General features: G+C 39.7%; 1 long non-coding RNA gene across 1 annotated transcript; it reads left to right on the top strand.

The window, feature by feature from the left end:
* The first annotated feature begins 45,171 nt into the window (after positions 1 to 45,171).
* LOC137863836 (uncharacterized) lies at positions 45,172 to 58,957 on the top strand. The gene is made up of 4 exons (XR_011101180.1): positions 45,172 to 45,421; positions 47,439 to 47,550; positions 55,895 to 56,036; positions 56,871 to 58,957. It is a non-coding gene; the product is annotated as an uncharacterized lncRNA (long non-coding RNA).
* Positions 58,958 to 72,089: the final 13,132 nt, after the last annotated feature.

The following is a 72,089-nucleotide window of genomic DNA, read 5'->3' as shown; positions in this document are numbered from 1 at the left end:
TACAAAGGAAACCCCAATTCCTTTCAGGTGGAATTCACTCTAACACATTAACATCTAAACATCTTCAGAGTTATAGCTGTGTCAAGCTTCATTGCTGTACATTTCCCACATTTCTAACCTAGCTCTGCAGAATCCCATTTTGTAATTATTTTCGTTATCACCGAGTGTATATATTTAGTTCTGTTAGCTCAGAATTCCATTGAAGATTGATTCGTGTTTAGATATAGCAAGAAAGTCCATCTGACAATTTTGATAAATTGCTTTCATACTATTTAGCATATATCCAAGCAATTTACAAGAGAAATAGAGCGGTAACTTTCATGTAAGATTATTCTGTAGCATATATAGCAGATACAAAACGTGTGCAAGGGAAGATGAAATAACACAGCATAGAAAAAGATGAATGCTTAAGGTGACATGTAATTTGTGGTTAAGATTAAAGGAAACAAGTAATTTTAAAAGAACTGCATTCTCTTTCAGGAAAGAATTGGAAACTAAAGCAGACAAAACCAACTTTCTTGTTTAGAGGAAAACAGCCCAAGATTTCTACACAAAAGCTTTATCTCTTAGCTGCCTTTTGGGTCTACACAGGATCCGATTTTACCCTAGGACAATCAAAAAAATAATGTGAAAAGTCCCTTCAAAAATAAATTTTGCTTGTGACTGTAATTTCAGATAACTTTGATCAATGTAACAGAGAGAATATTAGCTTGGTTAAAACATAAAGGTCTCACAATTATTTCTTCTACCATTCTGTGGAAGAAATATATATACAGGTGCATGAGTAACATACTGGATGTTGCTTAAATTTTTATGCCTAATCTTACCATTTAAAATATCAGAAGTTAAATTCAGCTTAAGCTGCAGGTGGCCCAAGGGAAAGGCAGACTCTAAGAAGCCGGGCTGTAACTTACTTGCGTGGTTTTACTCCCACAAGTGCCAGCATTTCAGTCTTGTCTAAAATGATTCTTTTCCCGGCTTGCTATCCCAGTTTCTGTGGAAGAGAGGCTTATACCTACAAAAGGCAGAGGAAAGTCCATGACATGAGGCTGCAGGACAAGCCAAGCTATGGCTTTATCACACAGTGAGTATCTCTCAGAAGAGAGACTGAGAGTTCCTGAGATGTGGGGGTAGGTCTGCAGAAGAACAGCGGATGGAGCAATGCCCCGACACCTGCTTCCCCTAAGCCTCACCATGGGAAATGAGTTCAGAATAGTATCTTCACTAAAGGCAGCTGTGGGCTGTTGAGCCATGCCTAACTGTTTTAGGGAAAAAATATTGTTCACTTTTCCTGGGGCTCCTTTCATTTCAGTCAACCTTAAAATGAGCCCAAGAACAGAAACTACCAAAAAAGTGCGGTACAAACACATTGCCCTTACCATGGCAAGTATCTCCATGGGACTGGGACAGTTGGAGGCAGCACAGCAATGACAGGCTTCTGCCACTTCTGCCAAAAATTTGTCTTCTTGCAACTCCTTCCATTTCTTTTATTCATTTCTTTTTCTTTGCTGTCATCTCTTCTCCCTTTCTTTCTACCCCATTGACACTTTCTGCCCCTCTTGACCTTAACCCTATGCTGTCTTTTGCACCAGAGGATGCAATGACTGAACCGATGGTAAATGGATTATGGATCCTATCTGAAAACAGGTTCTTGTCTGAAAACCTGTCAGAAACACTGGCTGATTTGTCAGGGCAGATTAAAGTTATGGGACATACAGTGCAACCAGTGATGTACCAAGGAAATGTTGGCTCATTTTGTTTGTGTCCACTGTGGGATTAAACTTGAAACAGCTATCAGCCTTGTACTCTCCTACCCAGAGCAGGCCATTAACTGCTCACCTCACGCACACAGAGTAAGAAGAACAGATGGGGACCCGTGGGAACTTTTAGCCTCTTCACAAAAAAATCTCCAGCAGCGATACTGTAGTAAAGACTTTCTGTTTTCGGAAATTTGGGTTTCCCATTGTAATTGGACAGAAAAACAAACAAACAAACAAACAAAAAAAAAGCAAAACAGCCAAAACCTAGACCTTCTTCATAAAGCAGCCTTATTTTCAGTATGATTATTCTAAATATAAAACTTATCTTAGATCATGTATACCCCTATGTAATATATTTGTTTTGGTAAACAATCTGTTCAGACCAATAATTATAATTATACTTATTAATATATCTTCTGCCTGTGCATCTCAGGCTGAGTCCAGCACGTGACTCCTGGTGTTTCACAGCAGCAGTATATTATGTGACCTGTTTTTGTTTGTTTGTTTGTTTGTTTGCTTAATCACAATTTTAGCAATCCCATCTATCAGGTAAAATAAGACTTTGGAAGTTGTGGCACAACACAAAAAAACATGACTTAGTTTATATAATTCATTCTAGCAAGGCCAAAGAAACTATGTACAAATGTCATTTCAAAGCAAGCAATTAGCTTAATCCAATCATCCTATTTCATTACTTAATAACTTATCCTCAGTACAACAGGTCATCACATTAACTAAACAGCAAATGAACTACTCAGGAAGTGTAACTATTCTGTGTCTCAATGAATTGTTGATGACTTTTTGTCTAAATTCTTGAACTCTACTTTATAAAAAATTTAGATGCAATTTCACAAAGACGAGGTCTACCTTACCTGGAGAGCACACAGTTTATAGAGATCTCATTAATGAAAGTAGCATGTTGACTCTTAAATGTCTTACTTTTTGTAACTTTTACACTCGTATGCCTGTAATTAAAGTAGATGTGTATGCTTTGATGGATGTTGGTGCTGTAAAGTGACATCTACACAGTCAAGCATTATTAATAGAAAGCTTTCTAACTTTTACAAAGAGTAGATTTAAAGATTGAGTGGGCCACCAGAAAGGAGTTAGCACAAAAAGTGTTTTCTTTTTAAAAATAAATTGTACATATATGAATTTCTGACCTTTTTTCTAAATTGGTTGAAAGTTTTCACCAATACTAGTAAGGTCACAGTTTCAAATTAGGGTACCTTATTTGTTTTTTATGCCTTCAAACAACTCTGACCTGGTTTGGGGAATGGGGTATTTTTTCCCAATACAGCATGGAAGCTTTCAAAATCTTTGGGAACAGCAGATTAATATAGATTACAAAAATATACTTTAGATTTCATTTTTAAGTGTTGCCACTTTAAAATGTTAATTTCTATTTCCTTTGAAATGTTAAATGTGATGATGGCAAGCAGTCATTAATTAGCCTGAAATTGCCTAGAAATGCCTCTTTGCAATGAAAAGTAAGTAAAAAGCAAAAGTCAGTCAAAACCTACTCAATAATCAACATATTATTTTGAATTTTAAAATGAAACAAAGTATCTGATATTTTCCATTTTAATAAAGTTCAAAGTTTGAATGAAAATATTCAGGCAATACGACAGAAAAAAATAAAGAAGTATTACCATGGCTTTTGTTTTGTTTGGTCTGGTTGTTTTTAACAAAAACATCTTTTTTTGTTTGTTTGTTTGTTGTTTTGTGTTTTGTTTGTTTTGTTTTGTTTGTCTTGTGTTTTGTTTTTTTTTTTTGTTGTTGTTGTTGTTTTTGTTTTTAGTATTCCTCATATCTTATTAATTAGAATGAAAAAAGTAAATAGCAAGGAAACTCAGTGTTTCACAGCAAGTCTTTCAGTCTTTCAGGTGTCAAATCATACATTTCTACTGTACAATCTGCTGGGTCCATGCCATCACTTGCTGTGGGCTGGCTAAGCACTATGCTGGCAGTCCCAGAAGAGGGCAGAGTAGTAATACAGTGTGCAGCCATTACAGCCTATTCCTGTACATACAGCACTGCCACCTCTTGTGAAGACTGTTTTGTAAAAACAGAAAGTTTGTTGTTGTTGTTGTTGTTGTTTTTAGACTTTAGAAAATAAATACAGAGACTTGACTAATCAGGAGAGTGTTTATTGGAGAATGTCCAGCACTTTTATATCTGCCCTCCCTCCCCCTTGCTTAATTATAGCAGTAGGTGCAGATCTGGACAGGCTGGAGACTTAAAAGTCTTTTTGGAGACTTAAACAGTCTTTTTAGTCTTTCTTTCTCAGCCAGCCCCCCACCAATAAATAAAGAGAAGCTTTTTTCTTGTAAGCTGTAAAAATGCTATTGCATGTTAATGAGCCTCTGAGACTTGAATGTATCATTTGGCTTAGGCCTTCAGCACTGGAACTTGAATGTGCTGGCTGTCAATTCATCTCGTGCATCTTTTGTACCTCAAGCACTCTAATATCTATTTAGTCAAGATACCTTGGGTCAAATTCCTCTTTCTCTTCATTTTTTTTTTTCCAATGAGAAAAGTCCTATAAACTCAGTGTATTTATTCTATATTTACTCCTAGTATCAAAATAAGTTTTCTCTAGCCTTTGAATTTACTCTCCATAAAACAACCAGTATTTATAGATGAATAATTGGAGATATATATAAAATCATTATTACAATTGAACCTACTGCATTTTGTTTCACTTATTTAGGCCAATGTGCTGAACTGGAAAAACACCCTTTAAAAGAAATATAGTCTTTATTGATGAAGCCCATATAGTTTATAATGGTACATAGTCATTTTTTTTTTAAATTATTCTCACCCTTGATGACACTCTGTCTTGAGCTCCACCAGCTCCAAGTTCCCTTTCTTGAGTCTCAGCTGTATCGACGCTACCCAGAAAAGTTCATAATAAAATTGACTGAGAGAGCACTGAATTCAGGTGAGAATTCTAGCACATACTAGTGTATGTGGTAGTGGTACAACTTGAGCATTTCTGTGATACTTGGTTGGATTGTACTGATATTTTGTCTATCATTTGTCTCCTATATGAAAGATTACGAGCTAAGAGGTCCTATTGCTGCTTTTATGCTCACCTCAGAACAAAATTTTAATCCCACTATGCATTTTTGAGCGTGCTTTTTATCAAGTCTGTCTCCTAGATGCTGAGTACTATTCTCTAGTATACTAAAGAATTTATGCATGGATTAAACTTTGTACAGTGAATAGGCTATTATTGTTTACCTGGCCTGAGGCCAGTATGCTCATTCTTTTGCAGGATAAAGCCTTACTGATAAATGTCATCTTGCTATATATCTTGGTCTAATTTACAGATATTTGCAGGCCATTTATTTTACCAAGAGAGACATTTTTCTTCTGGATACCAAATAAATGGGTTATAAAAGCAACAGTACTGCACTAAATGCTTGGGATTCTTATTTAGTTAGTTAGTTTGTTTGTTTTATGAAGCCTAAAAAGGGTAAATAACATTTAAATATGATCTTATAAATCAGATGACCAGAAATAGCAGCTGGGAATTTTGCATTCAGAAGAAGCTGGCTCATAAAAAGCTTGGAAATACATAATTTTCAAAGTTTTTAACATAGATTTTTCTTCAGGTGTTATGAATGTAAAAAGTACTTCCAATATATTTGCAAATTCATTTAACTCACAGAAGTATCATAGTAGCATTTAGGCTTGCTTTGTAGCTAAAAAAAATAAATCTAAGTCAAAGTTAACATTTAAAAATGATGCTACATAACACATTCCCACCATTAAATACTAAAAAGCACAATCAAAAAAACAATAACAAGAAAGGTCAATCTCAGCAGTTTTGTGGGGCATTCAATGAAGAAAGTCAATTTAGCATGTCAGTGTCCCTATGTTACAAATCATTAGGCTTGATCCTGCAATACATGAGATATACAACTACTTATCTCCATAGGAAAGCCTCAGTAACCAAATCTTGTTTATATCATATGAGACCTATATTGTAGTGTCCACTTCAATGTGTGATGGGACCTATTTTTTGAAAAGTTCTAGGCTTTGTGCTATTTGCTAAAGGCTTTCTCTCCATGCTGTAAGCTGGATATAAATATAAACTCAGTTATCAGTATCATTGAATCTGAACATTTAACTAGTCTTTGATTGGTTTGGGGCATAAATTGGATGTAATTTGCAAGTCAGTGAAGATTCTAATTAAAAAAAAAAAAAAAAAGTCTGTAGGATAACCAAACCACACCATATCTAAGTCAGCAAGTCTTCTTGTAGTTCTTTGGCTTTGCAGAATTACAGATAAAGTGCTCAGGTCCAAAGTATACATTTATATTGATCTCCGTTTATAAAAAAGCCTTAATAACAATACAAAAAAATGTTGGCGTTAGTTATGAGAAGGATATAAAATCTCTACAACTTCTACACTTTATCTTTTGTTCAGCTGATGAAGCTGGGCATTTACATTATCAATTCATTCTAGATTTTTTAATTTTTTTTGCTAATTTTTTGGAATTTTTGCAAATATTAATGGGAAATAATGTTGGATATCTCTTATACATCTCCAGATATTTAAAATGCACAAGAACAACTTATGACATAAAGACATTTTCCAGTCAAACTTTAAAAATGACCTAATAATCTTTATACAGTAATGGCAATGCAGGTTAGCTAGATTTTTTTTATAAAGATATGGCACAATAATTCTATTTCATGCTGAAATTTTTACTTGTTTCCCAAGAGGACTAGCCAATTTCTAACCTGTCATTGAATGTTAAGAGTTAACTAGTGAGATGTAGACTTTACAATGAAATTGTGAATAGTGCTTTAATGATAGAATTAATCAAAAATGGGGATAGCCCAATGTGGGAGGTTAGATGACAAGCTATTAAGGCCAAGCTATAATCAATATGCAGAGAGCTTAAGACTTACATAGCTGAGCAACTGCAGTTTGAAATCGTATGGATGACAATTTGCAGTACTCTAATGACTGTCTTCAATAAACTTGGAACATAGTCCTGACAGATCCTCAGGGCTAATGCTGTCAGTAGCCCATACAAGGAGAATCAATGCAGCTTTCATTGACATAGTTCATTTTACTGTGGCTGTGCTGCTGTTGCTGTATAAAAGCACCCACTGCATGGTCTTCAGCAACTGTGAAGATGACCTTGACAAGAAATCCTATCATCATAAAAAATATTAGGTTGTGAAAACAAGGTAGGTATGGTTAGACTATTGCTTTCAAATCACACATCTAATTACTGCTCAGGATGGATATCTTCACTGAAACTGCAGCTCTGGCTGCAAAACTAAAATAACTGACTGGTGGCACAGATGAAATGGTAGCCTTTTGTAAGCACAATTCTGGAAAATAAAAAGGTATTTGTATGGGCCTGTCTCAGGAGAGTCTGTCAGAGCTCAACTTTTTGAGTATTTGCCTAAATTTCTTTTCATGAAGTATGTGTTTAAACCTTTTGTTCAACTGGTATGTCAACAACAAAATGTGATTTCTTGGGAGTGCAAACCAAGGGGCAGAATTCCCAGAGAAACACAACCAGAATTCCTGCTGACTGTCTACCTGTCTTGGACAAGCCACTTGACCTCTCTATTTTAGATGTACTGGCTCCAAATTGTGTGATATTGTTTTTCGCATTGTGGACATTGCTTTGCTGAGGGGTCAGCCAAGTTGCCAAATTACCAACTATTTTGCATACCTCAGAGCTTTGGAGAACCATCTCTTTGATACCATAGCATTGCTAATGGACAAATAAGTCTGTGTGGGGCCACAGCAGCTGTAATTACTAGGACTATTGAGTGTCTGCAGCAATTACCAGCCACATCTTCAAGGATCTCCCCCTGGTTCTGTTGCAGTTCCCCTGGCTTCCTCTTATGGCTACTAGACTAATTTCTTAGTCTGTCTCCTTTCATCTTTAGAGAAGTAAAATTTTGTCTTGCCCACATACCTAAATTGCCTAGAGGTGAATATGACCTGGCAGCTATTGCCTGAGTTTTGTATGACCTGAATGTAAAATGCCCAAGCTAAGTGTTAAAAGACGATGAGCATTATTGATATAGTATAAACTCACTTTAGGATAGAATAAAACTTGTGGTTAGAAGTTAGCAAGGACAAAGTAAACGACATCTTGTTATCTGTAGACCTTTTGTTATGTTTAAGCATCTTGTTATTTGAAAACATCCCAGTATCTGTTAACCGTTAGTCAGGCTGAGACTTGAGATAACTTGAGTCAATTGTCTTGTCTTGTTAACTGAGACTTCCTGTTATCTGCCGACCCTCAGTTAAACTGAAAGCCAACTCAGCATTTTTACAGCTTGGAAAACAACTGATTAAGCAAAGGTGAAAAGTGCATTACGAGGAAGACCTACGGCCTTCCTCCCAAAGACCACTGCCCACATCCTGGAGACCCCGGCCCACAATTCTTGGAAGGCTTTGCGCAAGTGCAAGGACTGATAAGCTAATTAGCATACAAAGCGAGGGTAGGCGGGGTTAGGTAATGAATATGCATGGATGCTAATTGAATATTCATTGTTTCGCTGTATAAATATGAGATATTTTGTCACTTCGAACATGCACGATAGGCGGAAGGATCCCCCGTGCATCCAGCGCTGCAATAAAGAATATACCACTTAAAGAAATTTTGGCTTTGATCTTTAAATCATGCCACTGCTGTAGCTGCTCACAGTCACAGGGCACAGAGAGCTGCTGCGGGCAGGCAGAGCTCATGACAGACACTGACTCCAGGGGGGCAGCTGCCAGCTTTTATGGGGGGGGCACAGCATCATCATGGAAACGTATTACGAGAGCATAGAGGCTTCGGGAGCCTGGGAGATGGCATGTAGGCATTTAGAGGATATATTAGAGTATATATTTATTTAGGTATTTAGGCACATTTAGAGCAGCAACAGCCATGTTTCTGGCCTCAGCCTGGGGAGATGTCAACGTTGTGCCCCCCAGAAGGAGGCAGACCTTGGGGACAGGTCTCCGTCTCCAGGCTGCTCTGCTGTGGGGTGCGAGTGGGTAGGGAAGGCCCTGAGTGCTGTCACAGCACAGTATTGAGCTCTGATGGCTCTTTTTGGGGCTGGCATCCCTCCTCAGCCAGGAGCTCCATAGCCTGCAGCTGAGGCGTGCTCCTGGGGCAGGGTGAAGGGAGCAATCGGGATGCAAGCCCCATTGGGTTGAAGGCAAGCAGGTGAAAAGGTGCTGGCAGAGCTGGCTAGACAGCCGGACAGCTGACAGACGTGCCCTTTGCATTGCAGGGCTCTCTTCTGGCGATTCTTTGCTGCGGCTTTAACCTTACAGAAAAGGCACCTTCCTCACTCACACCCCTCTTCCCTTCCTTCCCGTTCCTCTCCTCACAGCTCAAGAACAAACACGGTCTTTGGGGGAATCTTTTTTTATTCCATTATGAGCGGGGTGGTGTAGATGGAGTGCCGGATTCCAAAAGTGGTTTCGGGTGCCTGGGGCTTGATCAGCGTCACCTGGAAGGGGAAAAGAAAAGGGGTTTCATTAAGGGTGCTCGGCATTTCTCATCCGCAGCGAGAAGCCTGCTTGTTCTGCAAAGCCCCAGCTGCAGGGGGAGATGCTTGAGGGCTGCTTGTTGCAAAACACAGCAGGAGAGGCGAGCAGGCTGCCCTACCATTCCTGTGTGGTAGTCCGCGGGCCCAAGCTGGACAGTTCTGTCCCCTCCAAGTTTGTTTTGGGCTGCAGTGGTGTAGATGGGAGCCCTTCTTTTGTAGGTATCCACCTCGATCTTTGGGAATGCGGCGGGACCTGGAGTCTGCGAGAGAGACAGGAACCTTTTTGGGCACAAATCTGCAGATTTCTCCTTCCCGAGTCCCCTCGAGGGCTACACGCCAGTGGCTCAACAGAGAAGGGGTGCGGGAGGCCTGGGACAACATCAGCAGTGGCCCAGTCTGTTCCCCTCCGAAGAGGGGCATTTTCCAGAGCGGCAGGCAGGTGACCATTAGGTCTGATGAGCTCTTGTTCATCCAAACTGCCAGAGCAGGAATGCGAGGCGCTTGCAGGTGTGGGCAGAGCCTCCCTGCGCTCTCTTCTCCTGATGGAGCACTGGGAGAGCTCTGTGGCCCCGCGAGCACAGCATGTGGCTTTGCTCCTGGTGTGGGGAAGGCAGCCAAGGTTCACAAGGCAGTGCGGAAAAGAAGGGAAGCATCGCTCTCCTTCGAGAGGTCCGTATTGAAGCGCTCGTGCTTGCTCTTCCATTTCATGGAGTAGCACGGGCTGGCAGTTGTGTAGGCTGTGTTGGGTCCCATCAGCCTGGGTAAGGTGTAGGTGCCAGGGCCTGCACGAGGAGTTGGAAGAGAGGGTGGGCGATGGAGGCCAATGGAGGCGATGGAGTGAGAAGCTACTGCTTCTGGCCCCACAGGTCAGGGGGGGGCTTTGGAAACAGGCCCCTTGCCAAGGCCGAGCAGCAGGCTGTCCCTGGAGCTTGCTCAGGCTGCAATTCTCTGCCCTGCCTGGGGTCGCATTGCCTGGAGGGTGGTCTGCTCTGAAGGCCTCGTGCCAGAAGGCCATGGACTGCACTGGCGGTCAATTAAAGATGTGCTTGTTGGATGCCTCGGTGTGGTAATCGCCTGGGGCCGAGGGGGAGAGAAGAAAATCAGTCAAGTGCCAGTCTTCTTCTGCAGCCACAGAGGCAATATCCCGCGAAGGGGCTCTTCAGCAGGGCTGTGAAATTCCTGGCTCTCTGGCAGCTCCTCCTGCGCTGTGCTGGAGGACACAGGCAGCACCAACGGGGAATTTCCTGCACCCCGCAGCTTTCTCCTGCCTTGCTTCACACTTGTTCTCCAGCTAGACTAGGGCCACAGTGAGGTGTTGGCATTTTGTTGGGATGAAGAGCTGGAGAACCGTTCTGTGCTGAGCAGGCCAAGGCCTTTGTGCCTCACTGCTTCTGGCCTCGTCCCACTGGAATTCCTGCTGCTTCTTCTGGAGTTGTCTGCCATTTGGGGTCTTGGCTGTGGCATTGAGGCACAGCCATGACAAGAGATGAGGCAGAGCAGCAGCAGGCATGTTTCTAGCCTCAGCCTGGGGAGATGCCAACCCTGTGCCCCCCAGAGGAGGGTGTGGAGCTGGGCTCTGTCTCTGTCTCCAGGCTGCTGTGCTGTGGGGTGTGAGAGGGGAGGGAAGGCCTAGCAGAACTCAGTAGCATGGTTTAGTGGTGAACCTGTCAGGACTTCCTTAAAGGTGGGAGTAAAAGGTCTTTTCCTATCCCGAATGACTTTATGATTCCGGGTAATGCAAATTTTTGTTCTGAGAGAATACTGGAGAAACAAGTCCTCTTCTGAATCTTCTGTGCAGAGCAATGACTGATCTACAACTTTGGAGCTCAGACAGCTCTGCTCACATCCCTGTATTTCAGTTCATGGAAGAAGCACCATTTCTCCAGAAAACAGGGAAACTGTGCTCTGAGGCAGCAGATTCTCTTGAGTTTCAAGAGAACAACAGAGTGAATTCATCTTGGGTTTTAGCCATGATAGCATATGCACAAAAATAAAAAAAAATAAAAAAATAAAAATGGATAAAAGAACTCTAAAACCTGGTCTTTATTTACATCAGCTAGGGAAAACTGAGATGGCTACCCTCATGAAGACCAGGCCTTTTATCAGAAGTCATCCGCTTCTGAACTCAAAGCAGTCTGTCAATTCCCCCATCGTTCTTCCACACAGAGACACTGCTGGGAGCTGCCACATTTAACAGAGAAGCAGCTGAAGAACCAAAGTCCTTGGTGCCACCATTCCCGCTCTTCTTTCCCTCACGTTCTTCCTCAAACTCGGAAAATAACCACCCAAACTAGTCCCAGGAGCACTCGGCTGGCAATGTGGCACAGCCGAACAAAGGCCAGCACCCCCCGTTTCCAGATCTGGACCCGGCTGAGCCCAAGGGCACAGAAATCTCTGAGGAATTCCAGGACAAGACCTCAGGAAATCTCTGGCCAGCATGGGCGTGTTGGGCAGGAGAAGGGCTGTGAAAGCCGAGGGGTAATGCCTCAGTCCTGCCGAGGGCACAGGAGGACAGGCAAGCCAAAGAAGCGAATGTTTTGAGCGGCGACAAGCACAACGCCCGGGCACTGGGCACAGAGCGAGACAAGATGGAGGACGCAGCCGGTTCTAACCGGTTCCAGCCAGTTCCAACCGGTTCAAACCAGTTCAAACCGGTGGCAACTGGTTCAAACCAGATCCAACCGGTTCAAACTGGTTCAAACCGGTTCCAACCGGTTCCAGCCGGTTCCAGCCGGTTCCAACTGGTTCCAACCGGTTCCAGCCGGTTCCAACCGGTTCCAACCGGTTCAAACCGGTTCCAACCGGATCCAACCGGTTCAAACTGGTTCCAACCGGTTCCAACCGGTTCCAGCCGGTTCCAACCAGTTCTAACTGGTTCAAACCGGTTCCAACCGGTTTCAGCCGGATCCAGTCGGTTCAAACCGGTTCAAACCGGATCCAACCGGTTCCAACCGGTTCCAGCCGGTTCCAACCGGTTCCAACCGGTTCAAATCGGTTCAAACCGGATCCAACCGGTTCAAACTGGTTCAAACCGGACCCAACCGGTTCAAACCGGTTCCAGCCGGTTAGAACCGGTTCCAACCGGTTCCAACCGGTTTCAGCCGGTTCCAGCCGGTTCAATCCGGTTCAAACCGGTTCTAACCGGTTTAAACCGGATCCAATCGGTTCAAACCGGTTCCAGCCGGTTAGAACCGGTTCCAACCGGTTCCAACCCTTTTCAGCCGGTTCCAGCCGGTTCAAACCGGTTCAAACCGGATCCAACCGGTTCCAACCGGATCCAACCGGTTCAAACCGGATCCAACCGGTCCAAGCCGGTTCTAACCGGTTCAAACCAGATCCAACCGGTCCAAACCGGTTCTAACCGGTTCCAGCCGGTTCGAACCGGATCCAGCCGGTTCAAACCGGTTCCATCCGGTTCCAACCGGTTCAAACCGGATCAAACCGGATCCAACCGGTTCCAACCGGTTCAAACCGGATCAAACCGGTTCCAACCTGAACCAACCGGTTCCAGCCGGTTCTAACCGGTTCAAACTGGATCCAACCGTTTCAAACCGGTTCCAGCCGGTTAGAACCGGTTCCAACCAGTTCCAACCGGTTCCAACTGGTTCATAACGGTTCCAACCTGTTCCAGCCGGTTCTAACCGGTTTATACCGGTTCCAACCGGTTCAAACCGGTTCCAGCCAGTTCCAACCGGTTCAAACCGGTTCAAACCGGTTCCAACCGGTTCCAACCGGTTCAAACTGGTTCAAACCGGTTCAAACCGGATCCAACTGGTTTAAACCGGTTCTAACCGGATCCAGCCGGTTCAAACCGGTTCCAACCGGATCCAACCGGTTCCATCCGGTTCTAAGCGGTTCCAACCGGATCCAACCGGTTCCAACCGGTTCTAACCGGTTCAAACTGGATCCAACCGGTTTCAACCGGTTCCAGCCGGTTAGAACCGGTTCCAACCGGTTCCAACCGGTTCATACCGGTTCCAACCGGTTCCAGCCGGTTCTAACCGGTTCATACCGGTTCCAACCGGTTCAAACCGGTTCCAGCCAGTTCCAACCGGTTCAAACCGGTTCAAACCGGTTCCAGCCGGTTCCAACCGGTTCAAACTGGTTCAAACCGGTTCGAACCGTATCCAACCGGTTTAAACCGGTTTTAACCGGTTCCAGCCGGTTCCAGCCGGTTCCAACCGGTTCCAACCGGTTCAAACCAGATCAAACCGGTTCAAACCGGACCCATCCGGTTCAAACCGGTTCTAACCGGTTCAAACCGGATCCAACCGGTCCAAACCGGTTCTAACTGGTTCAAACCGGATCCAACCGGTCCAAACCGGTTCTAACCGGTTCCAGCCGGTTCCAACCGGTTCAAACTGGTTCAAACCGGTTCGAACCGGATCCAACCGGTTTAAACCGGTTTTAACCGGTTCCAGCCGGTTCCAGCCGGTTCCAACCGGTTCCAACCGGTTCAAACCAGATCAAACCGGTTCAAACCGGACCCATCCGGTTCAAACCGGTTCTAACCGGTTCAAAACGGATCCAACCGGTCCAAACCGGTTCTAACTGGTTCAAACCGGATCCAACCGGTCCAAACCGGTTCTAACCGGTTCCAGCCGGTTCCAACCGGTTCAAACCGGTTCAAACCGGTTCAAACCGGATTCAACCGGTTCCAACCGGTTCCAGCCGGTTCAAACCGGATCAAACCGGATCCAACCGGTTCAAACCGGATCAAACCGGATCCAACCGGTTCCAACCGGTTCAAACCGGATCAAACCGGTTCCAACCTGATCCAACCAGTTCCAGCCAGTTCCAACCGGTTCAAACCGGTTCCAACCGGTTCCAACCGGTTCAAACTGGTTCCAACCGGTTCAAACCGGATCCAACTGGTTTAAACCGGTTCTAACCGGATCCAGCCGGTTCAAACCGGTTCCAACCGGATCCAACCGGTTCCATCCGGTTCTAAGCGGTTCCAACCGGATCCAACCGGTTCCAACCGGTTCTAACCGGTTCAAACTGGATCCAACCGGTTTAAACCGGTTCCAGCCGGTTAGAACCGGTTCCAACCGGTTCCAACCGGTTCATACCGGTTCCAACCGGTTCCAGCCGGTTCTAACCGGTTCATACCGGTTCCAACCGGTTCAAACCGGTTCCAGCCAGTTCCAACCGGTTCAAACCGGTTCAAACCGGTTCCAGCCGGTTCCAACCGGTTCAAACTGGTTCAAACCGGTTCAAACCGGATCCAACCGGTTTAAACCGGTTTTAACCGGTTCCAGCCGGTTCCAGCCGGTTCCAACCGGTTCCAACCGGTTCAAACCAGATCAAACCGGTTCAAACCGGACCCATCCGGTTCAAACCGGTTCTAACCGGTTCAAACCGGATCCAACCGGTCCAAACCGGTTCTAACTGGTTCAAACCGGATCCAACCGGTCCAAACCGGTTCTAACCGGTTCCAGCCGGTTCCAACCGGTTCAAACTGGTTCAAACCGGTTCGAACCGGATCCAACCGGTTTAAACCGGTTTTAACCGGTTCCAGCCGGTTCCAGCCGGTTCCAACCGGTTCCAACCGGTTCAAACCAGATCAAACCGGTTCAAACCGGACCCATCCGGTTCAAACCGGTTCTAACCGGTTCAAACCGGATCCAACCGGTCCAAACCGGTTCTAACTGGTTCAAACCGGATCCAACCGGTCCAAACCGGTTCTAACCGGTTCCAGCCGGTTCCAACCGGTTCAAACCGGTTCAAACCGGTTCAAACCGGATTCAACCGGTTCCAACCGGTTCCAGCCGGTTCAAACCGGATCAAACCGGATCCAACCGGTTCAAACCGGATCAAACCGGATCCAACCGGTTCCAACCGGTTCAAACCGGATCAAACCGGTTCCAACCTGATCCAACCAGTTCCAGCCAGTTCCAACCGGTTCAAACCGGTTCCAACCGGTTCCAACCGGTTCAAACTGGTTCCAACCGGTTCAAACCGGATCCAACTGGTTTAAACCGGTTCTAACCGGATCCAGCCGGTTCAAACCGGTTCCAACCGGATCCAACCGGTTCCATCCGGTTCTAAGCGGTTCCAACCGGATCCAACCGGTTCCAACCGGTTCTAACCGGTTCAAACTGGATCCAACCGGTTTAAACCGGTTCCAGCCGGTTAGAACCGGTTCCAACCGGTTCCAACCGGTTCCAACCGGTTCATACCGGTTCCAACCGGTTCCAGCCGGTTCTAACCGGTTCATACCGGTTCCAACCGGTTCAAACCGGTTCCAGCCAGTTCCAACCGGTTCAAACCGGTTCAAACCAGTTCCAGCCGGTTCCAACTGGTTCAAACTGGTTCAAACCGGTTCGAACCGGATCCAACCGGTTTAAACCGGTTTTAACCGGTTCCAGCCGGTTCCAACCGGTTCCAACCGGTTCAAACCAGATCAAACCGATTCAAACTGGACCCATCCGGTTCAAACCGGTTCTAACCGGTTCAAACCGGATCCAACCGGTCCAAACCGGTTCTAACTGGTTCAAACCGGATCCAACCGGTCCAAACCGGTTCTAACCGGTTCCAGCCGGTTCCAACCGGTTCAAACCGGTTCAAACCGGATTCAACCGGTTCCAAGCGGTTCCAGCCGGTTCAAACCGGTTCAAACCGGATCAAACCGGATCCAACCGGTTCCAACCGGTTCAAACCGGATCAAACCGGTTCCAACCGGATCCAACCGGTTCAAACCGGTTCTAACCGGTTCAAACTGGATCCAACCGGTTCAAACCGGTTACAACCGGTTCCAACCGGTTCATACCGGTTCCAACCTGTTCCAGCTGGTTCTAACCGGTTTATACCGGTTCCAACCGGTTCAAACCAGATCCAACCGGTTCCAACCTGTTCCAACCGGTTCAAACCGGTTCAAACCGGTTCCAGCCTGTTCCAACTGGATCCAACTGGTTCCAGCCGGTTCCAGCCGGTTCCAGCCTGTTGCAGCCGGTTCCAGCTGCTTCCAGCTGGTTCCAGCCCTTTGCAGCCGGTTCCAGCCGGCTTTTCAACGCTCCCAGGCGCTGCTGCTGCCATGGCAGCTGCTAACGGCCAGGCAGAGCAGTGCGCGGGCTGAGGCGAGCTGAGGGAAGGGGGTGGCCCCCTGCGCCCTGGGGAGGAACCCGCGCCAAGGCTCAGCTCTGTGGCTCCTTGTGAGCCCAGGGACAGGGCAGGGAGCAGCTGAGAGGGGCAGGGGCAGCCCTCCAGCCCCGACTCCAGAGGAACTTTCCAGAACTTTCAGCATTCTGCAGCCTGGGCTGTGGCACTGAGGTACAGCCATGACAAGAGATGAGGCAGAGCAGCAGCGGCCGTGTTTCTGGCCTCAGCCTGGGGAGATTCCAACCCTGTGTCCCCCAGAGGGGGGTGTGGAGCTGGGCCCTGTCCTTGGGTGATAGCGTGAAAGTCAGTCAAAGAAACTCTCTAAGACTCAGTTTGGAGTTTTCGAAGGCAGGCATTCTTTATTTGCAGCACTGGGTGCCCAGCGGATTGCTCCATGTAGTGTGTGTGCCAAATTGTTCATGCTACAGGGGTAATTCACATATGTAAGCACTGAATAAATTTCCAATAAATACAGTATTCATACTATTTCCTGTCAATCAATAAAACCTTTCAAGTTTTCTGGCACCCTGCACACTGCTTTTCCTTGTCCACAGGGGGAGATAGGAGCAGGCTTACCGCCACAGGGGTTGCAGCTCCTAAGGATGAAGGGCGCTAAATCCTTTCTCCTGCTCCAGAAAGTCCGAAAGGCCCCTTGGGCACCCAGAAACTAATCCTTGATCCTCAAATCTGGCCCTGCAGCTCTGAAAGCTGCCTCCCCCTGCGGGAGGAGTCCAACTTCACCTTTCTTAGCCTTGGAAGGCAAAGTCAATGAGCATGAGCTTGTCTGCCTGATATAGTATAAACTCACTTTAGGATAGGTAATGAATATGTATGGGTGCTAATTGAATATTCATTGTTTCGCTGTATAAATATGAGATATTTTGTCACTTCGAACATGCACGATAGGCGGAAGGATCCCCCGTGCATCCAGCGCTGCAATAAAGAATATACCACTTAAAGAAATTTTGGCTTTGATCTTTAAATCATTATCAGTTGAAGTTCTAATAACTGGTGTAAGAATTTTTTAAATTATAACTAGGAATAAAATACTGGATTCAATATTTCAACATTTTATGTAGAACTGCTGAGTTCAACATAATCTGGCTTTCATCCTAATTAGCTGGATTAGACCAACTGCCGTTTACATGTAAAAGATGAAATAGTGCTTTCTTAAAACATATGAGAAGCTTCAATACAATCGGTACTCATGAAAGTCAGATAAGTGGAATTCATCAACATACATAGTTTGTTGACTTTCTTTTTTATGTACTTTTGATAAGCAGAGAAGTGTGGGAAGGACTACAAATTGTAACTTGATTTTTAGAATCCTTTGCTATCTCTAAAGCCTCAACTACTCTAAAGTCTCAACTACCCTGATATTTGCCCCTCCTTATGAGACATGCAGGCTGAACAACATGGGCAGAAATACTAATGCACAGCTATTTTAGAGGCTCTTGTTCAAAATAAGTAGAAATAGTCCATGCAATAGATAAACATGTCCCAGAAGCATTACTGCTAAGACATGGTACAATAAAAAGAAAATCAGAAAATCTGAATATATAACCAGAATAGTCAACTGAAAATAGATAAGACCTATTAAAACTCTAAAGGTGTTTAAGGGCAGAGTAGTCCAGAACACAGCAATCAGTGAACTATGCAAAGCCACTGGTTTTGTCTCTAGGAAAACTACCATAAGTATTAGACTAAAATGGATTTGTAAAAGATAGGGAAGTTGAAGCCAGCTTCTGACTGTTTTCCTCCTCCTTATCTACACACTTATCAGACTCTGTCAAATACATCCCAAGTTTGGATGTTCTAGTGTTCAGATTCTTCTCCAGAATCTTCATTCCCATTTTCTGTTTCTTGTTCAGTTTTATTTCTTCCTAAAAAAGTCTTCATTCAACTTTTTTTTTCTTTTTTTTTTCTTTTTCTCACTCTAAAGGTGTAAGTTTGATTTTTATCCCTTAAAGACTTGTAAATCAAAGGAACTTCTATTCAGTTTGATATATAAGAAAAAGACCAAGATGCCTGCCAGGCAAGTGGTCATATCAGAAATCTATCAGAGCCCAGCTCTTGATAGCAGGCAGCATGTTTGAAAGAAAATGTTTCCCCATGGATTTCACTAGCTCAGCTTCTGTAAACTAATGTAATATGAGCACAAAAAGAGAACAAGCCAAGGGTTCAAATATGTTGTATTATCTGCATGTTTCAATTCCAATAACACTATTAACTGAATTTTTAACAAACTAGGCAACTTAATATTTATTGAATAATCACATCTTCTTTGCTGATTTCCAAGACTCCGTTTCTTAGCATTTATTACAATTTATTTTGGACTTGCCACAATTTACACGTAGGTGAGTGGAAAAATCAGAAATTTATTAGGTCCGTACCAGTCACACTCTGAAACTTGTTCTTCACTTATATCTCATGTTCATCTGTAGATTTGAATTGCTCATCTTTTGAACTTAGATCAGGAGAGAACCTGAGTGATGAAATCAATGGACTTGCACAATCTAACTTGTATTGTTTGGGATAAAATGATGAAGTGGCTCTTTTTTTCACTTTATTTGAAGTATCCAAGCCTTGTTCTACATTTGCAATGAAACTCATTACAATAGGAAAAAAAATAGATATGAGCTTGTTTTGCCTATATGAAAGGTGATGTCTCATATTGGCCCTTACAAGAGAGTCTCACAAGGTGCAAGACAGCAGAGAGGGCTGGAGTGTTGCCACTGGATCACTTATGCAGCAATACACTTGGACTTTGTTTTGTTGTTTTGACTCTCAAATTATTCATTTTATGCTTATGCTTAAGTTACTGAGCAGATAGGAATCCCTTTCACTTCCTTTTACTGCCTACTTCAATAGTCACTCTCTATTTTGAAAGCATTATGAGTTTGACTCACTTCAGAAGCACCACACAATAACTCAGGGTGGACTGTTGGATGCCTTTTCATCAGAGTTTACACAGAGAATCTTATAACTGGATCTGATCTTCAGACTGGTGACTAAACCCAACACTTGCATCTTACTGAGAAGATGCTTTTTTAGTAAACATTCAAAATCCACTGGTTTTGTATAACAGCCAAATACAGAGCATCCAACAATGCTGACTCTGAGTGACAGTTACTACAAAAGTCACAAATACAGTAACCATGGACCTGAGTTTTCCCTTGTTGGTATCCACAGGAAAAAAAAAAAAAGTCTTTTCTTACTTACAAGAAAATATTAGAGTTCTATATCTTGTCAATTTACTGCTAGAAGCCCAATTGATTTTTTTGTTTGTTGACCATTCCAAGTAAAAATGATTGAAAAATGTGCACTTTGCATGATGAACTTAGGTTGGATAAAAGTATTATGCTTATCCCACTGTTGTCATTGGATTTATACTAATGTCAGTGCAATCCAAACTGGATACCTATTAATCTTGTCAAAGATATTTTATAACAGGGATGGAGTGGGAGGAGTCATCTGAGTCCTACTGACCTGTTAAAACTGACAGAGATTTTTGATGAACGAATCTGTGTCACACCCTATACCATACATCATTAGTGGTTCTGAATGTGCTGAAACTAAGAACAACCTCTCTGCATTAGACATCCAGAAGACAGAATTTGTTGAGGTGGTTTTCATGTAGATGCGATAGGATTCAAACTATAGGCCAAGAGAATAACCATTTCATATCATCACCACTCGAGAAATACATGTTTTCCTGACTGTAACTTTAAATATCTATTATACTTGTACCATAGGAACCTTTCCTGACCCATGGCCTCTTGTTTTACTCTACAGAAAGTACTTCCTTTCTCATGTGCAGAGTTTTCCCTGTACTAACCTGAAGTTCTTCAAAAATTGCTTTTTCCCCAGCCAGCTATTGTGCTACATTCCAATTGTTTTTAATATAGTAAATCAGGAGTCACAGTAGCCTATTTAAAATAATTTTAGCTAAACATATATTACTGCTTCCACAAGCACAGCCTGAAATTTTCAGAAGTGCTTTTCTCTCTTTTCAGTGCCAGAGGGAACGGAAGGAAAAGCATAGTGCTTTAAAAGTGAGTCTTTTCCATCTGGTCAGTCACCCTTAAACCTACTTGAGTCTGCCGGGAATAGCCTAAAGTTGTTTCTATTTTTTATCTGTAGTTAAAACACTAAGAGGCATAATGAGAACAGGAGCTTTTATAAAATTACTGACTGCCAGAATGATGAATTTGCTTTCTTCTATTAAAATGCTGCTGTGTTTTGGGTTTGATGTCATTTTATGCTGTTTGGCTATTACTCTGCTTTTAAAGTGGTCGTTTGAATTATTATTTTTTTTTAATATTATAGGAGCAGTATTCCTGCTGCTACACTTCAGGGTCTCACAGAATTTTCATTATAATGCTTTATTTTCCAGGCTTTGTGACTTACTGCAAAAAAAAAAAATCTTCAGCCAAAAAATGGTTCACAAAGTCTCAGTTTGGGAGTTTGTCAGGAACTGCTTGTTTAGGTTGATTTAAAATAAACTGAATTTTGATGAATTTTGTTTCAAGCTTTTTCTTAGAACATATTATTTATACACATGAAAAATAATGCATTTCAGAATTATTCTTTGTGTCTAGATCATTTATCATTTTGTAAGTTCCAGTCAAACATGAAAGATTTTATACTGATCATAGGAGTTTACCAGTACAACCCAGAGCTATTAAATCTCTTTGATACTCAAACCTGACATTTTCTAACTCATGCTTTTGAAAGCTGAGGGTTCTTTTCTTTTTATTTTAGGTATATTTGAGTGTGTGTGTATGGTTATATATTTCAGCAATATAACCATTTTGTTTCATAACCTGGAACTGTATTTATATTGTACCAAAACACAGAACATCAAATCCAGGATTTCACAGCCAAAAAAAAATCAATAAAATCAAGACAACACAGAGGATTTATGATTGTGACTCCAGAATCCTTCAGTCTTTGGGCTTTTCCATCTTTATCCTAGTGTTTATAGAAATTCTATATCTCCCCTTGCCTTGCCTTGCCTTGCCTTGCCTTCCCTTCCCTTCCTTGCCCTGCCCTGCCCTGTTAGCTCCAGGAATAGTGAAAGCAGGACTTGTTAGAAACTCTGGTAACTATAGGAGAGGGATAATGTTTTGCTGTAGAGAAAAGGATATTCCAGTGCTTACAGGTCAGCCCAGAGTTAGCCAGCTAGAAACAGTTTGATTCCTTTTTCCTGCACAGGTTTCCTTCATAATCCCTTCTGGATAATATAAATTTTTCTATGCCTTATTTCCCTATCTTTATATTGTTATCTGCTTGGGGGTGCTCTGTGGTTAAATAAATGATTTATTTTTTTTTTTCATTCAAACTCTGATAATGCAGTGATATGTCCTCATGTAAATATTGGAGAAAGGCCTTGCATTTTGCTGATCTGATGGCTGCAGCAGTTCACTAGCATAAGAAAGGATATAACTTGTTTAATATTTCCAGGCCTAATACCTTAAAAGCTTCAGGGAGTTTAATGTGAAGATGGAGTTTTTTTGCTAAGCCCTGTATTTTCTCTTTCACTTCTAGGCTAAAACTATGCCTTCTAATGGAGTACAATTGTTGTTTCCTTGGGCTGTAAATACTCTTCATGCTTATTTTTGTGCAGGACACATTTGGTGTTACTGAGGTCCCTCTGAACAGCATGGAATATTGCTGTTTTAAATGGGTTTACACTCCTATTAAGCTAACATTTTGGGAGCTTTTTAAAATGCTGTGTCTGCTTGCACATGTGCCTGCACAGGCCTATGTTTTAAAACCCCACAGATGACAGTCTGCATATGCAGACTGCGCAGACTTCCGTCAATGGCTCCGTGAAGGTCAATGACGCATAATCTGAGGAATAACCATTAATACCACTCAACATAATGCTTTTAAGATGGAGCTTCATCACAGTTTATCATCCCTACAGCAAATCTATATGTAGGTATTGAAGCCTGAAGTGGTGATTTTCAGGATTTATTTAGGCAAAAAAAACAGGTGAATGTATTTACATAACTGAACAATATTCCAGCTCTAATATTGGCAATGGATTAAAATGACAAAATTCTTGTTATGGTCCAGATTCTACTTTTTCATGCACATCTGTATTTTGGAACTTAATTTGGCTTTCTGATTTTAACTCTTAAACTTCCTCGATGAAAATCATATACCTTCTAAAAGCATCTCATGTGGGGGACATTTTATTTCATATGCACATCCATTTCAGGCATGTACCTCTGAAAACTCAAATGAAGTAACAGAAATTTTGTCAACTCAGATATCCTATTAAGTACTAAACTTAGCAACTGATGAAGTGATAAAGAAGTGTTAACAGTCTTCATCTCCCTTGTTATCTCTAGCATCAATTGCTACCACATCTTCCTTGCAGAAGATCTTCCTTAAAGGGAGATTACATCAAATGTGCAAATATATCCAAATACTTTAAAATGTTAAACCTTTAAGAAAGAAGTTTACAGCATTGTTTCAGAACAGAGCTTCTTTTGGTATTAAACTATTTGCAAGCATTTTCACTCATTTTATGCTTTGATGCTGGCTTGAACATGGAGTGTTGTTTTCAAAGGACTATACTGTCTGTACTGGTCCTAGGTTCCTGGGACTGAAGGTTGATGAAAAGAAGTAGGAGTGGTATCTGCAAGAATTTTAATCTTCAACCTCTGAGAAAATACTGTATTTCATTTTCTTGCCTGATTTACATAAACAGCATTTGACTTTTGATACTCCCTCCCAGAACCTGACTACTGGCTGCTCTGTAGATCCATTATTTTCAGTATCGGTTCTTGAGTGCTGGGAACTCAGGAGCTGCAGGGCTAAAAGAAAATATTCAATATGATAAGTCAGCTTTTACTTAATGTAGTTTTTAGTTTCAGCATACACGAAACTGTCCATGCAAACACAGCAACTACAGACTTCACTTCTCAAAATTGTCCTGATGATAAACATAAAATAATATGAGGCTGCCCATTATCTCCTTAGCACTGGAGCTGATGGAGGAATTTAATTCTCTACCTATCCATGGGCACAATTTCAGGAAGCCCCTTAATTAACCAAATATCTTAAATACGTCCTTCTCACAGTCCACAGAGTGACATTTTGTTTTAAAGTAATATCTAAGAGAATCAAACCGTTCAATAAATGTAATTAATGTAACCATTTAATTCTACTACTATTACAAGAAACCTGCCTAAAACAGAATCTTAAACTATTGCATATGAAAAAAATGTGAGAAAGGCAGAGTTCTTCACTTCCATTTTATTGCAGATTTCAAAGCAAAGCAGCTGCAACTTCACTTGATGAAAAATCTGGCTCTGTAATATCCTCAGCATTAGTCCAGTGAGACTCAAAACTTCTTGTTATGGTCACATCAACTTTATAACTGGAATCTGTATTATGATTCATTCTATAGTTCTAGGCAACTGAATGGGGCAACTCCAGGCTTATCTGCGGGGCCATATCTACAAAATCAAATTGATATAGCCATCAGTACCTAAGCTCCTGTCGTTTGAACTGTGCATCAATCCTATGATTATAATGCTAGAACTGTCTTATCTCAACAGGCAGAGAAAGTGCTTGGATCATAAATGATCTCTGCCTGGATTGACAAGGCAACTTCCTATAATCTCTTCTTCTGTTGCTTTCTCAGCCATCCTGTCTTATTATAGCTGTCGTTATTGCCCGTCATTTCAGAGATACCAACCAGTTTCATTCTGCCCCATTTATCCACTGGGTTCTCTGAAGTTCTGAGTTTTGTACCTGAATACATGCAACATGGTCAACATATGAAATTTGAGTATAGTTTTGTGGCAAGGAAGATTTTAGGAATGTCTTTACTTCATATAGAGTGAGAATGAAATTTAGCAAGGAGTTTTTTTACTTTTTCTAATATAATATGCAAACTTTACAATCCCTATTTTGCATATTTAAGTGATAAGAAAAGCTTAGCTTTTTATACATGTCTAACAGCCTTAGCAGTCTGCTAAGATGGATAATACAGTCAGGGGCAAAATAAATGGAAATGGTTAAAAATTCAGTTAAATTCAAAAGCCTGTCAGTTTTCACTAGAAAAATTCCACTCCTATTTTGAAGGGGGCAGTCAGAGTCATAGAATCATAGAATCATTTGGGTTGGAAGGGACATCAAAGATTATCTAATTCCAACCCCCCTGCCATGGACAAGGACACCTTCCATTAGACCACGTTGCTTAAAGCCCCATCCAAACTAGCCTTGAATGGATTGGATGGGGCTTTGAGCAGTAAAAGAGTTATCCTGGACCATTTTTGAGTCACTATGCTTGCAAAATTCCTATAAAGAAAGAATGATGAGTAAAGTGATGAGAATAAGGATACCCTCTGTTGGCAACACAAGCTTTGCCTGTACTGATGGAGGGTTCAAGGACCCTGAGCATGATCAAAGTAATTAAATAAGAAATAACGTGAATAAATTTCTTTCAGTATAAGCAGCAAAATCAGAATGAGTTTTTTTGTGTGTGTTTTTTTTTTTTTTTATTATTATTTTTTTTCTTAACTCATTCTTATTTTCTTACAGGTTAAAGAAGATAGTAACATGTGTGTATACTTATGGTCCTCAGTCTCCAGAGTTCTCTTTCCTGGTGAGTAAAATATAAATGAATTAGTAGATATTGTTTGATATGTTTTGACTTGTCCTGTTTAAGGCATCACACAATGATTGATTACTTAGGTAGCACAAGGCATGATTTTTTAAACAATCTTATAGCCTTTTTGAAGTTGTATTACACTACAGATGTTTTCTAACCTAACTTTAGCAGTCTCATAGCGTGATGCACAGGAGCTATTTCTTCAGTTAAGTTTAACATGCATGCAAAAATAATTATCTTCTTGTGAATGCATGATTTGTAAAGTCTTAAATGTGTGTCATGAAATATTTCCAGAAAGGGAACATTACTTGTACTTAGATATTATTTCTCACTTTGAAGCTTCTGTTCAGATTGTACAATCATGGTAGAAATCCAGTTCACGCAAAAAGGACCATGAAATTTAAGAATACAGCTTTTGAGAAACAGCTAATCCATCATGCTTTATATAAATACACAGAATTTATGTGTTCATTATGTTCCTTGAAGATATTTTTGTATGAAGAAATTTGATGTAGCTTTGACCGTGCTAAAACATCATTGTCGCAGATAGATGATCAATTCCAACTTTCATTTCTTCATCTGTTGGTATCTTGTGGCTATGCCTATTTGCATGCCAAATTTTGTCTTCATTTTCAATAATTTCAACATAATCAAAGACAAATGTAATACAGAAGCAATCTACAAAAATATTTGTAGATGGTATGCTATGATATTTTGTGAAACTATTAAAAAAAGTGTATCTTCTTTCTCTCATTAAAGAAATTTTTTTTATGTGTCAGTGGGCCCCAAACTTCTCATTTAAAAGTAATTCCATTTTACTCAATTCAAATGTAGTGAAGGTAAAAGAATGGAATTTATTTGTGACTTAGTAGAAAGCTTAGTAGAAATATTTAGAGAATGCTATGAAGCAGACTGAATTACGGAAACACACAGTGGGTAAAAAATAATAAAAATGATACAAGACAATTACTTAAAATCTAGGAAGCAAATACTAGCACAAAAGAGTTATTTCTCCTAATATTTTTTCAATCACAGCTATTGTAATTGCTGCTCTGTAAAGAATGGTTCCTATTAAATGGTGTTCCTAATGTTTCTTGGTTATTAATCACAGAGCATCATTGCTGGAGACAGTCTAGAGATCATTTTCAGAATGTATACTCCTAAAGAATCTGCTTTGGCATTTTCAAACAATTAATACTATTTAGCTGCCTGAGAGCTGTCTGGCCCACTATTCAGATAGCTTTTCTGTCAATATTGCTAAAATATTTTCCAGATTACATTTTCAATCATTTGTTCTCTTACGACTGCTTGTGAATTAAATGCACATTTGTCTCTGAAGTTGTATGTGTTTAGTAAACTTGCATGATGCCAAAGAGAGAGCAAAGCAATTGCTGAAGAAATTATATTTATAGCTCCTCCTACCTGCCTCTTAAAATTGCTTTCTCTTGATTTTAAGTTGGCACATTTTTGCACATTGATCTGTTTCTGAGGTTGGTTGTTCTTCACTTTCAGTACATGACAGCAGCTTTTCATGTGTGAAATTACTGTTAAGAAACAATATTAATAAAAAGAAGTGGGTTGGTTTTTTTTTGGTGGTGGTGGTGGTAGGTTTTCTTTGTTGTTGTCGTTTCATGTTGGTTTTTTTTTCTGAAGAACCTGGAATAAATGCAGAAAAAAAGCATTGTCCCCTTCCACAAAGAAGTGGAAGAACAATCCACCTGATGGACTTGCAACTGAGTAAGGATTAAGGAGCATAAGATTAGGAGAGCTTTCAGATAACACTTGTGAGGAATATATTCCTTGAGTTTGGAAATTAAGTGGAAGAAGAGGGAACTAGCCACAACTAAACCAGCATATTGGAAAATCTAACAAATTTGTACTGAGAAAGGAAAGAAGGATAAAGACACAGAAATCAGAGCAAATCTTACACTCTCTAAGCAGCCTTAGTTGTGTTTTGTTTTCACTAAGCACTTTCTGTTGATAAAATTTAAATATCTAAGTCAAATCTCATTTCTGTCAAAAGCAGATAATATAATTGACTCAGAAGAGATCCAGAAGGCAAGTCTTATGTCAGTGTAAAACCTTAATTGTAGGAAATTGATGATTTGGAATTGAATAAAAGTGTTTTTCTTTTCTGTTGATCTTATTCTCTTTGAAATGATCACTACAAATGTTCCTGACTAAAATTATAAATGAATTGTTCTCAGGAACATTTAATGTTCTAATCCTTCTAATGTATTTTGTGAGTAAAAGTATGCTTGTGACTTGCTGGGAACCAAAAGCCTCATTTCCATTATTAAATGAAATTAACTAAACTATTTTGAGTTGTAAAGGTTTTAATGTGTTTATTGTGAAATGGCCACATTTTAAAATATTAAGATATTAATAACTCACATGAACAAAAATAATCAAATTAACCTTTGCTTTACAAATGTCAAAGGGTTTTCCAAGGGTTTAGCTTGTACAAATGGTTCAGAGAGGATTTCAAAACACTGCTTATCTAAATTATGAAAAGTCATTGAACAGAAACTTTAATCAATTTTTGATGAGCTGCGTATTGAAATCTAGTATTGCTATATCAAAATGAAGGGGGGGGGGGGGAGGAGGAAATATCAGATAAAGTAATTTTTGTAGCTTGATTAAGGTGACTAGAACAATGCTGATTTATGCCAGCTTTGGATGTGAAAGCATTTTATCTAAATGTCCTGTTGTTAAACTCTCCCCTGACCTTCTATTGGAACGTACCTGTAGGACAAATGGATTTATCAAGTTTATATCCTTACAGAAAATTACATAGTCAAAACCTAGTATTTATGTAAGGATTCTTGTGGTAATGAGACTCGTGTTTGGGTGGTTGCATTAGGTTTCAGTCCAAGCTTAAAATTTGTCATGCCTCTTAAAGGAAAATTAAAATCTTTGACTGGAGCCTAAGTTTTTTTGATTGTTTATTTTTCTCCTTTTGAGCTTTATCCTCTAGCTGAACTCTCTGTTCCTGATGTGGCCGGGAGTGGCACAAATGCACACATTTCTAAGGGAAGAAATATATAGTACCTTTTTTTTATGAAAGCAGGCATCTCAAAAATGAGATTTGTAGAGCAAGCTTGAAATTCATAGAGCAGGCTTGAATAAAGATGTTTCTCACATCAGTGTTCATGGAGAGATATGTAGATTTTTGTGGTGATTAATTTTTTTTAGGGTGGTATTTTATGGTGACTGATCTAGAGTTGTGCCAGATTTTTTGTTTTTCTTAGAAGGAGTGAATGCAGAGAATGGCTTCAGAAATTCAGAGGAGCTCAAATTCATACTTTTAAATGCCAAGATGTGAAAAGAGCACTTATGGGATCCCAAATATCAATGCTTAATGTGATTCTCCATGACAGATTCCCATGACAGGGAATGCTGTTACTTATGTAACATACCTATCTCGGTTGAGAAGTAAGATATGTTAGATAGAAGTTAGAGTCTTGACTAGTTTTACCTACTCAATGTGGAACACTTAGATATCTGTGTAGCCAGAAAAGTCAGTTAAATTTTTCCTTAACAAAGCAAAAAATATACAGAAACAAATACGGCCCTTTGCCTTTTACTTCCTTTTCCATTTAAGTTGTTTCTACTGTCCAATGTGTAAAAAGGACAAGTTAAGTGAAAGTCAAATTCATTTTAAATAATCACTATGATGTCAATTTTCTGTCACTTTTGTACTGCCATGTTTCATAATCTTCGTAGATGAGGAAGGGAGGAAAAAGCATTTCAGGTTCAAGAATGGAAGAAAATATATTCTGTTTGTTCTCAAGACTGTGAGAGTCAGGTATTAAGCCGAGTATAAGTGGGGAGAAACTGATATTTTCTTAAAGTTCATTTTTAGTAGAGGAGAGGACTGTCAGGTGGTGCTTAGGAAAACTATAACATTTGCTGATACAGTTTTCCAGAACAGACCCTGTTCTTATCTGAATCCAGACATACTACCATTCTCTTAGCAAGTTTCATATTCTAACATAAATACCACCATACCCTCATGTTGCTTCAGTCAGTTTCAAAAAATATACAATTAAATATACAATTTTTATATTGCAATCAAAAGACTCTGATTAAATGGGATTCCTACTGACTTGAAGGGACCACATGTTATGTGCATAGCAAGCCATTTGAATTCATGTATTTTCTTTTCCATTATGATATGTTATTTTCTGTTTGTTGTTGTTGTTTTTACCTCATCTCCCTTAACTGCCATGTAAAATACCAGAGATTTAGTATGTTCTGCTAAAAAATGGGGGTGGGGAGGGGGATGGGAGAGGTTATTATTATTTTTTAATTTTTAAATCCGTATGTGATAATAGACAGTGTGGATGTGCTTACTAGGACAATTTTAGGAATTTCATTCCTATACATATACTTTCTCTGTGCTGGTAACCTGTTAAACACTTGCTGTTGCAGAAAAAGCCAGAGATATCCTTTTTAAGAGTTTCACTCTAGGAACTTTCTAATCCCCTGCCAAATGCCAAAACCCTCAAAATCTGAAAGCAAAAACTCATGAGCCAGGACAAATGGAGGAGTTCTGATCTCCTTCACCTCTCTGAAGAATTTGACATTTCTTCGTTTACTACCAAAAATAAAGCCATGACACCTTGACATCAGATTAGCTTCTTCCCCACCCCAGTTTTATTCCCACCAACTTTTCATGTCGTTCCAGTGATGTCCAGGGAATTGCTGGGTAGGTTATCACAAATAAACACTTAGGAGACAATGAGGAGAAAAAAATAAAATAGTAACTAGGGAAACCTGGTATCTTAAATTTGGGTCAAGTGTTGGATACACAAATGTTGCTTTTTTTTTGTTATTGTTGTTTTGTTTGTTTTGTGGTTGTTTTTTTGTTTTCTGTTTTTTGTTGGTTTTTTTTTTTGGTTGCTTATTATTAACTACCTGAAGTATTGTTTCATCAGTATTCAGCACATGGCATGAAAGCACTGTATCTTCAGCCAGTGACATATATTTGCCCACCAACAGATACAGTAAACTCAAATAAAGCTTGGGGAATACAAAAGAAGCAAAGAAATAGAACACCACTTAGATGAGCTGGGGATTATCATTCTTGGATACCTTGCCAACTGGATTTAAATGTACAAGTGACTTCAGCAGGCACTTTGTATAGGTTATAAATCCAGGATAACCGGAACATACCAGGCAATCTGACATCACTCCTCTTAATTATCTAGTCTCTCGTAAGCTAGGACTTCAGGATTGAGTTCTGCAATGTATGGCAGGTGTAAAGGATGATTCTGAGTCAAAAACACAGCAGGAGAGTGAAAGACAATACTGACTACATCCAAATTACATATGACTAATTCTGGTTTAAAATACTTCAGGTTTACATGAGCCATATAAAGCAATTAAGGAAAACATCCTAGGGTGAAACAAGGAACTTATGCATATAGGTTTGCTGGTTGACCAGAATTGTGCAGTAGTGTGTATAATGTCAATGCTCATAGGAAGTTACTCACTTTCCTTTTTGGAATGAGATTAGCTTAAATTGGTTTTAACTTGAAATTAAAGCAAAACTGCCTTGCAGCTATTTAAGTTCTTGAAAAGCATTTACTAGTTTGTGTATTTTCCTAGGGTGTTTTCAGTTACTTTAATGCCTCTCCTTCTGTGGCTGGATCACAAGTAAGGCACAGTGTGGCTGCAAATATTCTACAATAAAATATTGTGGAGCGCGTGCTTAAAACTGATTTTTTTCAAAGTCTTTCTTCTTTAAAAGACGTTGCTGCACATCCAGGAAGATTCATGGCAGAAGGCCATGAAAAGCAGTGATTTCACCATTTCTTATTTAAATTTTCAAAGGATCTTATATGATTCATTATGCACTGAAATTTTACATACATTCATTACTGGTTTTAGTTATAACTGCAGACAATTAGAAAAGACATTCTGAAGCTTCGCTTGAGCAGGCAAAGTGCATCATTCTCTACATGAAATAACTACTCTCTTCTTTCTCATGCAGAAACTAAAGCAGTGGCAGATGTACACTTCCCTTTATAATGATGTCTGTTTGGGAAAATGTACCACTGGTTTGGCTATTTCAGTTTAGAGAAGTAGTACATTTGATCCCTGATATATAGAATATATCTGTGACCATTCAGCTGACCAACAGAAGCTAGTAGGTGACACATAGAAGATGCTTAGTTCTTAGCAGAATTTTATATATTTATATATAATATGTGTGTTCATAATATTGCACTACTTCACTCTCTGCATGCATGTGTACACACACACACAAGATACTTTTTGTTTGCCTAGAGAGACTGTAATTCACTTGCATTAACAGACTGTAATTTCAAATGGTGTTAGAAGTTTGTTAGGAAAGGCATGGGCATGTTTTAGGGGACCCTCTTGAGGTCCTTTCCTAAGGAATCTTCTACTGTATCAGCAGCTCCTCATGAAGCACTTCTATTCAATGTGTAAAATGCAGACTTTGTATTGAGTATTAAGACTCTCTCTGTACCTATTTCCGCACTCAACTGTCCATTCTAAGCTTTTTATGACAGCTTCAGGAGCTCTTAATGTCATCCTGATATTGAATGGTATTTGTTTTGCAGGCATGTCAAGTTACTTTTCTGAGCCAGTTTAATTCAATACCTTTGGCAGTCTCTATGGCCATGTATGTACTATCCCTGTTGTTACATTTCAGCTCCCTGAAAAGAAAGCTGGAAAAGCAGCTTAAAAGGGAAGTACTATAAAATAGTGTGAATAATGGGAAATCAGGACAGGCATGTTATGGAGTGAAGTTATTCTGTATCCTAGACATACATGTATATCAACAGAGAGAAGCTGCTCTGGCTGAAGGCATGCTCACATATTATGTACATGTATGTTTCTCAGATCTTTTGTGAATCTCAGTAAATTGATTCAGAGGAAAAAATTCAATGACAAGACATGGATTCTAATTATTTTAGAGGGTGAATTCTTTGACTGGGCAACTCCAGTAGAACTGTGGCTCAGAGAGCACTCATACTAACACATTTTATTATTCAAGACATTTAGTTTACTTCTTGATTTATTTTCTTGCATTAATGGAGCAGTGGGTCACCCTGAGCCTCTAATTTATTAATTTCTACACTGAGTTTCAAGCAAATGATATTTGAGTGCCCATTGCTTCCATTTTCCAAACTAATATAATTTTTTTTATTATTTATAGAAACTTAATTCTTAATGTAGCAACATTACTTCCACATATTCCAATTCACTTGCCCTTTTTAATATAAAGCATAAAAGATGCTCTGTGTGCTTCCATCCTTTTCTACAGTGTACGAACTAGACTAAGCAGTACAGTTTGCAGTAATTTTACTACAACTTATTTTTAGTTTGTAAAGTCAAATATAAAAACAAGTATGTACATATGAAAAATCACAAACCATTTTCTATTTCCTCTTAAGGAAAATATTTTGGCATTTTTTTTTTGTGAATTGCCATTTCAAAATTGGCATGTAACCCTTTGGAATTTATGCCATGATTATTAGTCACTTCAGCAAAATATATTTACCAACTCTTTTATGTTCTTGCAATAAATAAGAAATACCCAGATATTTGGTGTAAGCATAATGCACTTTGTGGTGAGTTTGCCATGCATTCAGAACTTCTGTGATATCTTATGAGGGGAAAACAACAACAACAACAACAAAATTTTCCATTTACCATTTTCAAGATGTACAATGACGTCCTGTTTTGGTATCTTATCTTTTCATGAAAAGATTGAGCAGAACAGTTTTGATGTTAGTGTGGTACAATTCATATAGCCATACAGAACTCGACTGAAGCAATTAAATGCAGAAAAAAAATACATTTAACAAATTTATTGTTGGTTAAACTCTTCAACAGTACAAAGAGACAACTGACAGTAATGTGAATGCATCCTTTTGTTTCTCAAGTGTCAGACCAAGTGTTAGTGAGATTTCACTGGTGGAATCTTAGTAGTATTTGAATACTGTATTGTATAGCTCACAGTTTGCAGAGACAAACTTCAGGTAAGGGAACAAATATTTACGTTCCAGAGGCCTCAGTCTACCTGCCCTCAAGGATGAACCTGGCCTCCAGATCAAGATGAGTATCAAAATGTCAAAATTAGTGGCTATTTGTCCACTACTTCTTTCCCATTCTTTGCCCTAGAAGCAACAACCTTCTATCCACTTTCCCTCCTTCCTCAATACAATTTCTCTTCCAATTCACTGACGATATTGATGGGCCGATAATAGCTTTTAGCAAAAGTATGTTAGAACAGGAATAAAGCATTGTGCTAATGAAATGGTGTGCATTTGGTTAAAAGCAAAGAAAGCGTCTCTCTAGACTAAGAATGTTATTGGTGTTTAGCTCATTACCGGTGATAGCTTGGGTAGGAGTTATTGTAATTAATTTATTCTAGTTTTATTAGATAATCTGTTTGTTGGGACATTAAAGAAAAATCAAACTTCAGAAGCTCCTCCTAGGAGCTACACTGATATCTTTAATGATATATGAAGCAATATGCAAGCTGCTAATGTATTTCTGCATGTGCAGGTTTTTTGCTGTTATAGTGCTACATTTTAGCTTTGCTTTGGGATGTCTGACTCACTTGACCACAGTCACAGCATAGAATTTAACTCAGAAAGAAGCACCTTGTAAAATAGCTAATATCTACTCAGTGTGTGTGAATGAAGGAATCTATGAGGTACTTCCTATTACTGACTGCCTACATAATCCCCTCTTCGGAATATCACTCTAAAATACTTTCATATTGTAATTGTTGTCTTGAAAGCTACAAATTTGTTCTTTTCCTTTTTACTCTAGCTTTAAACATTGGAGAAAGCTCTGTGTGTGTGTGTGTGTTTTGATTGTTGTCTCCTTGACAAAGAAATTAACACAAAAATAGAGGGACTAAACTGAGAGAAAACAAAGAGGTAGCTTGAAATGAATGGGGATTTTTCTGAGCTCAGTAAAAATTAGTGCTAATGCCCCAATCTCCCTTTAGCTTGTGCAATAGCATTTGACTCCTTATTTCCTATTTTCTGCTAAGAGTTTAACTTTCTGCACTGTCATTGCAAACCCCTTCAAATTTTAAGTTCATCTTTATTTCCAGACTTTGTGAAGTGTTGAGAATGATTCTTGTCAACTAGGTAGCTAAGGCTAGCTTCTTTCTCCTTTCGCTCTCCCTTCAGCTTCTATCAAACTTTCTCATCCCCATTTCAAATGTACAGCTGAAAGACTCCCCCTTTTTGTGTTAGGGCTCTACACTACAGAAAGATACCAAGTCAACTTGGCAACTGGAAGTCTAAGGGAGAGCAGCTGTAGATGTACCCAAAATGAGGTTTAGGAGATAACAGAAAAACTAGATATGCCCACATGGAAGGAAGTTGTCACTTTAAAAGCTGCTTAGATATTGTAGGTTAAACAAAACCTACCTGCAATCTCTTGGAATTGTGTGGAGATCATCAGCATTTCTAAATATATGAACAGTAGGTGAGAAACATCAGTTTTGTCTTACTGGAGGCAGTGTTGTGCAGAAAGATGCAGCAGAAGAGAGAATAAAGGGAATATTTGTGACAAGAGGCTAACAGTCATCTTCATCTCAACCTTTTCAAGTCTTGTATACGCCTACTCAGCAGTACGTAATAAGAGATTTTTATTTTTTTCTGGCACATAGTTGATACCTTTCTGACTTCTATAACCACTAATTCAGGAAGTACAAACAGCACACCATCTGCTTCATTTCTTCATTAGAATATACTCAGTGATGACTATTCAAACTTCTTTTGCAAAGCTCAGCTAATTTGGACTGCTGCAGGCACTTATACATCATTATTTTTACAGTAGCATATGCCTTTCCTAGCATAAATGCTAGTTTTTGGTGCTGCCAATATCTAAAACAACTGTGTTTTAGATTGGAATATTCCAGAGCATGCCTTTATTTCTTTACAAACATATCCTGAGTGGCTGAAGGTATATTTTACCTAATCACGACTAATGTTTAAATAGCAGGATTCCCAAAGTCACCTCAATATACTTCAGTTTGGGCAGGGATGAAGTGGTGGGGAACATTAGGAAAAATAATGCTCCTTATCTGTTAGAGCTAAGGATCCAGTTTTGGAGGATGTAATATACTGGTTAATGTCTAGAAAAAAAATGTAATACCACAGCAATACTATATTAGCCAATTTTCATCTAGAAGGTCTTTTTTTTTTTTTTTTTTTTTTTTTTTTCCATTATGGGCCTCCTTACAGATACTATTGAGGATGTAACTAAAGCATGAAAGATATGGATGTCAATAGTATAGGAAATTATGGTTAAAATGTTCATGTGCCTGAAGGTTCCTGTTTACCTGGGGATACCTGGTATGATATAACACCCTCCTCAAGTCATTAACAGTGCTATTGCCCACGTATGGCTGATTATGGAATGAAGATGTAGTGTATTTACATTCTTTTGACCTTATGCTGATTAAAAATATGATGATAATTTTTATTACCCTGTGTGTGTGAGTCTTAATATGATTATTTCTCACTGAAGGGCACAAAAGGGTGATAGTGACTTAAAAATTGCATTTGTCAGTCTACAGATCTCCCATAACAAACTGGAGATTCCTCCTTTTCCCATCCAGCTTGCCAACTAGCCTTGGAGGTTAGGTGCGAGAAGGATTTTTAATTCTGCCAACTCTGCTATTCCAGAAAAACTGCCTTTTATGCAGACACAAAAGCCTATTTTTTTACAGCTGTAACTCAAAATATAATGTGCTGAAGTAGTCATTTCTTGTCAACACAGAGCAGCTAGGCTCTGTTAATCATATATTTAACTAGCCTAATGATTTTAAAAACCAAGCAGAGGAATATAGACAGTTTCCTTTGAGCTGCAGAGACCAGTGAAGTAGTTGCCAGTGCTGGTGGATACTAGGGTTTTCTGTAAGCTTAAGACATAAAATATTTATAACATGTAATAACATTATAACATACTATTATCTTTAGAAACCTAAAAAGGAAAGTGTAAGAATAAGCCCAGAATAGCAATGATTTCCAAAAAGGTGAATCAAGATATGGAAATTACGAGGCTGCGTCTCCTAAAAATTTTATTTTGGGAAAGAGCAAGAATTTGAAAGGGGAAAAAAGAAATCTGATCATTTCAAGAATTAGTATAGAAGTTGTTGTTTTGAATAGCTGTGGTGATCCATCCTTTTTTTTTTGCCAGAAATTTTCAGAACAAAAAATAAGATTTTTCAGTCATGCTACTTTATCAATTATGTCAACTGCTATCTCTTTGGGAGCAAATGGAATAAAAAAGATACAAAAACATGGTGTTTCTGTGTAACCAGAGCAAAGAGCGTGTATTTGTGTGTGATATGCGTAAATCTAGACATGTTTTGGGGGGGGTGGGGATTAGACCTGCTGAATTTGTGGTGCTATCTGTTTTACAGCTTAAATGTAAAATCTGCAGATGGAAATCAAAACAATTATATTCTATACTATACATTTCCCAAAGTCATGCAGTTTCTCTCTCTTTTTTTTTTTTTTCTTCCAATAGGTTAGCAGGTTACAAAGGCTGATAAAGGTACAGGATGCAGTACAACGTTGGCATCTGTCCATGAAATGTAAATCCGTAACTTTCCCAGCCTCTTTCCTAGCACTGTTGATATGGCTAACAGTAATGAAGTCAAGTAGCAGTTTCAATCTCTCTTTGCGTAGTTGCAAATGACCAAAGAGGAGTCAAAGTGCAAGCTAGTTGCATCCAAGCTCTAAACTCCAGGTAGTTTCATTTTATGATTAATAATACACACAGTTCATTTTCAATTATGTAGTTTATTTTCTTTTTATATAATGCAATCATAGACATACAATGTGTTTCTCAGATCTAAATAAACTATTTCAAATGGGACACTAAAATCCATGATTAATTACGTTATAATGCTCAAATCAGATTCTATTTTGTAGCTGGTCAGAAAAACAGTTTCATTACAAGATTAGAAACCTTTTAAAATTAAGTAGCAATGGACATCCATAGATGTACAAGCTAACACTAACGCAGTTAAGGATGTATGATTACTAAACCGTATCTTCAGAAGGTTATACCTTGGCCACAAAGCTTTATCTGTCTTTCTGCATATCACTGAATTTTCATCAAAAGGTAGACTTTCTTTTTTTTTTTTTTTAATATATATTTGGAAAGATATTTTCCAGAACTTTATTCTTTGGTTTGGGGGCTGAATTTTCAAAGATTTGACTCTTCTTGACTGTCGTGGTTTAACCCGGCCGGCAGCTAAACACCACGCAGCCGTTCGCTCACCCTCCCCCATCCCTCCCTGGGACGGGGCAGAGAAATGAAAAGTGAAGCCCATGAGTTGAGATAAAGACAGTTTAATAAGACAGGAAAATAATAATAACAAAATAATAATAACAATAATAATAATATGGTGATAATAGGGAAATAATAATAATATGTACAAACAAGTGATGCACAATGCAATTGCTCACCACTCGCTGACCGATGCCCAGCCTCACCCTGAGCAGTCCGGCCCCCTCCCCCCGGCTAGCCACCCCTATATATTGTTTAGCATGACGTCAGATGGTATGGAATACCCCTTTGGCTAGTTTGGGTCACCTGTCCTGGGTCTGTCCCCTCCCAGCTCTTACTGCACCCCCAGCCTGTCCGTTGGCAGGACAGAGCAAAAGGCTGAGATGTCCTTGGCTTAGTATAAGCACTGCCCTGCAACAATTAAAGCATCGGGGTGTTATCAGCACTTTTCTCATCCTAAGCCAAAACACAGCATTCCACCAGCTACTAGGAAGAAAATTAATTCTGTGCTAACTGAAATCAGGACATCTATCCACCCCTTATTCCATACCATTTATGTCATGCTCAGGTTACACTCTTTTCTATACATTGTAATTAGTCACCTATAGTAATCATGGTAGTGATAACATACAGTGTAATATACTAATTAACATGGTACAATTCAGTTCATGGGCTATTCTCACCCAGTATTAAATCTCCTTGAGGTACACACCGCACCTCTCCGTTCTTTTGCATCACCCACCAAGTGTATCCAGGTCCCTGAGCGAAAACAATTCCACGAATAGGTTTGCCTTTTCCTGAGGCAGGAGTAGCCCAGACTGTTTTACCCAGCATATTTTTTACATGCACTACAGGAACTTTATCCCCATCTACAGTACGTAATAGGTTTGATTGGGCAGGTCCAGCTCAGTTGGTAGATCCCCTAGTATTGACTAACCAGGTGGCCTTTGCCAAATGCGTATCCCAGTTTTTGAACGTCCCAGCGCCCATTGCTTTCAAGGTAGTCTTTAACAGGCCATTGTATCGTTCAACTTTCCCGGAGGCTGGTGCATGATAGGGGATGTGATACACCCATTCAATACCATGTTCTTCGGCCCAAGTGTCTATAAGGTTGTTTCGGAAGTGAGTCCCATTGTCTGATTCTATTCTTTCTGGGGTGCCATGTCGCCATAGGACTTGCTTTTCAAGGCCCAGGATGGTGTTCCAGGCGGTGGCATGAGGCACAGGATATGTTTCCAGCCATCCGGTGGTTGCTTCCACCATTGTAAGTACGTGGCGCTTGCCATTGCGAGTTTGAGGGAGTGTGATGTAATCAATCTGCCAGGCCTCTCCATATTTATATTACAGCCATCGTCCTCCATACCAAAGAGGCTTTGACCGTTTGGCTTGCTTGACTGCAGCACATGTTTCACAGTCATGAATAACCTGTGCTATAGCGTCCATGGTCAAGTCCACCCCTCGATCACGAGCCCATCTGTATGTTGCGTCTCTACCTTGATGGCCTGAGGTGTCATGGGCCCATCAGGCTATAAATAATTCACCTTTATGCTGCCAATCCAGGTCCACCTGAGCTACTTCAATCTTAGCAGCCTGATCCACCTGCTGGTTGTTTTGATGTTCTTCAGTAGCCCGATTCTTGGGCACATGAGCATCTATGTGGCGTACTTTCACAGCCAGGTTCTCTACCCGGGCAGCAATATCTTGCCACAATGCAGCAGCCCAGATGGGTTTGCCCCTACGCTGCCAGTTGTTTTGCTTCCATTGCTGTAACCATCCCCACAGGGCATTTGCTACCATCCATGAATCGGTGTAGAGATAGAGAACTGGCCATTTTTCTCGTTCAGCAATGTCTAAAGCCAGCTGAATGGCTTTCACTTCTGCAAACTGACTCGATTCACCTTCTCCCTCAGCAGCTTCTGCAACTCGTCGCGTAGGACTCCATACAGCAGCCTTCCATCTCCGATGCTTCCCCACAATACGACAGGACCCATCAGTGAACAGGGCATATTTCTTCTCATTCTCTGGCAACTGGTTGTACAGTGGGGCTTCTTCAGCACGACCCACCTCCTCCTCTGATGATATCCCAAAGTATTTGCCTTCTGGCCAGTCCATGATCACTTCCAATATTCCTGGGCGACTGGGGTTTCCTATTCGAGCCCGCTGAGTAATCAGTGCAACCCACTTGCTCCATGTAGCATCAGTTGCATGATGCGTAGAGGGGACCCTTCCCTTGAACATCCAGCCTAGTACCGGCAATCGGGGTGCTAGGAGGAGCTGCGCTTCAGTACCGACCACCTCCGAAGCAGATCGAACTCCTTCATATGCTGCCAATATCTCCTTTTCAGTTGGAGTATAGCGGGCCTCAGATCCTCTGTATCCCCGACTCCAAAACCCCAGGGGCCGACCTCGAGTTTCCCCAGGTTCTTTCTGCCAGAGGCTCCAGGTGGGGCCGTTCTCCCCGGCTGCAGTGTAGAGCACATTCTTTACATCTGGTCCTGTTCGAACTGGCCCAAGGGCTACTGCATGGACTATTTCCTGCTTGATTTGTTCAAAGGCTTGTCGTTGTTCAGGGCCCCATTCAAACTCATTCTTCTTACGGGTTACTTGGTAGAGTGGGTTTACAATCAGACTGTAATTTGGGATGTGCATTCTCCAAAACCCCACAACACCTAGGGAAGTCTGTGTTTCTTTTTTGTTAGTTGGTGGAGACATAGCTGTTATTTTGTTGATCACATCCATTGGGATTTGACGACGTCCATCTTGCCATTTTATTCCTAAAAACTGGATCTCTCGTGCAGGTCCTTTGACTTTATTTTGTTTTATGGCAAAACCGGCTTTCAGAAGGATTTGGACTATTTTCTTCCCTTTCTCGAAAACTTCCTCTGCTGTGTCACCCCACACAATAATGTCATCGATGTACTGCAGGTGTTCAGGAGCTTCCCCCTGCTCTAGCGCAGACTGGATCAGTCCATGGCAAATGGTAGGGCTGTGTTTCCACCCCTGGGGCAGCCGATTCCAAGTATATTGGACTCCCCTCCAAGTGAAGGCAAATTGTGGCCTGCACTCTGCTGCTAGAGGGATGGAGAAAAATGCATTAGCGATATCAATTGTGGCGTACCACTTGGCTGCCTTCGATTCAAGTTCATACTGAAGTTCCAGCATGTCCGGCACTGCAGCACTCAGTGGTGGCGTGACTTTGTTCAGGCCGCGATAGTCCACTGTTAGTCTCCACTCGCCATTAGACTTTCTCACTGGCCATATGGGACTATTGAAAGGTGAATGGGTCTTGCTGATCACTCCTTGGCTCTCCAATTGACGAATTAGCTTATGGATGGGGATCAGGGAGTCTCGGTTAGTGCGATATTGCCGCCGGTGCACAGTTGTGGTAGCGATTGGCACTTGCTGTTCTTCGACCCTCAGCAACCCCACAACAGAGGGGTCCTCTGAGAGACCAGGCAAGGTAGATAATTGTTTAATGCCCTCTGTCTCTAAGGCAGCTATACCAAAAGCCCACCGGAACCCTTTTGGGTCCTTGCAATATCCTCTTCTAAGATAGTCTATGCCAAGGATACATGGAGCATCCGGGCCAGTCACAATGCGGTGCTTTTCCCACTCATTCCCAGTCAGACTCACTTCAGCCTCCAATACAGTCAACTGCTGAGATCCTCCTGTCACTCCACAAATATAGATGGGCTCTGGTCCTTTATAGCTCGATGGCATTATAGTACATTGTTCACCGGTGTCTACTAAAGCCTTATACTTCTGTGCGCGTGATGTGCCAGGCCATCGAATCCACACAGTCCAATAAACTCGATTGTCCCTTTCCTCCCCCTGGCTGGAGGCAGGGCCCCCCTAATCCTGGTCAGAATCTTCTTCGTTTCTGTGTTTGAAGGACTGTCTGCTGGAAGTTGGAGCAGCAAACTTTTCAGAGAATCCCTTTTTCCTGATTGTTTTCTTTTGCAACTCACGTACCCGTGCCTCTAGGGTCGCGGTAGATTTTCCATCCCATTTTCTCATGTCCTCTCCATGGTCTCGTAAGTAAAACCACAGGGTGGCACGGGGTGAGTACCCACCATATCGTCTTCCTTGTGTGGGTAAACGCCTACCCCTGACAGCTGAGACACTGCTTTGTACAGGTGCGGAGGAGAATAATCTCTCTTCAAGTTGGTGAACCTTTTCAGAAAGTTTCTCCCAGGTGTTCTCTTTTGGTCGGTGGACACTGGTTGGTTCAGGTGGGGAGGACAATAGATTCTCTTCAAGTTGGTGAACCTTTTCAGAAAGTTTCTCCACAGCTGAGACGCAGGCCTGTAAGGAAGAGGAGAGACTTTCTTCGTACTGCCGGAGTTGTTTAGCCGCTTCATCCACTGTGGGTTCCTCATCCTCTTTCCAGGCCATTATTGCCAATGAGCTGGCATATGATGATGGTGCACTCCGTACAAACTTCCGCCACATGGGTCATGTACACTTGACTTCATCTGGATCTTTGGATGTTTGTCTGAGGTCTGGATCCTCATAAATCACTTCCCGTACGGCTAATTCCCTCAGGTACTGGATTCCCTTCTCCATAGTGGTCCACTTGCCTGGTAGACATAAAAGTTCTTCCTTGAAGAGATACCTTTCCCTCACAGCTGAGAGGAGACGCCTCCAGAGGCTGGTGGATTGTGCTCCATCTGCAATTGCTTTGTCAATGCCGGCGTCTCGAGCAAGGGATCCCAGCCGCTTGGCTTCCCTGCCGTCTAATTCCACACAATTGGCTCCAGAGTCCCAGCACCGGAGCAGCCAGGTGACAAGCTGCTCACCTATACAGCGACCAAAATCTTTTCGCACATCTCGTAGCTCGCGCTCGTTTAGGCTTCGGGTAGTTACTGTTGATTTTTTGACATCCTCATCTTCCTCCTCCTGAATCCTTGATGGCCCAGCGTTGTCGTCATCTTCGTCATCTCTATACCTAGTTTTGGCAGAAGCCTTACCTGGATTGGCAGAAGACTCTCTGCGTTCTAAACGACCTGAATCTCTATACCATTTTTTCACCTTCTCTACAGGGGCAGCTTGCACTGCTACAGCTCATTTCTCTGACCCCGTTACAGGGATTGGAATACCCTCTGCAGGGGCAGCTTGCACTGCTACAGCTCGTTTCTCTGACCCCGTTACAGGGATTGGAATACCTGTGTCACTTTGCAACTGCCAGAATCATGACACCTTTTCTTCAAGCATTCTGCCAGTTTTTGAGGATTTTGCCATTGTTCAGGGGTGAATTTCCAACACACTGGGGGTGCCAACTGCTCTGTCCGGCTAAATTGCTCTCAAATTTTCATCTGTCTAGTAACAGCAGAAAAAAAAAATAACCTAAAAAAATAAAAAAAAATAAAAGGATTTTCTTGAAATAAATAGAGCGACTCTGCACCCCAGCGACCCTGCGCCCCAGCGACCCTGCGCCCCAGCGACATTTTTTATTTTCCTCCAGTACTTGAAAGGGAGCTTAGAAGCCACCTAAGTAATTTCACAGGATACAGACAAGGTGAAGGAAGTACTCAAACTCCTCAACCGTAACAACCACAGAACCCAGGAACTCTTACCTGCTGTCTCCTGAACTCGAGTCACTTCCAACGTGCTTCGCAGTGAAATAGTCCCACCAGGGTTTTTCTGAAGAAGGCACCACCAATGTAACTGGCTCATAGAGTCTCTAAAACTATTTCACAGAGAGGGCAGAAAACTTGAAGGAAAAGCAGCCTAGTAGGGAACACTGAGCCCGATTCACCACGAGAGAAAAACACCCTAGGCTACCCAAGCCTCAGTTTCTCCTGGGGAGGCAATTCCCCCACCCGTCCTCAGGCTTCCTATATAACAAAGGTCAAATGACCCACACCTGGCAGGTTGCACTTAACAAGGGTGAAGCCAAGAGACCTTGTGGAATAAGCTCATCTACCTGGCTTCAAAGTTTTAAGGTCTATTGCTCCTTATCACTTGTAGAAATAACCTGACAAGGGGCTTAGTGGTTACAGTTGACCTAATGAATTAACTACAAAAGGTGCACAAGGGTCATATTTCTGTTAGTCATTCTGTGAGCAAAATTACTACAGAGCCTGTTAAAAAAATAAATACAAATAAATAAAAGAAATGAATAAAAATAAAATGACCTTAAAGGCAAACTTGCCATCATAGATTTTCATCTGTCTACTCATGACAGATAAACAATTTAGCAATCAGAATTCCTTTTCTTGATATTAATGTTATTTACATTTTCTTCTCTGAGATCCCTTCTTTATGCAGGACTTTTCTAAATGCCATGCCAATTCCCCCACAAGACCGTCTCTGTTCTCCAACAGCAGATCTAGGAGGGCACCTTTCCTAGTTGGCTCCCTTAGCACCTGCACCAAGAAGTTGCAGGAAATTTAGGAACCTCCTGCACTTGCTCGTGTTGGCCGTATGGTAATCACAGTTGATGTCTGGCAAGTTGAAGTCCCCCATAAGGACAAGGGGAGTTGATCTTGAGGCATCTCAATTCACAGAGAATAATTTATCAGCGTTGTCATCCTGACTGGATGGTCTGTAATAGACTCCCACAACGACATCCCCTTTATCTGTTCGTCCCTTAATCTTTACCCAGAGGCTCTCAACTTTGCCATCGCCAACTTGAAGTTCACACAGTCCAGCCCCTGCTTCATGTACATTGCCACCCCCCCACCTGGCCTACCCTGCGTGTCCATCCTGAAGAGCCTGTAACCATCTACTGCAGCACACCGGGCACAGGACTCATGCCACCGGGTTTTGCTTACCCCAATGATGTCGTAGCTGTCGTAACTTCAGTTGTTAGGGCCTGAATTTTCACTGAAACCAAAGGCAGGTATCTTACTGACGTGAAGAAAGGGGCTTTATCTATCCTGGTTTGTTTACTAATGAAGGAGCGTGAAAGAGATGCATGTCCTTGTCTCTGAAGAGGAGGCGAAGGAACAGCTAGTGCAAGGAATGCAAAATTCAGTTATGCCGAACAAACAGGTGGTTGTATCCCAGCTTGGAGACCACAACACAGAATCACCTAGGTTGGAAGAGACCTCCAAGATCACGTAGTCCAACCTCTGGCGTAACACTAACAAGTCCTCCACTAAGCCGTATCCCTAAGCTCTACACCTAAACATCTTTCAAAGACCTCCAGGGATGGTGAATCCACCACTCCCCTGGGCAGCCCGTTCCAATGCCTAACAACCGTTTCAGTAAAGAAGTTCTTCCTGACACCCAACCTAAACCTCCCCTGGTGCAACTTTAGCCCATTCCCCCTCGTCCTGTCACCAGGCACGTGGGAGAACAGGCCAGCCCCCACCTCGCTACAGCCTCCTTTGAGGTATCTGTAGAGACCGATAAGGTCACCCATGAGTCTCCTCTTCTCCAGACCAAACAATCCCAGCTCCCTCAGCCGCTCCTCATAAGACTTGTTCTCCAGATCCCTCACCAGCTTTGTTGCCCTTCCCTGGACTCACTGGAGCCCCTCAATATCCTTCTTGTAGTGAGAGGCCCAGAACTGAACATAGTACTTGGGGTGCGGCCTCACCAGAGCCAAGTACAGGGGCAAAATGGCTTCCTTAGTCCTGCTGGCCATGCCATTTCTTGTACGAGTCAGGATGCTGTTGGCCTTCTTGGCCACCTGAGCACACTGCTGGCTCATATTCAGTCGACTAGCCACCGGGTCCCAGGTCCTTCTCTGCCAGGCAGCTTTCTAACCACTCAGATGGCTTTTCCAACCAGCTTTAAATTTCCAGATCTAGAGGAACGCTTTGACTGCGGCCTAAAAGCCATGTGTATGGGTGTGGGTCATTTGACCTTTGTTATATAGGAAGCCTGAGGACGGGTGGGGGAATTGCCTCCCCAGGAGAAACTGAGGCTTGGGTAGCCTAGGGTGTTTTTCTCTCGTGGTGAATCGGGCTCAGTGTTCCCTACTAGGCTGCTTTTCCTTCAAGTTTTCTGCCCTCTCTGTGAAATAGTTTTAGAGACTCTATGAGCCAGTTACATTGGTGGTGCCTTCTTCAGAAAAACCCTGGTGGGACTATTTCACTGCGAAGCACGTTGGAAGTGACTCGAGTTCAGGAGACAGCAGGTAAGAGTTCCTGGGTTCTGTGGTTGTTACGGTTGAGGAGTTTGAGTACTTCCTTCACCTTGTCTGTATCCTGTGAAATTACTTAGGTGGCTTCTAAGCTCCCTTTCAAGTACTGGAGGAAAATAAAAAATGTCGCGGAGTCGCTGGGGCGCGGAGTCGCTCTTTTATTTTTTCAAAAATATCCTTTTATTTTGTTTTTTTATTTTTTTAGGTTATTTTTTTTTTCTGCTGTTACTAGACAGATGAAAATTTGAGAGCAATTTAGCCGGTAATTTAGCCAGACAGAGCAGTTGGCACCCCCAGTGTGTTGGAAATTCACCCCTGAACAATGGCAAAATCCTCAAAAACTGGCAGAATGCTTGAAAAAATGTTGTCATGATTCTAGCAGTTCCAAAGTGACACAAATCATTGTAATGTGCTGGGGCCTGGCTCATGCCTATCGAGCTGCCATTGATACTGCTATCAACTTAGTGACAGACCCTGCGGCCACTCCAAGCCCTGTGACAGATCCAACGGCCACTGTGACCCCTACGGTGGATTCTGCAGCCACTCCAGATCCGGTTCCTGCAGCCGCTCCAGTTCCAGCTCCGGCCGCTACTCCAGTCCCAGCTCCTGCAGTCGCTCCAGTCCCAGCTCCTGAAGCCGCTCCAGCTCCTACTGCTGCTCCAGTCCCAGCTCCTGCAACTGCTCCAGCTCCTGTAGCCGCTACAGCTCCAGTTCCTGCAACTGCTCCAGCTCCTGCAGCCGCTCCAGCTCCTGTGGCCGTGTCAGAGAAACGAGCTGTAGCAGTGCAAGTTGACCCTGCAGAGGGTATTCCAACCTCTGTGGCAGACCCTGTAACAAAGTTAGAGAACGGCCCCACCTGGAGCCTCTGGCAGAAAGAACCTGGGGAAACTTGAGGTCGGCCCCTGGGGTTTTGGAGTTGGGGATACAGAGGATCTGAGGCCCGCTATACTCCAACTGAAAAGGAGGAACGTTGCACCCCCATGCTGCGTCTCGAACCCATGACCTCAGATCTCTCTCCACGTCGCGAAGTCAGGGTTATGCGAGCGCCTCAAGCCGGTGAGCCACCGCCGCCTCCTCAAAATTTTCTGTTAAAATATATTAAAACAATATTCCTCCTCCTCCCTCCCCTTCAACTCCATCCGGCGCCACAATTAGTGATCTGAGAGATTTGTATTGGCCTATACAATATTAACAACCAGCATATGAGAAAATCCTGTGCTGTTTGCTTAACTTTGATTTGTTGGAATCTGTCTATTAATGTTTTGCATGAAAACTTTGGTATAATTCTTGTTTAGGAGCACTGCAGAAAGACTTCCTGTTTTCAATGGGCAAATCAATGACTTTCATGTAGAAATGTCTTGTAATCTTTTTGGCTTTTCATTTATATTTTTATATTAAAGTAATTAAATAATACTAGCCCAAATCCTAGTTATATAATTTAATTCTATTAAATCACATGATACATGGACTATATAAAGAGCTTGTATTCTCTACAAGCAATGATTTTTAATAACGTTTACTGTAACTTTCCTGAGATGATGCAATATAATCCAAATTTTGTACTAACTCACTAATATTTTAATTTGTTTTAAAATGTTTTAAAATATAAGTATTGCTATAACATTGTAAAACTTAGAAGCTTATAAAGGAGTTCATAGCATGAAAGGGGTTAATAGAGGAAGCAATCAAGGAACAACTGAAAGTTGCCCGATGTCAGAGATAAAGATTAGGAACAGTTGAAGAGAATTTGGAACAGTTGAGAGAATTTGCTTCTCTCTATTTAATTCATCTCCTGTTGTGTTTCTTTCTTGCTGTCATCTGATGTTTGTTACCTATCCATGTATGTTCCGGGTTACTATCTAAAATTTATGCAGAATGAAAGAAAATTGTAAGAGATGTTACAATTGATGTTCTTTATGGGATCTGGCCAAGTGGTACTCAGTGCAGGATCCAATTTGGGGGTAGGACATAAAATAGCTTTTATATTAACTTCACATATTTGATTCTACAGCTAAGTGCTGAATGGGCCCTTCAGCTCAAATTAAATCACCCTGTGGCATCAGAAAGAACCAATTCTAAAGAGCATCTAGGATGTGTGACTTCCTATTTTCTCCTTTTTCTAGGTGAGTACTTTTTATTCCCCAGATACTGCTAACTTCAGATTAATGTGGAAGTCATTCCACATTTTACTACTAAGAGAAGGCTGAGAGAAGTAACAAATTCAACTGGAAAAATATAAAATAGAGGGAAGAGACTCTTTTAGCTAGATCTTTCTTGGTATCTAATGGGAAAGACAAATCTATAGTCCATGTGCTTTGGAAACTATATCTCATTTTTTGTTCCTTTGTTCTTAACGTCTCAATAATAAGATGAATTGTGTACCTTAAACCTCAACATGATGTGCTGGCCTTCCTTCAGCCGACAAAACTAGTTTTCTGTGGTAGCTTCTCCTTGGGATCAAATGCACTGTTAATGTAGCATGGAGGCATGTACATACTGAAATGTGTATGTACTTTTTTGTTTCCTGTGCTGTGACTGGAATGCATTATAAAAAGTAATTTGGGTGTTGGAAATTATACACTTTGCTCCAGGCTTCATTGCAACAGCAGGGTTCTTAATTTCTCTGTTTTCCTGGTGATGCTCATCAGTGTCCATCTGGTAGTATACTGATGAAAAGAGCTAGTGATGATACACCATTTCTCAGTTTAAAGAAGATTGATTTGTTGGTCTAGATGTAGGTAGGGAAAAATAGGTTAAGTAGTAAATGTGTGACTGGACCGAAACTAGAGTTTGGTTCAAATGTAAAACTGACATGGAGAAGATACTACCAGGTGTAATAGATTGTCTCAGACAAGTTTTGTCCTCATGGCTTCACTTCCTATTTGTGCAAAGAAGCAGTAACCATCACTGGCCTATTGCCTTTTTCATCTGTAGAATGTTTATAAGTACTGTTCCATTCTTTGGTAGTAAGTCAACTGATGCCCAGGAATGTGGGTTGTGGGGTTACTTTCGTTTCCCCTGATGTTATCAGGCATGTGTATGCTTGATCATTGGTAAGCTTGTCATCACTACCCTCTTCCTCACTTCACTTGATCCCACTAACCTTTTTTAGTCTTTTCTTATTTGCTTGAAATCAGAAACCACCAAGACACTTTCAAGAATCTGCTCAACTTTCAGCAAATAAAATGCCTCTGAAGAAACCTCACATAAAAATCTGTTGGAAGATTTACTCTTTAATCTTAAAGTTTTTGAGATACAACTATAAAGTAAGCCAATGGGTTTGAGAAATCCACTCTGATTTTTCCTTCAGGATGTACCTCTAGCTCAAGGACACTTTGGATCAAAGATGTCTTGATTTTCTTTATTTATTTATCCTGGTGTTTGATCAGAATTGGCATTTAAGTGAAAAGTTTCTTTGAAATTTCTCTTTGACTTAAATATCTACTTTCATTTCTCAGTAAATTGTCTTGATTAATGAGAGGAACTGAATAATTTCCTGTTGTCTTGTACTACCTTTTTTTTTCCTCTAAAAATCTGTCCTCTGATGGCACTAATTCAAAACAATCTGTTCTTAAAACAACAAAAGTGCCAACTTCATGTTTCTTTAATTTCAGTGACTATAGATGAGTTATTTTGAGTTATGAAGCAGTTCTTATATGTAAAAATAAACCTACACCACTATGGTGTGGGAAGAAAAAATAATTAATGCTTTCTGTAATATTTATAAATAGTTGTTTGTTTGTTTTCAACCACAGGATCTGAGATTGTCACATCAAATTGAGTCACATCAAAATGAGTATGCAATAATAATTATGTTTGTTTGTTTTTGTTTGTTTTGTTTTGCTTTGCTTTGTTGGAATTATATTATGAACTGCATGATTTTTTGTCTAGACTCCACCACCAAGATAAAGGTTGTTTGTAGGCAGACATGTTGTATTATGAACAGATATATTCAGTTAACGTATATAATAACAGTTTATTCATCAGTAACAGACCATCTTACCAAAAACTGGAAAGGAAACATGAGCTTCTCCCTTCCTAGAATATCATTAAAAAACAGTTGTGCCATTTTTCTTACATTAGTGAGGCCAGAATATAGTGATGTCTGTTTTTTTTTTCTTTCTGCTCCCCAGCCTTTCCCTTCTCACAAACAGGGAAATGTGAGACTAAGACATTGTGAGCTTTTCATTACAGAAAGAAGAGGAGTTGGAATGATAGTGTGTAGGCAATGGTGCTCTACAAGACATCTTTCTGAAAGTATTTATAAACTAGCCTTTCTATAGATTTATCAGTCCTATCTAACTTCTTACATAAAGATATTTTATTTAAAAACAAACAAATAACCCACAAGCTCTCAGATCACATCTAAAAGTATGTGATCGTTCTCCATTAGCTTTGAGTAGATTTGTACAGAATTAGGCTGTACGTTATAACTAATAGGTGGAAAGCTAATAGGTGGGATAATTTATCACTGAAGTGAACATTGATGGGATTATAACTACCAGAAGGCTTTATTAGTATAGAGTTGCCTAAAGAAAATAGCAATCTGAGACTTACTCTGTGCTGTATGAAAACAAATCATTCTCTGAATATAGTTTTTGGTGACTTTGCAAATTAGGCTAGATGATACAGAATAATTTGTTTTCGGGTTATGCAGGGACACCTCTTAATGTTTCTGTCACTATATGCTGGTTTAGTGTAATGGAAGTTGGATTATTTTGCTTTATGTGATACAGGCAACGTCTTGCAGCAGCATCTTTTGCTTTGAGGCCTGAGAGTTGTGAAACAGAGAAAGAGGCAGCTGGAGGCAGCAGCAGATGTTGATTGCCTTGTCAGAACTAAACCTAGTCTTTTTGTTCCTGATAACACAGTCCAGAAACGTTCTATTCAGTTCCAGAAAATAGGATAAGCTGTTTCAGAAGAGCTGTTATCTTGGCTTTTGTTTATTTATCTTGAACTGCTAAATTAAATCGGCATAGCAACAGACAGACCCCAGTTGTAAATACCCCAGTTGTATTCAATATTGCTGCCTGACCAGTAACACTTGGATCACGGGAGGTACTCTGGATCCTAAAAGACATCCCTAGTGATAGTCCTGTCTTCTCTGCTAGATTCTAAATAATCAGAGGTTGTTTAGGGCATTTCCACTGCCACTGCTCTTGGCAATTTTGAATTGCCTAAATAGAGGAATTTACAGAGGAAAAGCTATTAAATTTTCGATCTCAGGTAAAAAGTATGCCTGTTCATGAATGGTTTAGACAGTCAGTGCAAGTGTCATCAGCATGTCCTTTTTTCATATCTGACTAAAAGAAGTGCTATGCTTGAGCAGAGATATTTGCAAATAAGACACTATTGATGTTGTGAGTGCTACTTTGACTGTGATAAGAAAATTTCATCAGATTGGAACATTTTATTTCTTAATGGTGATCAGATTCTAAAAAGAAAAAAAAAAGTAACCATTGACTTACTTGAATGATTTTAATTCAAAAAAATATGTGCATTTAGGCTGTGGCTCTGTGCTTTACCAAACTCCCACTCCCTAGAATGAAACACAATGTCAGCTGGGGCACCTGTGCTCCATACCTGCTGCCAGTGACGTAGTCTACTTTAAATCAAAGAGGATGTCTGCTTCTTAGAACCTGTCCAGGGGGTTGTTTCACTTCATTCACAAAGTGAATCCTTTACGTAGAGTTAAATTTCGCTGACAATAAGCACTGCAAGGTTATTTTTCTTAAAGGTAGTACAAATGTGTTTCCTTTTTCACAGTGTTTCTTTCTGTAAAATCTGAGCTTTAGGATTTCACTAATTTGGTCAACTTTATTTGCTTGCAGTGATTTGAAGTCAATGAAAGAGAAAATTTTCTTAGCTACTTGAAGAAGTGTTTTAGAAGTGTAGTTCTGAACATGGTAGAATGTTTATTCTTGATATCAGCAATCTGATTATTTCCCTTCCCTCAGATGGAAAAAGCAACTTATCAGAAAGACATGACATATGCTAAGAGCCAGAGGAAAAAACAAATATATGGTCCTAATTGATGTCAGTCTATAAGAACCCAGCTAGAGCAGTCCATTGTCCATATCCTTAGAAGCTTTAAATTTAATCTACCACATCATGATGATTTACAGGAATTGTCTTCTCTTCAATTTACTGACCATGTCACCCTTCCTAATGTATTTTTGATTGTTTTCAGATCCATTCTTCTGATAGAGAAATCATATTTTGAACCTTTTCCCCCCTCTCCCCCCCCCCCAAATTTCTTAACATTGAAAGAGCTAGTGTAATCATGTAATCTCATTTTCCATGGTTATGCCTTTTTTTTTTTAAATGCACTGGCATAGAGAGAGAGCATAGAGGAGTAAAGTCTTTTGCTTTGCCTATACATAATGTTTTTATACATGCACTAGAATTTGCGGTTACAAATTACGTTTTTAAAAAAAAATCCTTACATGAAAAAGTCTTAAATATGTAACAGAAGACTAACTACATGATCAGGAAGAAGATTTGACCGGAGACTGCTTTGTTAACCTGAGCATTCATGATTACCCATCCTATTGTTTATGATAGCTTTGGAGCATTCATATTAGTTGCATGGTTATGCGTTACTTCTAATATTGTTATAACTTTCCGTGCTGTGTTCCAGTAATCAGAATTGTCAGGATATCAACTGGAACAATAACTGTCCGATTGCTTAAGAAAATAAATATATAAAAGGCAACTTAATTAGCAAAAACAAAGTGCCCAGAGTGGTTAGGACAAAATGTTTTAATTCAGAGAGAGATCTCCTGCCACTCGAATCTATTTTTAGTGGTATTTCACTTTTTGTTGTTGTTTTATTCAGCAAGATCATTTGAAGAAACTTTTCACCAAGTATGAGTAAGAGAATGTGCCATGTGAACTGATGATTGAAAGTTCCTTTAAATTTTGTTTATACCTCTGAGGAAAAATTCTGTTATTTTCTAAAGATTTTTTTGTTTGGGGGGAGGGGAGGCGGGTTGGTCGGTTGTGTGGTGTTTGTTTCTTTACATTTGCTTGCCTTTTTTTTTTTCCCCTTTTAATTCCATCCCAGTGTCTTTAAATTCAAGGATATTTAACTTTTAAGGAAATAGAGCAAACATTTGAGACCACTTGTTCTGATGGTTAGTGTGAGATTACCTCCCATGCTGCTCTATCTTCATGGCTGTGGTTACCCCTGTTGGAAAGATCAAACCAAAATGAATGTAGTAGTGTATGGTGTAGGCTTATAGTTGTTGCTTTTTCCAGGGAGCTTTGTCAATGGCACAGAAAAATGTCCAAAAAACTCAATCTCACACACTCAAAGTTCATTGGTTTTGTTTCTGGTTGGCTGATTGTGGGTGGGTTTTGTTTGTTTGTGTTTTGTTTCTGCCTCTAAATTATCAAGCCAAAAAGCTGAAATCAGGGTCTCTGAGGGACTTCTTATGTGCTGGAGATTAAGATATAAGTCATTGCAACTGTATGCAAGATAGTGAATTAATACAAAGCATGTATATTTTATTAGTGTGGATATTACTGCTGTACTGTTTTGAACTCAAGCTTAGGTTCAAAGCTGGCTGTGGTAGCTCCGTGTCCTTGTACTTCATCAAATAGTAAGTTTCAGAGAGTCTTTCACATGTTGAAAGAAAGACCATCATGTGTAATTTGCCATATAATCTTTTATGTGTTGGAAAAGGCTTTTTCTTTCTGTTGTTATACCTGCCGAGTGCACTGAATAAACTTAAAAGCAATTTAATAGCTATTCATGATGTGATGTCAAGCAGACCTCAGGGAAAGAGGCTTGTATTTTTCAGGCTAACCGGCTTGCCAGACTGTTATTTCCCAGGTTATGTACAACGTGTCATGTCACATCTCTAAGCACTTGGTGTCAGATGTAGCTGTGCTCCTCCTACAGTGCAGTCAGCTCTCATTGTCTTAATACACATTGCATTAGGTATGAGAGCTGAGATGAGCAACTTTATAGAAGGTAATTTTCTTCCAGCTGAGATAACGAATTCATAGGTTTAAGATAACTATCTACAGCACTTGAGATAACACTAACCCCCACTTGAACAAATTACCCAGTGTGCAAGCCTTTACCTGTAACAAAAGCCTTAGGTTCTGTTTTTTCTAAACCTGCTGTGTTAAAGTGGAAGGAGATTGACACAGTCAAACTCCTCAGAAAGTGTCCCAGAAAACAGTACTCTGGCAGAGGGCCACATCAAAGTAGTTCCAATAAAGCAGAAATATATCATTAAAAATAGAAATGTAGAGCAGTACAATTATTCATTTTGTAGCACGTGCTGGCTCAGAATAGACAAACAGGTACCAGGAACAATTCGTGAGTCTGGTGCACCTGAATGAGAAGCCAGAAGACTGAACAGGGTGATTCTTACAGGTTTAAGTAGTGACCTCTTCCAATACACACATATTCCATTATTGCTGTCAGCCCAGAAACTGAAAAAGGTGGTGTAACAGTCTTGTGATGGACTTCAGAATCAGATTTCCATTGTATTTTTCTAGGCCATACAAAAAACATGTAGCTAATGAAACTGTGGCTGAATCACGTTTCTTGGAAGGTCACAGCAAAATCGAGTCTCCTGGAATGACAAGGTGGCAACTCATTATGTGAGACAAATTATTTTTCACTCCTTGAATATACATTATAATATCATTATTCATGATGCATAATTTCAGAAGACTTTCAATTTATTCTAGCACTGTTCAACATCCACTGCAAAGTATCTATCCTGATGTTAGTGTACAGAAGAGGCGGTAATATTTCTGCTTTGGTTATGAAATGAGCTCTCCTTTCCTAAAGACAAATCAAAATACTGCATATTAATTTAGAGTAAAAATGTGGACAATAGCATGAACACAGTTATATCACATAAAAATTTGAATCATTTAGCATAGCCAAAATGGATTTCACACAGACATTTATATTTTCCATTTTCTTCTAGCTAAGAATCTAGCTTTTTTCATTGTCAATACCCCCCAACTTTTTCATTGTCAATACCCCCCAACTTTTTTATTTAGAACTTTGGCATGTTTCATAGATAACTACAAATGTTATAGATTACATGTCCTACCTTAATTAAAAGACAATAGTTTAGCCAGTATCTAGTACCATTTTAGATTTATTGCTGTTAGAAGGTAAACATTTACCCACTTATCTTGCAGTAGATTATCAGGAGTGTTTCTGTGTTTCTGAGCATTAATTTCTTTTGAATATACAGAGTTCAATACTGTGTTATCGTAGGATGCCACAGTGTGGTAGCTGTTGGTAAATGCTGTTGGGCTTCTTGGTTTGATTTGTTTTTTTTCATGTGTGCACCTTGGGATGTTTTAGTGTGTTTTGTTGTGGTTTTTGTGTGTGTCTGTTTTGCCTTTTTATAAATCACTTTCTTAAAATCATGTTCCAAGTTTTCATGGATTTACTTGGTAACTTACTTCTAAAATATTACTACTTTTTCTACAAAATGGACCCCATTTCAAAAGTGAGTTTTGAGGGTAGTGACTCTTTCACTACATCGTACTTCTGTTTTGTGATGTATTATATTTTTGGCTATTTTCCAGTAGCCCTCATATGTTATTTACAGAGACACAAAATAAAGCATTGTTATTAGATGAGAGTGGAGAGTTCAGCATTCACTGAACCAGATTCTGTTCTTCACCAGGACTCCTTCAGCAGCAGATCATGGATTCAGGTTCAAAGCTGGCTGTGGTAGCTCCGTGTTCCTTGATTTGAAGTCTTAGTGATGCTTATATGAGCCACAGGGGGCCATTCATAGACATGTTAGATGTTACAGTATCTGAGGAACAGTGGAAATCAGGCACTTCCCAGACAACCCCTTTTAGACTACAGGAGTAGTAAAAGCAGCATAGGGGCATAAGGTAGTGGTTTTGGAATAAATTCTGCTTTCTGTATTTGTCCTTCTGCATTTACATTGCAAAAGAGCTGTGAGGAAAAAATTCTTTCATATCAGATCTAGGCAGAAGTGACTATACAGGGTACATAAACAGTGAGGGGTCAGATGCTCAGCATCTGCATTGTATAGAGTAGAATGCAAATGCAATACTCATGTATCTATCACTGTGCTTATGGGAGCTCAAAATTGCAATCAATATAGGGCTGGTGACTAGCATGAAGCTTGCAAGAGGTCTAAAATCTACTCACCTCTGCTTCCTTGTGAAAGGTTTGCTGCTTTAGTTATGTTGATGCTAATACTTATTTTTGTTGTAGACCAAGCTTTTTAAAATTTCATATCTTTTGATAGCAAGACAAGGAAAGAGTTTGTTTGTTATTTGTGTTGGTTTTGTTGCTGTTATTTTGTTTTTTAATACCTCCCTGGTTGAGAGAGGCTTAGGATATATATTTACTTTGTTTATTAGCTTGTCAATATGTTTTCTGTGTTTAGAACTACTTACTTTCCGGTTATGGTCCGTTACTCTGACTGATCACTTTCATCTCAGAACAGGGCTAATGGAGAGAAATGAAACTGTGCTTTGTCAAGAGAGTCATCTCTGGCTTCTTCAGGTGATGGAAAGCATGTTGTAGGCTGTACTTCAAGTGCTGCAGAAAAGAATGGCACAATCCCCATTGTAACTGATGATGGTAAATCAGATTTATCCTTGCTTTTGTTGCTTCTCCAAAGCTAGTAGAAGTGCACTTGTAAAGAACTTTTCTCCATTCCCCAAGGCTCCAGAAGGATAATAGAAACAAACTTCTGTCCTAGCCATTGATGAGTCCCTGACCATTGCCAATCCACAGAACCTGAGATGATACCTTACTACATGAACTGGAGCTCTTATTTGGCTACTCTTTGTGCTCAGAGCTGTTTTCCTTTCAGTTAAGCAATCAAAGGGGCTCTGTCTGAATCAAGTCATGGTATCACATTGTATTTAACTGCTTTGCTTGACTAACATCTCCCTGAGGGAATTTCAACAAAGGAGACTACTTCCATTGCCACCAGGATTTTAAACAAATCTAGACATACAGGCTGTATATCATGTGGATTGAGGGGGGAGGGAGGAAGGAGGAGGGAGAAGAGCAAAGGGGGGGGGGGGGGGGGGAAGTTGTCCATATTATTTTAGTTGGTTTCTTGGCTTATGTTGTGTTGTGGTTGGGTTTTGTTAGTTTGTTTGTGTTTTTCCTTGCTAGAGCTTCCCACACAACTTGTCAGTGTTTCTCAAGGAGTGAGACAAAAGAATTGAAAAAGAAATTGAACGTGTTCTCAATACAGTAAAAGCAGGAGAATGACAGTCACTGACTGAGAATTAGAACTAAAAATACTCCCCTCTATTCTGAAGGTGAATCTTTGGGATAAGACTCATTTTGCTAATAAAAAGCAGTACAAACAGCTAGTTTAACAAGTACAAAAAAACTGAGGTCCCTTTCAAAACAGATTTGATGCAGCTTATTCTGACAGCAGTTTCTGTTCCTGTGTAGGTTTGGGTTTTGCTTAGAAAAACGTTGAGAACAGTTGAGCATTTGTGAGCAAAACAGTTGTCCTTTCAATTATTTGTTACCACTGCTTCAGGTAAGTTGATAACACATGATTGAGGAGACTAACTTTTTAACTACCCCCAAAAAGTGCTGTTTGGCTTTCTTCACACTGAATGACTTGGTCTACTGACCAGGGATAGGACAATTGACCCAACAGTAACCACAAGCAAAGATGAACACAAGTGATACATCTCACAGTTCTTTTAAAATATAAACTTTCTTTTTGTACATATTCCTTTTGGAATTGGCTGCTGTGTTGCATAAGACCAGACTGACAGAAGAGGCCTCTGAGCTCTTTGGTTGTGAGTAATTTTTGAACAACACATACTGCCAAGAGTAAAACAAACTCAGAAAAATACTGAGCAGAAAAATGGCCCAGTGAAAAGTGCTGTCAGGTGAATCACTCTTGAACTGCAGCAAAGCAGAATTTATCCTTTTTGTCTGAAAACAGTGGTTGCAAGAATTTAAATAAGTAAAAAATGTAGTTTTATGTCTGATAATACATATTGCTTGAATGAAGCCACGTCAATTAAAACCATTAACTCAGAGAAAGCGAGTTAAAGGAGTGCAGTACACAATGTGACATAATGTGGTCTAAAACAAAGCACATAAAAATACAGAAAAGTCCTGAACGTGCTTAAGCAGTTAATCTGCTGTGCAAATCACTAAGGTGTAAGGTGAGAACACAATATTCTTACACCATCCATTCTGAATTTTTCTAATCATAACTCAAGAAAATAAAACAATACAAAAGGAGGTTCCTCACCTAAACTTATAGCTGTGTGCATATTGCAAGAAATACCAAAAGAGACCCAGAATAAGAGGGGCAAAGGGGACTTCAATCTTTCCATGCAATCCCACTTGGCTGAAAAGCGTAGAAGAGTGGTCTATCCTGCATAAACTAGAAGGAGTTTGCCTGTGGCATTACAAGCCCAGGCGGGTTGTACTGTTACTCAGGTTGGGATAAAGGAAAAATGTTCTTAAAAGGGTTTATTGAGAGAGCTTACACTGCCTGGTATTGCTTATTTTCCAGTACTGTCTTGATACCAGCTGATCAATGCATGGAGCAAGACTGTACTGAATTCCTAAGCTGGGAGTGATTACTTAACATCAGATACCCAACACCAAATTCAAAAGATGGTTATTCAGTCCAGAATGTGTTTGTACTTACAAACTACAGATGTATTTCTCAGTATATATCAACATTCATGGTATTAGAGAACTGCAGGGTACTGTTGTGATTTAACTGCCAAAAGCCAGACAAGTACTTTAATTCAAGGGGAATCTCTGGAGGTCTAGTCTCTGTCCAAGGCAGGTCAAAATTTCAAAGTTAGATCAGGCTGCTGCAGTTTTGAATACCTCCAAGGATGAAGATTCCCCAAGTCTCTATTGGTTCCTATTTTTCCTTTCGAAGTGCATCCCTAAGTTAAAGAGTGTAGTAACTGGATAATGAGAAAACTCTGAGAACCTTGACTCAAACCTCACTGTTTAAATATGAACTTCATTTCTGGAAGCACTGGGTTTCTGCGAAAATATGTATATATACTGTTCAAATATGTGTTTGAGGCATGCAACATTTTGTAATTATCCCTTTCTTTCATAACAACACAATTGAGGTGTCATGTCTGTTGGATCTGCCTGTAAAATAATTCTTTTAGTTCAGACATACTTGCAACTAAAACAAGTATAATGAACCACGTTTCTCCCTACATGTTCTTTATGATCAGAATGGTGTGAATAGGGGAAATTTTATGCCATTTCAGCTTCTGTATGTGTTTGCAAAGATATTTGGAAAGGGAGGCAATATGAAGCACTGAACACCACCACCACACCCTGAGGCTTTATGGGTGGGGAAGAAAACTGCTATTTTAGCTTTAGAAATATGCATATGGTTTCTTTCCCTCTGAGCAGTAAATTGGGGTTGATGATGCTTCAAGAGTGCAGATGGAGCTGTACAAGTGGAAGAGATGAGTAGTGCTAGGGGGTAACTATTTTAATAAAGAACTTACCTGTGAGCTGGAAGAAAGTCACTTGTTGCTCTTCCATTCTTTTGTCATTGGTATTTGAGGACATCCTTCAGGAGACACTAGAGTAAATTCTCGTTTGTCATGAGAAGCTTTAAATTGATGCAAGGTATTTTAAAGTAAAGAAAACATACTATGGATAATAAAAAGGGAACAGATCGGCTCAGTTACAAACAGCAGATTTAAAAACAAACAAACAAAAAAAAAAAACCAAACATTTAAGCAACTTAAGATGCAGTCACATTTCCAGAGAAAAGCAAACAAACTGTAAAAGCTACTTGCATTAGTAGTTAGGTATACATGTCCTAGCATGAGTAGTAAGAATTTTTCAGAAGGGATTTTTGTGCTGTTCAGCAGATAAATACTTTTCGGGGGGAAGGGGAATGTTGAAGGTTCTGAAATCCTTCCATCTGTTCAAAGAGTCTGTCATTGACTTTAGATACAGTATGTCTTGGACTAGGCCCAGTGCAGCTGAAAAGTCCCAGCGCCTGCTATAGAGCAAAAGTGAAAATTCTTTGAAGTTCAAGCGTGTCTGGCTGCAATTTCTCCAGCCAGGAAGAGCTCTGAATGAAGGTGAATTGTATAATTAATATTCTTTTCCATTCATTGAGCTTCATCCACTGCTGTTATAAAAAGAAAATATAATGTGCTTCAACAGCTTTCTAGGATGAGAACCTGAATACTCTTAGACTTCTGATTTACCAAATCACCAATGAATTCCAATGGAAAAAATCGTCTTAAATTGCTGCACAAACATAAACATGTTCATCAAAGGCATGCTATCAGCCAGATGCTTTGTCTGTTGAATTTGTATTTTGCAATCTCAGACTTCTGCAATAAGTCTTATTGGTGTGATTACTTAAATATATGACAGGATGCAGTTACTAACTTCATGCAAATATCTGGGTTAGTTTTTCAGCCTTAACAAGGTCTCAGGAGACTACATTAGCCTGAAAAAGCATTCTTACATATGACTCTTCCACTGAATTTTTTTTGAAACTTACTTCAGGTCTTACAAGGTTTTGTCTAACCATCTTACAAAGTGTTTCATATTTATTGCAGCAATAGAATGTTCAGAGTGATAAATAAGGCAAACACTTTCCTATCATTTATTCTGATTGCCTTGTGCTCAAAAGACACATGGGTCACTTCCAAAAATGTTTTATAACTTGTCTTTGATTACATATTTTGAGTATTTTCTTCTAGGTATGTTGTCTGCTAAAAGAAAAGTCATACCATTTTAAAATTAGTCATAGTTATAATTTTTAACAAGCCTTGATGCTCTGTAGATTTTGAGTGACTGCTGTGACGTAATTTGCTTTTGAAATATCAAATATACAGCCAGTTTTGGTGGTAATAGTTCTTCAAACAGTTTTGTTCACAATGGAGTACTTCAAAGAGAGGAAAAAAAAATAATGACCTTAATGTCATCTTCTGAAGAACATTGTGATTATATGCATTGCTTCTTAGTATCTTGGCTACACAGTGGGTCAAATCTATTTTGTACTGCACAAGTTTAGGTTTCAACAAGATTGCAAGAGTTCAGTTATTTTGTCTCTTTTAAAAAGGAAGATGGTAGACTCATGAAATCTCAGGTCAATATTTAGGTGAAAAGCTTTTTCTATTAACTATATTTGAGACCTTAATGTGTTCTTATTTAAATTGACTCCGCTTGGGATAATACAAGATCTTTGCCAATTCTCTGTCCTCTGCCATCACTTTTTTTGAAATTTGATCACAAGCATCCAACTCAGCTTTCCCAATAAAATAAATAAATAAAAAGGAGCATCCATCTCTTTCATCTACTTGCTCTCATCTGTATGAATCAAAATGGAGAGCAGCAGGGGAAAAAAAATAACTTCTTCCTTCTACCCTTGCATATGTACAATGATGACATTTAATTTTAAATTCTATTTTGGAAGTGTTTCCATGAGTTTCCATATTCAAGGAAACTGTCTAATGTCTTAATAGATTCAGACAAATGATTTTCACATAACCTGACAAACAATTAGTTCTGATGTGTAAGATGATTGCATCTGACCAAGTGTACCATGCCTTTTCTGTTGAGAAGCTGAACGTAAATGTATTGAACCAGAACCCTTACTGAGGAGCCAGAACCCAAGGATGGTGAGAATGGATGGGTGGATGCACTATGCCAGCAGAAGCTGGGAATACTCAGAGCTCCCTACAAGCTTGGTGAGGTTCATATCCTGTTTTGAAAGTGGCATATACACAAGTACACAAGGCAAATTTTATCTGTGCTTTCAAGAGATGTGCTGTGTTCAGTAAATGTAAGTAATACAATACTGAGCCGCCCTAGACACCAGCAGATACGGTCAATTTTGACAAATTTTGTCCTGCTTCACTCATCGATACACAAAAGGAGATTGGAATGCTTTTGAAACGTGAGTGAAAATGTTCTTCAGAATGTGCTGGATTTTAAATAATTCTTTTAACACTCAATTGCTTTAAAACCTTATAATTTCTTAAAAAGAAATCACATTTGAAAATGTTCTGTCTTTGCCTTTGAGGAGCCCTGGTCAGAGCAATAAAATCAAGAAGATGATGTATGTAACTGAGAGTAGATCTTAATATATAGTTTTTAAAATGACTTCCATTAAAGCATGTGTTCTGAAAGAGCTGTAATAGATTTTACTGTGGTTGAAGTCCTGTTTCTATAGAAGCTGACAGAATTGTGTGGCTGATTTTAACAGGGGTCAGAGTACTACTTCAAGTACATTTGTACTTATGAAAAAAAATATTTTTTTTCTTGGAAGTTAAGAAGGTTTTATTTCCTTCAAAAACTCCAGTTATCTACTACCTGTGCCCTGTTTGTACATCTCTGTTCAGAAGTGCCCGAAAAAAGGTGAAGCATCCAGCATGAAGCAGAGAGCTGCAGCCTACTGTCTTGTGGCACAGTGGTTGTTAGAGGTCTTCTGGAGCCTGTTTAATTCAGCAGCCTCAAGCCTCTGAGTTGAAGTCCAGAACAGTTTGCTGTCACAACAAATGTTCTTGTTATAGTGTATTATGACTTATATTATTATAGCTTGTATGTGAAATGAAGTTTTGTGCGCTTCCAAATTTAATCCAAAAATATTATTCAGACAAATGTCCTCCATTCTGGATCTGTCAGTTGAAAGGATTTGAGGATTCTTCAGCAAGAAAACAGACCAGATATTCCTTTGGGTTTTAGTTGCTGCTTCACTACAAAGACAATCCTTATGGGCAAGGATTTTCCAAAGAGTTTCCAGCTGAAACTCTACAAAACACCAGAGAAGGCTCATTATGAGGCAATTCAGGTCAAGAATCCAAAGTTCTAGGCAGTTGGCTGCCTACACCTACAGCTTGGCTGAGGACAAGGGCAGCTCCAGAGATGTTGGATTGAAGGTAGTGGCACGGGAGTCCCAGATGAGGTTTCTCATTGCTCTTTCTCATGATTTCATGATCTGAGATTACACAGAGCAGACTTTCAGCACAAGCTGCTGAGCTCCTGGAACTGTGATGGAAAAAGTTGCAGATTACAGAGAAAGGAGGCTGCAGATGCTTCAGGGCAGTAAGTCTGTTGATGCACTCCTGACATGAGAAATATATGTCAGATCCTCTTGTCTTTATTGGCGGTAGCTCCATTAGTAATAAAATAGCATTTATTTAAATTAGCTGAGCTGTTTGCATATATTCTGCTGACCACAATTCTTACATCTTGCTACAAATCTGACACTGCTTCAGAGCACTAGGACACAAAAATAGAAGGGCAGATGTTACAAATAACTGCAGCTATTCAGCTGATTTTTTTTGAGGGTAAGGAAAAAACTCGTATGCTTTGGTTGTTTGAATTTGAAAATGTGAACAGTTCTCTGATGAGAAAGTTACCGCAACATTTACAATCAATTTTTATTATACATAAAAATGATAAATACGATATATTTATCATGTTACATGAAAGCTTTGTACAAACAAAAACAGTTAAAATTAACATGTACCTATACTACATAATTACACCATCCTGACCAACAAGATAAATTTTGCTGCCTTCCTCTAAGATTTTTTAATTGTAGTTAATAACTCTATCAAAAATTGCAAGCTGATTGCAATATAAATGATTCATTGGCACCTGACAGTGTCATGCCTGGAATATTTCTGACTGCACACAAATCAAAGTTTCTCAGATTTTGAAGGAGACATCTGTGAGTACTTAATGATCAGCAACTTGCTTTTCAGAGTGGTTGCTTGACCACATGTCAGGTATCTGTAAGCACTGAAGGAAAACAATTTATTTCAAGAAGTGAAACCACCCTCTTAAGGTTCCAATCCAGTGAAAGTGGAAAGCTTTTTTTTTTTTTTTATACTTATAATAATGTATGTAAAAATAAGGCTGATTTTAATACCTCTTAAATTCATTAATTTTAAACTGGATGTGATGAGCCTTAAGTTATATCCATAGTCTCTTCTTTCATCAGCAGAAGATGAAAGATTCTGGAAGTATGTAGTTTTAATGGAAAAAATAATACCGTTGGGTTTAGTTCTTTGTGGTATTGCCATTTATTATTCAACACTTCTAACTTAACAGTAAAATGAGAAATATGTCAAATAAGAGAATTTTGCTCTATCTTAGTTAATGCTGTATTTTTTTTAATTAAATTAAAAAAAAAATTGAAAAAAATTGTCCATGGCAGGAAAAAAACAAACAACAAACTGTGGCTTACAAATATTTGCATGTCAGAAGTTTCAGGAAATAAAGGATTCTTCTGCAAATGTGTTGATTAATTTTGTAACAAATATCTTCATTAGGCACCAACAATAGTGAATACTATTTGCATCTGCTGAGTCTTGATTGTATATCATACATGTATATATTTTCACTGATATCTTGGGTTCTGCAGGATAACAATTCCAAAACTGGAATAATGGAATACAAATCTAACTAGATATATTCAGTTTTCTTATGGTCATAGGCTGCCATTGATGATTTTTTGTGAACTACAGCTTTCTTCTGATTAATAATCATAAAATGACATTTTGAGAACTTTGAATATTATTGAGAAATGTTCTATGCTATTTCTGCTTCGTTCTTCCCAAGATTACTTGATTTTTTTCAAACATCCCGCCCTTAATTTGGTGGATTTTCCACTGAATTTGTTGTGCCCTTTCCAGAGGCCAGAAATATATAAACATTCTTCTCTTGAACTCCTTGACGCTTGTTCTCAACCATTCCTGCGTGTGTGACAACATGATTGTATACCTGCTGTCCTCATCAGTAATTTATCTGTTACATCCACAAAGAAGTGCATAAACTGTCATCTAGGAAAACTGTGCAATTGCCTAGGAATAAGGGGACAGCACTTACCCATATGTACTCAATCATTTTTGACTGCCACCTTGATATCTTCCACATTTAGTGGAGGAGGCAAAACATGGCCTGCCACCTGAAACACTAAACAACTGCAGCTATTTTTGATCATACAAATACACATGAACAGCATCTGCACAGGGTCAAGGATCAGAAAGCTCAAAAACCCTAAGAAAAACAAAATATCTCTGCAGGCAGTAGCCTGGACTCTGGACAGCAAAGCTTGTTAAGTAGCTTGAGTTGTGTAAGGAGGGCTCACCTGCTTTTTGTCACAGCAGTAACTTACTTGGGGTAACACCATCTTCCATGTTGCTTTAGAGATGTACCCAAGAAGTCCTATTAAAAACAGTTGGACTATTTCCTTGTTTAAAAATATCCAAAGACATGTACAAAATTAGAGACCAATTTTAGTCTGTAAACTCTCTGGGTAGAGATGTTCTTATCTGTTGATGGTACAGAGCTTAGCATGCTATGATTTTGATTCAGCCTCTGACTTCTGCTGTCACATAAATAATGAAATGTTATGCTGGAGTTATTCAGATTACTCCTAAATGTTCAGTACAGGCTAACTCAAATGAGATAGGTCCTCAACTGACATTTTCTTCCCATCATTCTACTTTAAAAAGAGAACAGGAAGCTAGAAAGGGCATAAACTTTATTACTAATGTTTCAAGCCTTCTCAAACAGTGCCTAATAAAATCTCCCGAATGTAAGTAATGTTCAGTCTTTCCAAACCCAAATGTGCAGTAGAAGGCAAAAAAGTAACATATATACATTTCTTTCTCTATTTCCTCTGAAATAAAATTTTGTTAACTCCCAGCGTAGCTGTAAAAGAAAGTGATTGTATGATTTCATCAACCTCTGGTTATAGCTAATTTTGCTTTAATGTGAATATGTGAACTTTCCCTCAATTTAGATGTTATTTTCCCAGCACACGGAATATTGTTTGTAGGGTTGGTACATATTATGGCTTGGTAGATATTTCTTCTGTAAATGGTATTTGCAAAAGCTAAGTCCTTCTGCTAAAAAAGAAGGTACTATAGCATTTTTAATATGCAAACGTATGTTCATCTTAATACCATCCTTTTTGCTAATAGCCTCAAGCCGGTATCTGCTTCAGTTAGCAAGCCTTGCCTAGGTCTCAAATAGCTATTTGGACATGAAAGCTTGTGCTTGGATGTAGTATTAAGACTATGAAGAAATTTTAGCTATTTGATCTATAAGTTCTGGAGAAAATGCTTATTGAGAATGCAAAAGCTTTCTGAAGCTAAATGGAGTAGCTTAGACCAATCGATACAGGACACCAAGATGCTTTTTTAGAAACTGATGTTGAAGCATAAGTTTCAGTGTACTATATTCTATACTCACTGTGGAAGTTTTTCAAAGTCAAAAACAATTAGACAGTTTAATGACTGGATCACCCAATTAGTTTGCACCCCTAACATGTCAGTGGAACAAACAGCTGTTCCTTTCATATAAATATTACTTAACTGCCAAGGACAGCCAGAGTGCAGCTGTCATTTCACAGATATTATTGCTGGTGACTATGTCAATATATCTTCAGTGCCCATTGGCTCCAGTCCCTTTTCTACGCTGCTTTCTCAGTCGTTCATTCCTTCAAACGCCTGGATTGAAGTACAGTACATTACAATAGACCAGATAAAAGCTTCCTATTCTATTTAGAGGGCTGTCAGTTTATTCTTGGACTTACACTGTTGAGGAGGAGGCAAGAGGCAGAAAGGAAGAGAAGTGTGATACAGAAAGTGTTTGTCTGTGTAAACAGACAGTAGTACTCACTTCCTTTAAGATCTGCTTCTACAGGTGTTTAGGCTAGAAAAGCTTGTTGTAGGCTAATCTTCTATTACACTGATCCAAAAGCAATATTGGGTTGATGTAAGCATTGCAATTGCTTTAGGTTTGGACGGCCCCATTTTCTTTCTCCTCTCATGTGCAGGAGATATTTCTTGTTGTGGTTAGCAATGAATATCTTTACAAAGACTTGAAGTTACTGAACTTCTGCCTTTATTTTCTAGCTCTACTGCAAAAGTTAGTAGATAAACTTGGTAAAACTCAGTAACATTCCTTCTCCAAGTACAAGCCTTGCCTCCACTTGTCTGCATGTATAGTCCTAGACCATTTATAATCTTAATTAAGATTTCAGTTAATTTGTATCTTATGCACTGGAATTCATAATTTTCATGAAGCCTTGCCAGCCTGGGTGAATCCTGTCCCAGCCCTTCTCAAATGATATGTAATCCTTACAGTCAGTCCAATTATGCTATTTAAAAGTATGTGTTGTCATAACGTTACTTTAGGCTGTGAGGTTTTCTTCTCTCTGTCTTTCAGAGGCTTTTAGCAGTATCAGCATCTCAAGCAGTCTTTGATAACCTTGCCATGACATCAGGGAAAAAGATCCTGTCAAGAATTCAATTGAAATTTTATATTTTACAGTTGTAAAGGAATACTGACAATAGTTAAGCTCTCTTGTAATTTAAACTACTAAAAAGATGACTTTGTGTTGTCATGTGCAAACTGATAAAATTTATAGCAGCATTGACAGAAAGAGTCTGGCTGTTCCTCTTACACTAAGCTCCATATTTTCTTTGTGAAGAGTCCAATTTCCACCAGTTTCTACAATATTTGCTCTTAAAACAAACAAACAAACAAACAACAAAAAAAAACCCTACTGTAATTGAGACCAAATCTGTGTGGGTTGCATCTCCCAAACAATGCCACGAGTAAGGGGCAGAGTTTGCCACCCTGTGTTCTTGCTGTGTTTTACACAGCCTCTTAAACAAAACAGGTGTGTTTTATGAGGGAAGAACAGACAAGATGCCAAAGACACCAGGTATTAATTAGCCATGAGTGACTCCAGAGGGAAGACAGAGACTCTGAAGAATTTGTAAGCTTAGTCTGGGGAAGAGTTTTCACCACACAAAATCTCTGATTTGTGGGGACTTGGAGAAGGAAAGCATGGGCTAGATGCTTGATGCTGTAATGCCTCATGGTGGCAACTCCAAAGCCCTGCAAGAGTTTTGAAATACCTCTTCTATGGAAATAAACTGTAAAAATTGAAAACATATATATTTAAAATTAAAAAAAAAAAAAAGTTTTATAAATATGCCTAGTGACAGAGATCAAAGAAAGATGAAAAAAACTTTTTCTAATTCAAGAAGTGGCAGAACTACATGAGGTCTATCTGATAGCTTTCAGTAACAGCTTCTGAAATGCGCTGTCACAGAGTGTAATTGCTGTTGATTGCGGTTTTTTTGTTGTTGTTGAAAATAATTAGACAGTGGCTGGAGAAAAAAAAGGTAATTAAAATACATAATTTTTGTGATGGATGGAGTAAAGGCAGCAAAATATAACAGTTTGTGACCAGGTAAATTATAATCTTGGGAAGAAACTGGGATTGTGTATGACCTGTAATCATTTGGACCAGAGGGGAGAGGGACGTATTCTTCCATAGAGATTGAAGCTTACCTGGTGGCTGATAAGCAGCTTAAGCTCTCTGCTCTAGAATCTCAATTAGGTAGAAATATTCTACTCTCAAGGACTCCTGCTTTAGCTATGCCCTTGAGTAATGTAAGTACTATATATTCACCTACTGTACTGTAGTGACCCAGCACGTGTTGCCCAGATTCTCTTGGTTGTCATTTTTACCCATGTTATTAACTCAGAAAGTTTCTCTTCTGTCTTAAACAAGCAATACTCCCAGAAAGACTCTGTATTAATTAGCACAAAGCAAGCATTTGAAGTCTGTAAGAAAAAAATAATAATTTTAGTTTTCAGAGTTCTCAGGAAGTGTTTTATTTTAGTTCGGTATGTTTTTCTTTTATGTATGTATTTAATTACTTTTATTCGATGTCTGATATTTCTGTGGCATTATTTTAGTTTAAAAATTAGCCCCTCTGAAGAAATAAACTATTTATCACCTGTACCTTAAGAAGTACTAAGGATCCCTAGCCCAGATGTCAAGGGGTGCCCTGCTTATGTGTTTTGTTGTTGTTTTGCCTGATATCTCTAGGTATAGGGTGTCCTTCTTGCTTGATGCATGAGAAACTGAAGGGTCAAGATCTGCTCTGTGACTTTGCTCTTTTCTTCTTTGCTCCCCTCAATAGCTAGCTTCTAATATTATAATATTTCCACTCACAAGTATTGGCTGATCCCTTAGTTACCTTCAATGCAGTGGGGCAAAGCTCTTTTCATTTACTAGAATTAGCAAGGTGAACAAATTTATAAAACCTGAATAAGGCAACCTAGAGGACATGACTTTGAAATAAAGAAGCTTGATTATGCTTTGGGATTTTATCGTTAATCTGAACTTCATAATTAGCATATGGACCTATACTAATCTGAATTTAATCTCTTCAAATTGAGTGTCAATCTCTCTCTCAACAAAATGCCATTTGAGGGCTCCTTTTTACTTTATTTTAATTTAAATCTTCTTATGAAGCTGATTTATCAAAGTCCAGAATAATTCCTTTTTAAATTAAAAATAATACCTTATTCTCTTAGCCAGAAATTGATGGTTTTATGTTTCCTTCCAATTCTGTGAAAAGTGGAGGTGCAAAGTTCTTGCCTTTTTATATTAGTTCCTAGATGCTATATTTTTTTCTAAGAGGAAAATACCTGCAAACAACCTATTGCTCCATACAGGACATACATATTAGGTGGGCTACATGTTGTTTTTTGTTGTTGCTGTTGTCTTTTTTAAAGCGCTATTGATTATAGCACCTTAAAGTTATAGCATAATTACGTTTTTCAGGTAGTTAATATTTGTTGCTTGTTATGTCATGTGCCAAACAATGTTTGTTTGTTTTAAAGACTGGGAGGTTTGCCTCCTTTAGGTAAAGTAATGTTTTGTTTGTTTTATTAGGGTGTTTTTTACATATTAACTTCTGCGATCTCAATTGCAGAAAATAGAAGGTAGGTAGCATATGGAGCAGGAGATTGTAGAAGGAAAAAAAGGATAGTCCCATTACTATGATAATAACAATAATAATGCCATGGTTATGAGGAGATGTTTCTCCCTTCCTCTGCAGGTGTTTCTCTGCAATCCTAAGCCAGCCTTTTTGAGACGTCATTATGTGGGTCTTCAAACTTTTCTGTAAGTCCCATTTTCAAAACATTCAAGCTCTGCAGCGTTCATCAGAACATCACCTGCAGGCAAAGACAAGCTTAGGCCCAGCCAGACACACACCATCTCCGGTCCAGATACAAACAGTTGTATTAACGCTGAGTTGTGTCTGCTGCAGTACCTTGCTTGGACCCAAAGCCTGTTAGTGTAGGTACATTGCTTCTTCACCAGATTTGCTTACATATACTGATGCCTTTATAGAACCTAGCTCTATATAGTGCCCAAGAGGCAGTATAGAAACCTAAATTTTCTGATAAGGATAGACTGAGTACCTTAAGCTACTGACTATTTCAAAGCAAATAAACACTAAAGACTCTTTGACTCAGTCATACATCCTTAAAATATGGGAAGAAGGTCACACTTTATCTTTCAAGGGTGTAAAATTAAAAATTAGAAGGGAGTTTTTCACCCCAGATGAAACTCTGAAGGGTGCAGTGTGGGCAAAAAGGAGATATAAGAAAAAAAAATAAATAAATGACTGATGAGTATTTTCATTAGCTAGTCCTTGTCCCGTTCCCACTACAATTCAAATGACAGGTTTCAGTAACTACAGTGTAAATAAATTCTTTGGTGGTCTTTAGCTTCATGGGTTTCATGCATATGACAAGATGCAACACTTGCATGTCCACTGTTAGAAAGAACAAACACTTCTCTGGGCTTTCAATGGTGATAATGTTCAAATTATCTATTATACAGAATGTGGGAATAAAACGTAAAGGGTTTGTTGTGGTCTTGTTTGGATTTGTTTTTCTTTCAGCAAATGACAGTTTAATTTAGGAAGGAAAATAAGAGTGTGAAGAAAGTGAAGTCATTCCTCCTGTTGCAGATGAATAGGATCGAGCACTCAGCTGTGCAGACTCTATGAGATTAGGATGCTGTCTTTGTTTTTATTGTTCATTAACAGTTTCCTGACTTTTTATTAATGGCAGAAATTTATAGAAATCCATCTCTTGGCTTGATCTGAACTGGATATAAAACTTCACATTTTTTAATGACTCAAATATAACCTGTTCATAGATTTTTCTCATAGGGACAGACCATCCACACTAGGTTGGTGCCCCATGATAGTCAACTAAAAGTAACAGGATTCCCTAGAGACATGGGGCTCCAATATCATGCATCTAATTGCAGAATCAAGGTCTTGAGGATTTCTCTCCACCTAATGAATTTCCTTGTGACCTCATTTTATAAATCATCAGCAGATTTTTTCTCCTTACTTCTTTCCATTAAGAATTGGACTGCAGGAAAGTTACTTGTGTGACTTTGAAGGACTGAGTTGTTCAGTTATTCACAGAAATGATTAACAGGTATGGTTTCACATGAACTATTTTGCTTGTACAACAGATACAATTGCTATCTAGATTTTAAATCATCTGCAAACATTAATGAAGAAACAACAAAAAAGCCAACCAACCAGAATTAAAGTAGGCTCTTATTCTTAACACTGAAAGGTAAATTTTCTTTTGTGTTAGATGACTAAGTAGCTACATCCAGAAATAAAATGTTTGAGTATGAAACAGCTAACCGTGTTAAATAAGGAAAATAGAAGAAGACAACCACTGCTGGAACTGCAATAGAGCCACTAGCTCAGGTGTTAGGAGACTTCTGTAGCATCAGTTTGGTGCAGAGGCATTTGAAAGAATCTATAGACCTCTGTAATTTTCCTTTTAGCTTTTCATTGATAGGAAAAGGTGACATCTATAAGAAGTTTAATTAACCTTCTGCTGAGGTCAAAAAGATGCTTTTCCCCCAAGGCCTTTGTTACAATGGATATGCACTGCTAGTGCCTTAACCTGCCCTCAGCATGGGCCGAGGGAGGGTAGCAAGAGCTGTTCTGGGAAGTGTTGCTCTCCCTCCAGGGCATCGGCAGGGTGCAGCACTTTGAAATATATACACTGCAGCCTGGAGTAAGGAGGCTTCAAAACACATTATAAAAGCAAAGTTTTTATTTCACTGGTTTGTCTTTTTAAGCTATATAATGATCACGTTTTAAAAAACTCTGTTATATGTGTTATGTGCTACACAAACTGTATAAACTAAAAATTAATTTGTTTCAGGGTGTATCGAAAAATAGGCACATTAATGAAGAATTCCATCCTTCCAGCTTTTTTTCCATAGCAGGTGTGTGGACTTGATCATGCAGAGTCTAATCGTCAGGTCTTACTAAAATTCAGCTGGACTGCACATAAGCCAGCTTTTAAATGGGAATTAGATTTAAAAAATAAATAAATCCTACAGTAGTTTATAAAAATATTTCTACTTCAGTAATGAGTGCAGGAGAAACTTACTACCTGAGATTTTTAGATCAACTCTTTCTTTATCTGTCATTACTGCCTATGATGTTTTCAAACTCAACTGGAAGTTTATCATATAGCATTTGGTATCAGCTATAAAATTGTCCAGTGTTAGATTGAATGGCAAATTTTATTATCCTTGCAAAAGGTTTTAATTAACATGTTTGGAGGCCAAACAGCTGTGTGTGGAAATGATTACTTCAGCTGAAACAAACAAACAAACAAGATCCACACCACTTTAGAACCCTTAGTCTCAAATATTTAATTTATATATCATAATTTCTGTTTTTTATAGAGAAACAAAATAATTGAACTAGGAGAAATCACAGGTGCACTTCTGCTGGCACAAACTTGGGA

Source organism: Anas acuta, chromosome 13, assembly GCF_963932015.1.
Source record: "Anas acuta chromosome 13, bAnaAcu1.1, whole genome shotgun sequence".
Lineage (NCBI taxonomy): Eukaryota > Metazoa > Chordata > Aves > Anseriformes > Anatidae > Anas > Anas acuta.
The sequence above is the reverse complement of the archived record's forward strand: the minus strand, read 5'-3'. Positions and strand labels throughout refer to the sequence as shown.